The sequence below is a fragment of the Amborella trichopoda genome, chromosome 5 (genome assembly GCF_054954075.1).
Source record: "Amborella trichopoda isolate Santa Cruz 75 chromosome 5, AtrichopodaSantaCruz75HAP2 v2.0, whole genome shotgun sequence".
Taxonomy (NCBI): Eukaryota; Viridiplantae; Streptophyta; class Magnoliopsida; order Amborellales; family Amborellaceae; genus Amborella; species Amborella trichopoda.
In genome coordinates, this window is record NC_142340.1 from 9308083 (window position 1) to 9380171 (window position 72089).

General features: G+C 34.4%; 3 protein-coding genes and 2 non-coding genes across 5 annotated transcripts; 3 read left to right on the forward strand and 2 right to left on the reverse strand.

Moving 5' to 3' along the window:
- Nucleotides 1–22719: 22719 nt before the first annotated feature.
- LOC18443704 (large ribosomal subunit protein eL28z) lies at nt 22720–30179 on the forward strand. The gene is made up of 4 exons (XM_006853886.4): nt 22720–22790; nt 23502–23658; nt 24584–24747; nt 29750–30179. Exons 2-4 carry the CDS (start codon nt 23511–23513, stop codon nt 29885–29887), a joined length of 450 nt encoding a protein of 149 aa, XP_006853948.2. The 5' UTR covers nt 22720–22790; nt 23502–23510; the 3' UTR covers nt 29888–30179.
- LOC148781939 (small nucleolar RNA R24) lies at nt 28592–28684 on the forward strand. Its single transcript, XR_016056728.1, has one exon. It is a non-coding gene; the product is annotated as a small nucleolar RNA R24 (small nucleolar RNA).
- Nucleotides 29171–29262, forward strand: LOC148781940 (small nucleolar RNA R24). Its single transcript, XR_016056726.1, has one exon. It is a non-coding gene; the product is annotated as a small nucleolar RNA R24 (small nucleolar RNA).
- Nucleotides 30180–32488: 2309 nt separating the features above from the next.
- On the reverse strand, nt 32489–42258 carry LOC18443703 (ras-related protein RIC1). Its single transcript, XM_011628564.3, has 8 exons — nt 42173–42258; nt 37980–38052; nt 35270–35317; nt 35118–35165; nt 34960–35031; nt 34719–34874; nt 34273–34376; nt 32489–32874 (listed from the first exon to the last, which is right to left on the reverse strand). Exons 1-8 carry the CDS (start codon nt 42184–42186, stop codon nt 32781–32783), a joined length of 609 nt encoding a protein of 202 aa, XP_011626866.1. The 5' UTR covers nt 42187–42258; the 3' UTR covers nt 32489–32780.
- Nucleotides 42259–48932: 6674 nt separating this feature from the next.
- Nucleotides 48933–51709, reverse strand: LOC18443702 (12-oxophytodienoate reductase 7). Its single transcript, XM_006853884.4, has 4 exons — nt 51595–51709; nt 51039–51179; nt 50381–50511; nt 48933–49945 (listed from the first exon to the last, which is right to left on the reverse strand). The coding sequence occupies exons 1-4, from the start codon at nt 51690–51692 to the stop codon at nt 49101–49103; spliced, it is 1215 nt and encodes a 404-aa protein (XP_006853946.1). The 5' UTR covers nt 51693–51709; the 3' UTR covers nt 48933–49100.
- Between the last annotated feature and the right edge of the window lie 20380 nt (nt 51710–72089).

Here is a 72089-nt window from a genome sequence, read left to right on the forward strand (position 1 = left end):
TGAGCCAATATTGGATGAAGAGGTGAAGGAAGTTAGAAAGTGGATTGAAGAATATAAACAGAGTTGGCCAAGAACAATCATTACTCTCATGAGTGATGACTGGTTGAATAAAGTTAGCAAAAAGGAGTTCGTAAACTTCTTCGCCTATTCCCCAAAAGGTACAGCTTTTTTGTCTAGCAAAGACATATCAAGGAAGAAAAAAGATGCAAACTTCTACGTACGACTCTATGATCAGATAGTGGAGGAGGTTGGAGATAAACATGTAGTCCAGTTTATTACAGACAATGTGCGTGCATGTGTTTCTGTGGGCAGCAAGTTGATGGATAAGAGGAAGCATCTAGTATGGACCTCATGTGCTACACACAGTATTGATCTTATGTTAGAGGAGATCGGTGAGATCAAAATTGTGAAGAAGACTCTACAGAAAGCGAGGTTGGTGTCATAACCATTCTAAAATTCTATTTTTGTTCAGAGAACAGTCTAAGAAAAAAGAGATAATCAGGCCTGCCATAACTCGCTTTGCGACAGATTACTTGGTTGTGGACTCCATTCGAGAATCTGAAGGTGCAATAAAGAGATTGTTTACCAGTGAAGAGTGGTTAAATGACCGCCTCTCGAAGTTCAGTACAGGGCTAAAAGTGGATGGCATAGTCTCAAATAGGAGGTTCTAGTCTCGATGTTCCAGTATCGTAGAGGCCACTGCCCCTTTGGTCACGGTGTTAAGAATGATGGATGCTGACAAGAGCTACCATAGGCATCCTTTATGAAGGTATCGAGAGGGCCAAATCAGCTATTGGGGAGAAGTATAGTTTTGTTAGTAAAGTGATCGAGATTATAGAAAGAAGGTGGAACACCAAATTTGGACATCCAATTCATTATGCAGGTAAATATATATTTATATCATTAGAATGTTTCATTGTAAATTATTTTTTTATGAAATTTTAAATGACATTTCTCTACCTATATATTTTTCAGGTTACTACTTCAACCCAAAATTTTTCTATTTGACACCTAAACATCCCCACAAGATTATGGAAGGGGTCAGATACATTATTGTCAGGTTAGAGAGAAGTCACTGAAACCAGGTAGCAGCAATACAAGAGGTATTATTTAATATTTCGGTAAGAACTTGATTGAGTTGTTATATTTGTGAGAAATAGTGCACTAAAACGAAATATTTTGTTTTAGCTTGCTATGTATAGGGATGCTATAGGATCTTTCGATACTAGACTTGCCAGGAATTCTCGAACTAAGATCGATCCAGGTTATTCCCTAACTAATATTTTGTTCATTCATATATTTAATCTTACGAATTGTTCTTGCCCTAACAATGCTTTTTACATTTTAATCCAACTGAATGGTGGGTGATGTATGGTAGTGATGCACCTCACCTAAAGAGGATAGCAATCAATGTGCTCTCCCAGACATGTTCTGCTACTGGCTGTGAGCGAAACTGGAGTACGTTCCAATGATTGCACACTACTAAAAGGAATCGACTCGCTTCGGAGAAGCTTTATAAACTAGTCTACGTTCATTACAACTTAAACCACCAAGAGCTACAAATAAGAAGGAAGCTTGAAGACTATGGGTTGATAGACTTGAACACAATATTTGTCACAGACACAGTAAAACAATGGGGAGTAGAAGAAGAGGAGCCAATGTTGCACAAGAGAGTGTTCCTTGAGGCTATCAGTGAGGAAGATCTCGAAGAAGGTGATGTGCAGCATGAAAGAGGAAGCAGCCCGCCAACATATCCGCAATTCGTCGGTGATGTTGCACCTAATGAGGGAGAGTGGGAAGGGGGTCTAAGGGAAAATGAGAGAGATGATGATTCTGAGACCACCCAATCCCAGCCAAATTATTCACATATCGTGTCCCAACAACAAAAGAATAGGGATGAGCACGATAGTGTAGGTGAGCATGAAGGATGGACAAGCTTCAAGGATTTTGGATTATGACAACAACAAAACACTAACACTCAGGGATTTCAGTATAGTCAAGTGCCCACTAATTTGGATGATTTGTTTTTAGATCTAGTCAATAAATTGTCACGTGAATTTAATCAATAGCACCAGCGTGACCAAGATGAAGAACGACGTCGTCTGTCATTTTATTTTTAGATCGTATGTTACGAATTGTATACTTTATTGTAGTTCATGTATGATAATATACTTAATCCATGATAATTCTATATTTATCCTTTTGTATGATGTAAATTAAGTGGTAAATAGTAGTTCATGCAGGGAAAGAACATATCAATATTCGCATATTCATGCAAAGAAATGAAAATTCTTAATGGAGTACCCTCATTTCTTATTGAATTCTTAAAAAACAACATTTATAGTAAATTTTAATAATATTTTCAAATTTTTTTTAAGGCTTAATCCCACCTATTCAGCTGAATCCCGATCCGGATCGTCGATTCGCAGATCCGGATGGGTTTTTGAGATGCCCGATTCGGGTCACCGATCCGCTTTTTAAACCACTGCTTCTAACACAATAAATCTTAGTATGTCGCATATACAAAAATATCTCAATCTACATTCAAAAATTCTCATAATACACAAAAATATTCATGTCCTAGCTCAAAATGATTATGAGGTTATCTCACCGATCCTAAGGGAACCGCAAGCCCTTTTCAGTATAATGCCCCTTAAACTAGTTCTCATGACCTGGGGTTTTGTGACTCTATGGACACCAACTCCGAAACCCAGTTCACAAAGATCGGTGAGTTGCATCTTCTCAATTACTCCCAGTATGACCAAGAACCACAAAAAGCTTGGTGTTAAAGCCTTGAAAGGCGACAACCCCTACAAAAACTATGTTATAGTATAATTCTAGAATTTGTCTATGATAGTGAGAATAAATTTTATAACTATAAAAGAAAGTAAAAGTAGCTGAATCTAGAGATAATTATGTATTCAGTGTAAATGTTCGAAGATTACTTTGTTTTTTTATCATTTTTTGAAACTCATATTATTTTTGGTCACTTTTCTTGTAAGCCAGGTCGTGTCTTATTATTTAGTTAAGAACTAAACCTTATTTATTTTTTTTATTTTTTTATGTTCATTTTCAGGTCACAGATTTTGGACTGGCCACATTTGCTCCTGATTATGAGACTCGTGTGTTCATTTTCAGGTCACAGATTTTGCACTCCCCTCATTTATTTGCTCTTGATTATGAGACTCATGTTTCCACTAGAGGTGGGCACCTTCATCTTAGAACCAACTACTTGTTTCATGCATTACATCTTATCTATGAAAATCTCCATCTTCATGTTAAGAATCAAAACAATCATGGATGATTGTTGCTTTTGCATACTGTAGCTCTTGTGGGATGTTTTGCTATGTCTGCTACTAGTTTATGCCTTTTAGTTTCAATACTTTTTATTACACTTCATTTATTTGTTTATTGGCGCAATGTTCATGTTTGTGAGCTTATAAGCCGTACTATCAGTGTATTCTTGCTCTTTTAATTCATGTTCGCTGATGTAGGAAGTCTTGTGAGGGGTTGTATGAGTGGCTCGTCACCATTTTTTAAAAGTAAGTATTTTTTCTGAAAAATTTCTGGACCATTGTTTTCCATTTTTTTTTTGTTGGGTCCCCTTGGTGTCCAACTTAAAGATGGAAGTTTGATTCTCAGGGGACACATGTGTGCTCTGAAGCATTAAAATTGCCATAGCTGTGTTGCTATGTAATGTTAATTGAGATGAAAACAGTTGACATAACTGTGTGTCTATCACATAGATGATATGTGAAATGGACCGTATAAACTGTTTTTCTAGCATATGTGGAGTGCAACTAGAATATGCCAGCATTATTAGCTGATAGGATTATGAAATGTAGCATTAGGATCATTGCTTCTATTAATATTGCACATACAATCCCACTGGTAGAAACTGCTCACTGCAGTCTCTTCTAATTTTGGCTAATAAAATTACCAATTAAGTGTTGGATGTTGCCTAATAAAAGAAGCAACAGACTTAGACTTAAAATCAGAAGCAAGTGGAATATTTATCCCTCTTTTTCATTGCCTGAGGCAGAAACAAGGGGATTATTCATCGCTCTCTCCCACTCCCTCAGGATGGGATATGTGCACCATAGAAGAGGTGAGGAACAGAAATTACGACCACCGTTTTAGAGCGAGGTGGAGGACCGAGGCTCACGAATGAAGGAAGAGGACGAGGAAAAAGTAAAAACCACACCTAAATACCATGCTTGAATGGAAAAAGGTCAGTGGTAAACACCATGGAACGAGGATAAAATTTTATAATGCCTGTGAGAAGAGAAAACACCATAGGCAAGTTCATGAATCAATCTCATTGTATCAACCTCATTCTAATAGTTAAGTGACACTTACCATAAAGAGAGAGATAAATAAAGATGATTTGTAAAAGCAGTGGATTTTAAAGGTTTTGATGAGGATGAGTCTGCTAATTCATCGCTTTACATGAGTCCTCCCTCCAAAATCCATCGTGGAGATGGATTTGGTATCAAAATTTTTGACGTTGAGTATTTCAACCATGGTGAACAGGAATCTGAAAAAAGAAAATAACAATTTTAAATATTAAAATAGTATTTTCTGATATATTTTTAACACCAGTGGTTTTAGGTATTTGTGTAGCCACCAATTTTTCACATCCATCTTCAAGCTGGATGTTTGATGCGTTGGGAGAAGCTGCTCTGGAACTATGTCCCATGATGCATGAGACACTTCCCCAAAAAAATTAAACAGGGGCAGATACTTTCTTCTACATGGAATGGCAGGGGAGGCGGTTAAAGAGGGGCAGAAACTTTCATGAAATCCATTGCATGCTTTCTTTTTGGGCAAGTTGCTTTGTTTCTTGCGCTGCAATGAAAAATTTTAATTTCCTAGAGTCATCAATTTACTGTGTGCTGTTGTTAGGCTATTCCAGGGATTCCTAAGACAAAGCATGGTTTTAATCCAGTAGCTTGGATGTTGGACATTACTTCTTTTGCCATGGAGACCAATCTCGCTGTAGATTTTGCTCATGTTTACCGCAACTCCTGCTTATGCAAGTATGTTCTTCCCATCACCTGATGACATTTTGCTTATGTGTTACATAATGGTATTATGATTTGTGCTCGTTTAATATACAAAGTGGTAAACAAAGATAAACTAGTATTTAAATGTATTGTAGATTTATTAACAATCTATTGGTAATATTAAAATAATTGGTAAAATGAAATTTTGCTTTGTTGGTGAGCAATGATTCGAAACTATGACCATAGTGTGGCAAACTGGTAATCCTTGTACCAAGAAGCTAAAAGTAATACCATGAACTAAATTAAATAATAACTAGTGTTAAGATTCTCTCATGCTTAGGAAAGAGCCTATAATCCTAACAGGCCGATACGGTAGCATAAGTCCTTTTATTATAAGCCATTTTGCGTTAGAGGGGGTTGTTGGATCCTAAGCATTGAAGTACTTTTCAAGAGCTCGAATTGGTGCCTTTACCTTTCAAGTTGTATCTTAGTTTAAGTTATACTAGCTTGTTGTTTTTTGTATATTTTAGAGAGGTGTTTTTTGGCCTGCTTGGAGCAAAAAGCAGTTTGATATTGGGAATTTCTGGCTTCCTGCAAGGGATTAATTGAATAGGGCGATGTGATGCCTTACTCTCTATGGTTTCCTTGGCTTAGAGTATTTTGTTTGTGTGAATGGAAACCAATGTATTTTAGGAGTTTATTTCTATTTCTTCTGGCAATTATGTGGAATAACTATTTTCTTCTGTAAGGCACTCTTCTTTAGATATAAGATACAGCTGGTCAAGAGAGGTTTCATGGTATTGCTTTCCCTAGGGGTGCATACTGTGTATGATATTAATGTGGTGAAGTAATTTGATAGCCTGGATAAATTGTTGCCAATCGAGCATATTTTTTAAACAAATTTTTTTTATCTTTGCAGGCATATCATACATCGGCATATGCAGATGGCTAGATCTGAAATGCAGATGAAACTATATTGACACCTTTTTAAGTTTGGTTCATTAAGACCTATACAAGGTAGAGTGCTATTCAAGAGGAAGGCTTTAAAAGGATAAATGAGAGCCTAAAAAGATATAGATGGAAGTAGTCAGAAAAGATATGGGGACTTATGGAGTGTATTGGCCTTAACAAAGCAGAACGACAGAACAGGATTCGTGTTGTTAATCCCAAATAGTCAGAATAAAGATCCAATGATGATGATGAAAATGATAATGTATATAGTGCTATCCTCTAATTTTCACCCTCTTTAACAATGTATAGAGCTCCCGTGTTATGGGATGCTATTTCTTGTACCATGGCTACTTCTTTAATCTAATACAAAGGTGACCATTTCAAAGAAAGAAGAGTTCTAATTCAAGAAACTCTTCTCAATCCTCCGTCTTAGAATCCATGTATTTAGCATCTTAGATGCAAGGGTTTTCACTTTGGTTTACAGGCAAGCCCCTTGGATCCCAAAAGCTTCCCATTTGTGGTGTGGGCTAACAAGGACAATATGGATGTTGGCAATAGCAGGGTGAGAAGGATGGCATTTATTCGAAAATTTGCTGCTACCGAATTCTTCATTTAATACCTAAAATCTCTCTCTCTAGCTCACTTCTACTCGATAAATTTGGTTTTCTGATAGAGGCAATGGGTTTGGTAGGCCTGGCACTAAAAAACAAGGGACTAGGCCACAAAATGTGGCACGAAGATAGGGTCAGGTAGGCCCGGGCTGGGGCTAGGGTCAGCCTGACCCATTTTTCTCAAATTTTCCCTATTTTTTCTTTATTTTGTTTGTCCCGACCTGGTATGGCCCCGCCTTGATAGGACTAGGGCAAGGCCTTTTTGGCCCAGCCAGGGCCAGGACAGGCTTGGGCCGGTCCTATGGGGACTAGGGATGAGCTAGGGGGCGGCTTGGCTCAAGCCCAGGCCCGTTGCCAACCCTACGATATCCGTTGGTTGAACTGTTGTTTGTTCGGTTTTGAGGCATATGAGATGTTTGTTGGGTTTTGAGAAGAAAGCAAGAGCTTAGTGTGCCTTTCAAATGAATCATTCCATTTTTCAAGACCTCAGCTAAGTATGGGTTTCAATGTCAAAGCCACTCTCCATAGCATCGCAAAGTGTGCTTTCAAGAATGAGACTGAAGAGAGAGACTTTTGTAAATCAACTACACCCATGAAAATAAAGTAAAAACACGTCCTCGTTAAACATTTCATATTGGATCACTGTATTGTTTTCTCCTCGATATAAGTAGTGAGAGTGCTTCATATTTTGTGAAGGGCGTGGTTTGTATAAGGCCGACACCCTAAACGATCATAGTAGGGTGCACTTTCAAATAGTATCGAAATATGTTGTTTTTTTGTCAGAAATCTTTATGACGGCATGAAAATATATTTTCATCTCTAATTATTAAACTTAAAGTTAAAATAGTGTAGATCGAGGAGATCTATGAACGCTTGAAAATCTTATAAATTGACAGTCTAGATAATACATTACAATTTATACTATTTTCAAGACTTGAAACGTATTTTTTCTCATATCCATATATCTTGAAGTCGAAATGATTGAATTGAAGATTTTTCAACATCGAAACATACATTTTTAATGAATTTTTGAGGTGCGCCTTAATTTGATTTGATTGTTTAAGGCCTCACCCTTACATAAACTTTTTCCTTTTGTAAAAACATTATATGGATTATTCTTATCAAAATATGAATGCTTCATATTGGATCACTATATTGTTTTCTCCTAGATGGCATCTAACAAATATGTGTAAGATCACATAAAATATGTATATTTCAAATTGGATCACTAAATTGTTATGTCCTCAACGGGTCTAGGCTTATCTAGCATGATTTATTTTTATGCACTATAGCATCCAAGATATCACCCTCTTTGTCTAGCATGGCTTTCCTCACAAGTTGGTTGATGGGTCACAAGCATAAACCCAAAAGTCTACGTTTATCTTGTGTGATATCATAGATATACACTGCATAAAAATGAATCGTCCATAAATACTTCACACACTATATCTTTATTTATACTATCTATATAATATTGTTAAGCCACCGTTAAAAAGGTAGAAATGTATGGCGAGAATAAAGAGGAACCCTATTTCTAGAGAGGATGTAAGTAGGTGACCTTTAAAAAGTAATTCAAGCATCATATTGAGAAACTGAAATCCCTTTCTTAATGATAAAATAAATATACTGAAATTCCTTTCTTAATGATAAAATAAATATTTTAAAATTTGTGCGTATTCTCTTAGAATTCTCTCATAGGGATTGTTTAAAAAAAATGAATCTTAATTTTCAGATTTTAAAAAATTTGAATAAAGGCATTGCCTGGCATTTTCGGAATATATGGTATCCTGATATATGTTAGCTTGTGCATGTTTAGATATCTACTTGTTGCCTCCTTTTTTTTTTTTTTTTTGACGAGAGTACTGATTTTTTCTTGAGTGAATGGGAATTACAAGTCATATCTCAAAACACTACATATGACACAATCAAAGAATCCAAAACAACACCTATCTTCATCGTACCATCTGCCATCTCACTCACTTCTCTATACACATGATGAAAGCTTACTGATCAAGACAATGTTAACTCCATAACCTGCAACCACAACGATCTAAAACGCCAAGGTGGCCTTGGTATCTTATTACACCAGTTAATAACATTAAGAGAGTCGATTTCAATCATCAGCATCTCACCAAGTTATCTTTCCTTCCAAATTAAAACCCCTTGCACAAGAGCTGCAATTTCTACATGATTTACAGATGCAATGCCACACGGATCAGCATAACATAAGATAACCGACCTTCACTATCTTTACAAACTCCTCTCATCCCAACCAAACCTAGGTTACCCATAGAGGATCCAGCAATTTCATTTGAAACACCTTGTTCCAAGCGGCTGCCATATACTGTCTAACCTTTATGAATCAAAGTGAGATCATATTTGCTAAATTGATAACAATGTCAAGTTTTAATGTCCCATTACCTTTTTTAGTGACACTAAACGAACTCCATATTGTATGCAAGATCCTATCTTTTGTCCCTTGTGTTTCTAACGACATTCCATCAAAAGTCCTTTCATTCCTTTCCAACCATAATTCCCAAATTATAGCGCCTCTGAAAATGTCCCAAATCATCACACCGACTTTAAAAAAACCACTAAGCTTGAGATAATTGAGAATGTTCTTCTGAGAATCTAGAATCATCAACATAACACCAACTTTTTGCAGCACCCAACACCAAATATGATAAGACAAGGGATAATGAAGAAACAAATGTGAAACACTTTCATCTTTTTTACAAAAGAGACATACATCAACTAGATTTTTTCCTCGCTTTCTAAGATTGTCTATTGTTGGAATTTTATATTGTAGCGTTACCCAAATAAAAGCCTACACCTTATGAGGTATCTTCCTTCAAATACCCCTCAACTCTTGTTGATTCCATCTCTGACGATCATGAAACAATAACAAATAGTTTGGCTTTACCGAAAAAGTACCATCATGCTCTTCCTCCCATATAACCTCGTAATTACAAGAAGTTGAGATTTGCGCATTTTCAAGTAAACTCAGCAAATTAAAGTGATTAAAAATCAATTGGGGTATACGACTATAGATGCATGCAATATTTCAAAAAATAGAATTCCCATTTACCTCTCCCACCTCCCTTACCTTTGCCATTGGATGAGTGCATTTGTTACCTCTCCCACCTCCCTTACCTTTGCCATTGGATGAGTGCATTTGTGAAACAAGTCAGGAGATGAGAATTTGAATGCAACATCAAGCCCACTTTTGGTGCCAAAATAAAATGGTATCCCCCTTCTCCACATGCCAGCTTATATGTCTAAGCATGGAAGATCGCATTGAAAGAATAGATTTCCAAATGTGGGACTGCCCTGACCCACCTCTACCCCTAGCAATACACTGATTTAGAGGGCCCTTGTCATACTTTGCAACCAAGATCTCTTTCCAGAGATGATTTTCTTGGTTTAAAGAATGCCCCACCATTTAGCAATTAAAGCTTGATTAACTGGCTTGAGTTTTCAAATACCCAGACCCCATTCTCTATTTGGTATACAAACCCTCTCCCAACTCACAAGATGGATCTTCTCCTTATTTTTATTATAACTCCATAAGAAACTCCTCATGAGTTGCTCAATCTTCTTAATAATATCTAAAGGCACTACTAACAATGATATTTGTTAAATGGGCATATTAGAGAGGAAAAGCTTAATTATTGTAATTTTGCCCCCAAGAGATAAGTTCTTTTCTTTCCAAATATCCAACTTCAAATTCGCTCTCTTCACAATAGGTTCCAAAACCTCCTTTGGCAATCTAGAGTCAAAATAAAGAGATGCATGCCTACTCCTACTTGTATTAAAATTTCATATATTTTGACTTGAGTAAAAAAATAAAAATTTGTCAATTTTTCCCCAAATCTATTAGAGCTTGTATGGAGCTTGTTTGTGCTTCATTTTGAAAGAACTCAACCCAATTAAGGCTCCTTTCTCAGAGTGACCACAATTTGGTTTTGATCTATTGACATTAAACAACATTGTACAAAGGGTGCATTAACAATAGCGAGAGTAGAGAAAGAACCCATAATATCAATCAAATAGGGGATGCATTAATACCAGCTAGAGAGAGAGAACCCAACAATTCTAGTCAAATAGAGACACAACTCCTTGAGTCGAACCCAAACATATGCACAACTTGTTGTAAAATCGGGATAACCCAATCACCACTTTTGAGAAAATCGGGATATCTCAAATCCCACTAGATGTGATGTGTACTCCACCACAATAGTTTTAATGCTCAAATAACATGCCCAAGATGCAATAACCAGTGCAATATAATTGAGAAAAATATAAAATCAATAAAACAAGCAATATGGGAAATCTTCAAAGCACAACACAAATGAAAATAGAGAGGGACACGTACATATACGTGGTTCACCCAAAATGGGCTACGTCCACGGGCAAGATGGCAAATGTGTATTCACTATCAAGAGGAAAGCTTACAAGATTGGGGTTATACAGAGTTACCTTATGCAATCTCAATGGATGCTCAAAACAAAGAACTTCTTACCATAAAACCACCTACAGTCGACTCCTTTTTTTGATTGACAGCAGCTGTAAAGAAATGTCGATAAAAATGACCCAATAGGAGTTTTGTTGCAAAACCCCCAATTTCCAACCCCAAGCTTCTCTATCTACAAGCTTCCTCACTCACCCACTTTTCATCCACGTTTCTCTCTCTAGAGAAAACCTTTAAAGAGCCTCCACTCAAAAAATACATTTTAGGGATGAAAATGCCCTTGAAAAAGGGGAGAATACCATATGGGCTGTGATTTGGCATCACGTCCCAACAATTTCCACCTTGATGCAAAATCTCACCCTTGCCTTGTCATCACTTCCTTTCTTTCTTGAAACCTAGAGAGGTTAGGGTCCATTATAACTTCTCTATTTGGATGGGCTTTGTAAACATATATGCAAGGCTATCTTTGGTCTTGATCTTAACCAATCGAAATCTTTCATCTTCAACAACGTGCCGGATATAGTAATATTGAATCAATATGTGCCTTGACCTCCTGTGGTGACTCTGGTTCTTGGCCAAATGGATAGCACTCACATTGTCACAAAATAATTCCATGGGCTTGCACATAATGCACATCTCATCTATCAACCCTTGAAGCTACACAACTTCTTTTGATGCCTCCGTTGTTGCCATGTACTCGGCCTCAGTAGTTAACAATGCTACCGTGTTTTGGAGCCTTGACATTCAACTAGTTAGCCATTTACAAACCGAAAAACAAATGCGATAGTCAAGCTACCTCTATCAAGATCACTGGCAAAATTTGCATCCACAAAACCTTGTATTGGAATTGAACCCTTGCCAAATATGATTGCATAACTAGTTGTACCTCTCAAGCACCGAAGCACCCATTTTGTTGCTTCTCAATGAACTTTTTCAGGGTTTGCTATAAACCGACTTAGAACACCAACCGCATGCATGATATCCAGTCTTGTACATACCATGGCAAACATTAACTTCCAATTGCATTTGCATTAGGAATCTTAGCCATGCATCTTCTTTCTTCTTCCGTCTTCGGACTTTGTATTGAAGACAATTTGAAGTGAGGCGCTAAGGGTGTTTTCACCGGCTTTGCATCTTTCATGCCAAATTTTTCAAGCACCCTTTCTATCTAACCTTTTTTAGATAATGACAAAATTTCATTTTGTCTAACCCTTTCAATTTTAATCCCAAGGATTTGCTTTGTCCGCTCGAGATCTTTCATCTCAAATCTTTTGCTCAGAGATATCTTGAGCCTATCATTTTTGTCTTATATTTACACACCAAAAGCATGTCATCCACAAATAAGACTAAAATCAAGTATGTACCATCATAAGAAAACTTTAAATAGATGCAATGGTCATACTTATTCCTTGTATAACCCAGGCTCATCATGAACATATCAAATGTTCTATACCATTACCTTAATGCTTGCTTAAGCCCATACAAGGACTTCTTCAATTTGCACACAAGTCATTCTTTGCCTTTCTCTATGAAGCCTTCCGATTGTTGCATGTACACTTCTTCTTCAAGTTCTCCATGCAAAAAGGTTGTTTTCACATCCATTTGCTCATGCTTTAAATCATGCAAAGCAACTAACCCAAGCACCAAGCGAGTTGAAACCAACTTGACAACCGGTGCAAAAATTTCATCAAAGTCAATCCTTTTCTTTTATAAAAAACCTTTTACCACCAATCTTGCCCTATATCTTTTAAGCTTGCCATCAAGCCCCTTCTTTATCTTAGTAGCTCCATCAAATCTCAAGTCTTGTTTCTGTAAAGGGTCAATCTCTATTCTTCCATAACTCTTTTCTAATGCTCGATACCATTGCAATTAATGGCTTCACAAAATGAATTTGGCTTTTCATTTTCGACTGTCAAAGCATGCAGAGTATTTGGATCCATAAAATCTTTCTGCCACCTGAGTGCATGAGTTTCTCTAGTAGAGCGCCTTTGTGTTAAAGGCACAACATCATCTTGATAGCCATGTGGTTCTTCATTTTGACTTCCTAGTCCTTTATGCTCTTCCCCATAATCAATGGGTATATTCTCATAAGGAATAATTGTACTTGGTGGAAGTGTTTCGAGGTTGTCTTGAAATTCTTGGCTCTCTTGTTGCACTTCTTGACCATTGTCATTTATCATCATCCCTTTTACCAATACCTTGGATTCATCAAAATGTACATCACGGCTAGTAATTATTTTTTGGGTACTTGGATCCCATAACTGATACCCCTTCACACCTTTACGATAACCCATAAAGATGTACTTCTTTGACCTTGGATCTAACTTGTTTCTTTGGCAACTTGGAATAAGTGCATATGCATCACAACTAAAAAAATTTAAATCGAAGTAGTCACTCGGAGTTTCATACCATACCTCATTAGGAGTTCTACTTCCTAATGGTACCAAAGATGATCAGTTGGTAAGATAACAAGCCATTGATATGACTTTCGCCCATAATTCTTGCTCTAGGCTGGCATTGCTTAGCATGCACCTCGCACGCTCCATCAAAGTGCGATTCATTCTCTCGACCACGCTATTTTGTTGAGGATTGTAAGCATTTGTATAATGCCTAGTAATTTCCTCGGCCTTGCAAAAAATTTTGAACTCCTTTGATGCAAACTCTCCACCATTATCAGTTCGAAGAACTTTGATGTGATGCCCCGTAGTTTTTTCAACTTCGACTTTAAAATTCTTAAATGCACAAAACATATCACTTTTGGACTTGAGAGTTTTGATCCATACGTTTCTTGAGAAGTCATCAACAAATAAAACCAAATATAATGTACCTCCATAAGATGTAGTTGGTGAAGGGCCCCATACATTTGAGTGAATGTAATCAAGATTGCGCTTACTTGTATGTTTCCCGACCTCGAAAGGTTGTTGTTTCCTATCAATATAATGCTTACAAAATTCGGATCCATCAACTTTAAGTGTAAGAATAAAAATCCTCTTCATCAAGACCTCCATACCCTTATCACTCATATATTCCAATCTTTTATGCCATAGGTGATATGGAACTTCCTCACCTTCAACCACGAAATTCACTTTATCATTTGTTATTGTGCTTCTTAATAACTTGTACAAGCTCCCAACGAGAACTCATTTCATCACAATTAGAGCCCATTTTGATACTTTGATTACTCCACCTTGACCGATAACTTATATCCTTCTGAATCTAGCAAAGATAGGGAAATCAGAATTTTTTTCAGTTTTGGTACATGCCTAACATCCTTAATTGCCCGAATAGTGCCATCAAACATCCTTAGGCGAACCGAACCCATTCCAACCACCTTGCTAGTGATACCGATCCTCCTTCACATGACTCATATGAATCAAGCCATAATCTATGAGGGCACATGTGATGGGTGGCTCAACTATCAAGTATTCAATTTTGATAGAATATTTAATTATATGCCACCATCAAGACTTCATCTTCAATGAAACCGGATGTAGACTCTTCAACTTGATTTGCTTCATTCTTAGATTCACTTGGTTTTTCATCTCCTGCATTAGGAGCTTTGAAAGAATTCACTCCATTTCTTTTAAAATAATTATTTCGTATATGACCAGGCTTCCCACAATGCCAACACACATTCTTGTTGTTGGGCCATCTAAATTTTGATCGAAATCTTGAATTACTTCTTGAATGATTCTTCGATGAATCACCCCATTCATTCATTGATTTCTTGCCACAAGAGCTTCTGTCTTCGATTATACCGAACTTCTCAAAGATGTTTTCTTTCGAAGTTCATCGGCAAATAAGGCACTACATACCGAGTCCAAATTAAGAGAATCATCTTTATTAGAACTCAATGTAGTAATAAGATTATCATAGGATTCCGGCAATGAACAAAGCAAGGTGACCGTTTTGTCTTCATTATTCATTCTCACACCAATACTCTCAAGTTGACAAATGACGTTATTAAACTCATTCAAGTGTTGTGACACATTTGCACCTTCTTTTATTTTCAAGGTATATAATTTTCTTTTCAAGAAAATTTGGTTTGTGAGGGATTTTGTTTGATATAAACTTTCTAATTTTTACCACAAATCTTTTGTTGCCATTTCACCAACAATATTAAATAAAATCTCATTATTTAAACACAAGCGAATAATGGCTCTTGCTTTCATATCGCGTTCATCTCAATCATCATCGGTCATATTTACCGGTTTCTTATTTTTTCCAAGTAATGCTTTGTGTTTCCCTTGATGTACCAATAAATCATGCATTTTTAATTCCAATTTTCAAAATTATCTTTCCCACTAAACTTCTCCACCTCAAACTTGTGAGATGCTATTTTCCCAAAAATATTACACTAATTCATTGAGCTCCGATACCACTTGCTGTAAAATCGAGATAACCCAATCACCATTTTTAAGTAAATCGGCATATCTCAAATTCCACTAGATGTGATGAGCACTCCACCACAATAATTTCAATGCTCAAATAATATACCCAAGATGCAATAACAAGTACAATATAATTGGGACAAATATAAAAACAATAAAATAAATAATATAGAAAATCTTCAAAGCACAACACAAATAAAAATAGAGAGGGACACGCACATATACGTATTTCACCCAAAATAGGCTACATCCACAGGCAAGATGACAAAGGTGTATGCACTATCAAGAGCAAAACTTACAAGATTGGGGTTATACATAGTTACCTCATGTAATCTCAATGAATGCTCAAAACAAAGAACTTCCTACCATAAAACCACCTACAGTCGACTCCTTTATTCGATTGATAGCAGACGCGAAGAAATATCGACAAAAATGATCCAAGATGAGTCCCAAATGGTGATGCTAGGGTTTTGTTGCAAAACTCCCAATTTCTAACCCCAAGCTTCTCTCTCTACAAGCTTCCTCACTCACCCACTTTTCATCCACATTTCTCTCTCTAAAGAAAACCTTTTAAAGAGCTTCCACTCAAAAAATACATTTTAGGGATGAAAATACCCTTGAAGAAGGGGAGAATACCACATGGGCTGTGATTTGGTATCATGTCCCAACACAACTCTTCTTAATTTTGATGGCTCCACTTAGGGCCATGCCTCTCAATTGCTCTTCTCGAACTGTATTCCAACTCCATCTAAACTACTAGGAAAGAAAACATGAAATGAACCAAAATAGATCATGTATAACTCTCCATATCTACATTGTTTTTTCAAATATAAATCTAACCTCCAAAAGATAAACATCTAACCTTCCACCCATCCAATTTGAAGTGAAACACTTTCACAACAAAGTCCCAAGAAGCTAGATTAATTCTCATAACCAGTAAAGGTAGACCAAGGTATTTGACGAGGAAATATTTAGTGTCACAACCCATCCAAGCAACTCACTCTCTAATTTCCCTTTTATCATAGTTGATGCCTGTGAGTTTGGATTTGGGAAAGTTAATCATAACCCTGAAATTATCTAGTAAGCTTCACTTGGTCCAATGGGCCTTTAAGAATATCATAGTATCATCAGCATGTTGAAGATGTGAAACCATATAGCCCACATTAGATGCAGGAAGACTATCAATGAGACCACTCTTACCACTCTGTTGAACATTAAACTAAAGGATTCCCCCATCGAGGTGTAAAGAGAGGGTTCCCCTTACCTCAATCCTCTTGAAGCCTTGAATAGCCGACTGCTTACCACTAATGAGATCAAATAAGTGAGTTAAACAAAGACACCCATTAATCTCCCTACGCCATTTATCCCCAAAGCCCATCAGAGTCATAATATTGTCTAGAAAATCCCATTTAATTCTATTATAGGCCTTTTAGAAGTCTACTTTAATATCAGACCCTCATCTCCAGCATGATTATTAGTGTGAATTACTTCATGGGCTACAATGACACCATCCATAATTTGGCAATATTTTATAAAGGCAAATTGGGAGCTTGAAACGATTTTAATTTATTATCTAGGACATTGGCCAAAATCTTATACGATGAGGACAATAGACTAATGGGCCTTAAGTCTTGCAAGGTTTGAAAAACCTACTTATTTGGTACAAGAGCAATGAGCATATAATTGAGGACCTTGTAACAATACCAGTGTGAAAGAAGTTCATAAAGGAGGCAAGAAGATCATCTTTAATCACCTTCAAAAACTCTTAAAAGAATGCCATGGGAAAATCATATGGACCATGGGCTTTGTCTTTAGAGAGTTGGAAAACAACTTTTTTGATATCTTTTGAAGGAAATTTTTTTTAGATCAATAGCATTATTGAAAAAGAGTTGTTTGAAGGGCATACTCCTTGGGTCGAATTTCAACCTAGCTTCAAAATGAAAGTTATTCTTAAAGAAATTGAGGATGACTTCTTCCTTAGCCTGCTAGTCATCATCCTCAATCCCAAGGATTGATATACTCTTAACATGATTGCTTCTCTTCCTAGAATTTGCTAGAGTATGGAAGTATTTAGTATTATTATCTCCCTCTCTGATCTACTTAGATCTAGATATTTCGTACCAATAACCCTCCTCCAACCTGGTGAGATCATCGATCTAATTCTTTAAGTTGTATAAGTTTGAGGCGCTAAACAATCAAAGCTCTAAATAGTGTCAAAATATGATTGTTTAGTAGTAAAAATCTTTGTGATCACCTGAAAATTTATTTTCATATCTAATTATAAAATTTAAAGATTAAAAAATAGTGTCGATCAAGCAAATCTATAAATACTTGAAAATATTGAAATTGATGGCCTAGATAATGCTTTACAAAATACACTATTTCTCAAACTTGAAATCTAACTTTTTTTTCATGTTTATACATCTTGAGGTTGAGATGATTGATTTGACTGTTTTTCGACATGAAAACAATTTTTTCTAGTGAATTTTTGAATTGCGCCTTAGTGATTGTTTAGAGCCTCAGCCTTATATAAACCTTTTCTTTCTTTAAATTATGTCTGTGTGTTCTCTCCTCCTCTTTCAATCTCCATTCGATTTTTCCAAATGAATAAGGAAATCAATTTAATGTGAAACTTGTGTCTAATTTTGAGAGAAATGTCTAATTCTCTCATTTTTCCTGATTTTAAATCTATTTTAAAGCCTTGAGCAAGGATAAATCCCGGCCACACATTGAATGGATACTGTACCATTCATTAATAACGTCTTATCTCAAAGATTTATCTGCTAATCACATCAGCTCAAATCTAAAGGGAGTAAGCTCAAAATCCTCCCCCTCTATCTAATAGAATAGGCACATGATCCGAGGATCATTGCAGTAAAGCTTCTACGATAGTTTCAGGAAACAATGACTCCCAAGACTTGGAAACCAAGGCTCTATCCAATCTAGACATATGATATTGGACGAATTATTGGATCAAGTATATAAAGTTTCAAGAACATTTAAATCGTGCTACTCATTATCTTGGATAAAACTATTAAAAATCATTCATAGCAAAGTTCATAGACAGTTAGTTTCATGAGGCCAAAGTACTAGATTCAAATCCCCAAAATCACACCAAGATAAACCATAATTCTAGATAATAGAAAATAGAACAGCAACAAAACACATCATTATCACCAAAGATAAGAACCAAGGGTACATACAGGTCTAATTTTGTAGTTGTACATGTAAATCAAACCAATGGATCTCAAGTGAAAATCTACTTTCATTGATATGTTTCATAACATTAATCCATAGAAAATAGTAGACTTATTAGTCACTGAAAAATGGTAGATGAGTCAACGTAGTGTCTCACCCTCCATTCATCAACATATCAAAAGAAAAAAGAATGATTTATTTAGGTTTAGGTCAGTTAATGGGTTTGGGCCACCCTAGAGGTAGGGCCCGCTTGGAATCTAGGCTAGTGTTGGCGCCCATTGCTGGGCTCGGGCTTATTATGAATTCATGCTGGCGCAACATTGGCCGTGAAACTAAAATTTCAAGACCAAACCCTATCCTACACTGTTTTGGGCCATGCTTGAGTTGGGGTTGGCTTGGCCCAAAAGTGGCACCCCATGCTGGTGAATTATTCTGTCACCCCAAAAAAACAAAAAGAAGAATGGATCCACAAAGGAAATATAAACGATAAAACCATCTACTTTTGATACAAGAAGATCATAATTAATATTATTGTGAAATTAGGCGGTTGGGGATATCTCATTGACTAGGCACAATATCCAAAATAAAATTTATTGAATATTGTGAAACTTCAATCTATTAAATATCAAATCTAATGACTAATAATGATTGTAACTTATTAAAAGTAAATGAAAAAGTTTATGTAGAGCAGAGGCTCTAAACAATCAAATTAGAGCCTACCTAAAAAATTTCACTATAAGAATTTGTTTTGATGCCCAAATATCCTCAAATTGATCATCTCGACATCAAGATGCACGTGAAAAACAAATGGATATTAAATTTGTTCTTGTACCGTCAATTTTCAAGATTTTCAAGTTTTCATAGATTTCCTCGATCTACACTATTTTTAAAGCTTTAAATTTTATAATTAAAAATAAAAATATATTTTAAGGCTATCAGAAAGATTTCCAATATCAAAATCACATTTCTTGACACTATTTGAATGTGCGCTTTACTTTGATTATTTAGATCCTCAACTCTATACAAACCGCACCCAAAAATAAATGGTCTCATAATATATAATTCCATAAACAAGCTTTGGGGCATTTTAGATCTGGTGCATTTTGTATAGAGCCGAGGCTCTAAACAATCAAAGTAAAACACACCTTCAAATAGGGTCGAAAAATGTGGTTTCGATACTACAAATCTTTGTGATAGTTTTAAAATATATTTCATCTTTAATTATAAAAGTTAAAGCTTCAAATAGTGTAGATCGAGCAAACTTATGAAAATCTTAAAAATTGATAGCCCAAAAATGCATTACAAGATGCACTATTTCCAAACCTTGAATTCCATTCGTTTCTCATGTCCATGCATCTTGATGTCGAGAATATCAATTTGAGAATATTTGAGCATCAAAATAACCTCTTCTAGTGAAAAAGGTGTGGTTTATATAAGGTTGCAACCTCAAACCATCCAATCAAGGCACACCTCCAAATTTTATCATCACACGTAATTTTGGAGTAAAATTTTTTTTGGATTATCTTAAAACCTATCTTCATATCTAATTATAAAATTTTAAACTCCAAAAATGATTAAAATCAATTGGATCTATAAATATATGAAAATCTTGAAAATAGATGGTCTAGATATGTGTTTCAATTTGCACTATTTCTGGGATTCAAAATCTTTTTCCTTTCATATTCATTCATCATGATGTCGAGATGATCAATTAGAGGGTTTTTCGACATTAAAACAATTTTTTTGACGGATTTTTTAGGTGCATATGTAATTATACATTTTAAGGTTGCAACTTTATATAAACGTTTTTCTTTATTTAATGCTTCAAGGTTTTTAAAATCGGTGTTTCGGGTGTTGAAATGTTTTTTTTTTCATGTCCATGCATCTTTGATGTTGAGATGATCAATTTGAGAATATCTCTTGATGTTGAGATTATCAATTTGAGAATATTTAAGCATCAAAACAACATCTTCTAGTAAAATTTTTGAGGTGGGCTCTAATTTGATTGTTTAGAGTCTCGGCTCTATATAAACTTTTTACTATTAGAAAAGGGTGTGGTTTGTATAGAGCCTAGGCTCTAAACAATCAAATTAGAGCCTACCTTCAAATAGTGTCGAGAAATGTGGTTTTAATACTGAAAATATTTGTGATAGTCTTAAAATATATTTTAATCTTTATTTATAAATTTTAAAGCTTAAAAAAAATTGTAGATCTATAGATCTTATGAAAACTTGAAAATCTTGAAAATTGACGGTCCAAAAATACATTAAAAAATACACTATTTCCAAAACTTGAAATCCACTTTCTTCTCATGTCCATGCATCCTGATGTCGAGATGATCAGATATTTGGGCATAAAAAAAAACCTCTTCTAATGAAATTTTTAAGGTAAGCTCAAATTTGATTGTATAGAGCTTCGGCTCTATATAAACATTTCCCTTTAGAAAATAAGGAGGGTTTACCCTTTATACATGGACGAATTTGGTAATCGCAGTCCAAAAGATATTGCCGTGCCCATACATAATCCATGGCCATGAATGCTTATAATCATGCAATTAATGGACGAGCAGTGACGAAGGGGGGAAAGGTATAGCACCATAGGCATGCTATTTTGTGTTGAGTTCTGCTCACTCGCGGGTGCACCCATGGGCCGGGCCCGGCTCATAGAAGCGTCCTAATAGGTTTGAAATGTTTTCAAGCCAGGTTTAGGCCACAAGTTAAGGCCCCGGGCTTCATTCAAAAGTGTTTTTTTTTGTATAATGCATTACATATTGGAAAAAGTTTATATAAGGTTGCAGCCTTAAAATGTTATACCTCAAAAATCCATCGGAAAATGTTATTTTAATGTTGAAGACCCTCTAATTCAGCATCTCGACATCGAGATATATGATTATGAAAGAAAAAAGGATTTTGAGTCTCATAAATAGTCCATCTTACAACACATTATCTAGACCATCCATTTTTTAAATTTTCAAATGTTTATAGATCTAATTGATTTTAACTATTTTTAGAGTTTAAAATTTTATAATTAGATATGAAAATAGATATTGAGATAATCTTAAGAATATTTAACATCAAAATTATATGTTATAATCAAATTTGAAGGTGAGCCTTAATTGGATTGTTTATGATCGCAAGCTTATGGAAACCACACCCTTACATATTCTAAGTAGTCTTTTTCCATATTGAAAATTTTTCGATATTTATATTCATCTATTTTTTTTTTGAATTTTTGAAAAGTTCAACCTAATTATCGGGCCTAGACCAACACAGGCCTCATTATTATGAATTTAGGCTCGGACGGAAATTAAAATTGGAGGCAAGGATGAGCCCTGGGCAACTGTACATTAGCTCGGGCAGGCTCCAATGCAACCTATAAACAATCCTACTCACTCTCCATTGACGTCCAAACTTTGATTAGGCGGCACACGCTTCACCGATCCTATAGACCACATTATTCTTGTGGTACGATTTGTATAAGGCCGGGGCTCAAAACAATCAAAGCGTACATTCAAATAGTATCGAGAAATGTGGTTTCAATACTAGAAATCTTTGTTATAGCTTTAAAATATATTTTTATCTCTAATTATAAAATTTAAAGCTTTAAAAGTAGTGTGGATCGATCAGATCTATGAAAACCTGAAAATCTTAAAAATTGACGGTCCAAAAATACATTACAAGATGCTCTTTTTCCAAAACTTGAAATCCATTTTTTTTTTATTTTCATGTATTTTGAGGTCGAGATCATCAATTTGAAGATTTTTGAGCATCAAAACGACCTCTTCTAATGAAATTTTTGATGTACACCTTAATTTGATTGTTTAGAGCCTCGCACTCATATAAACTTTTTACTTATTCTTTCGTACGAAAATATTTTCACGAAAAAACTTACCTACGAAACCAAACGTGCCCTTATGCATTTCTTTGACAAACGATTTCATTTATTGATGCAAAGGAACGAATGGAAAAGGTTTAGGATATTCACGTAATTTAGTCGGAAGATGAGAGGTATTTTAGTCATTTATGATGTGAACTTAGGGTTTCCAGGAGTACGACGAAGCTATAAGAACTCAAATTTTGAAGTGTGCTGTTCTTCTTTGTGGGGGGTGTCTAAATTCGCAAAGGGAGAAGGAAGAACCTGTGATCACTTCCTCCTTTACTTGGTACCAATTTAGGGTTACATCTCTTCTTTGGGGATTTATTTTTCTGGTTTCTGGGCTTCATATTGGTCACTGAAACTGCTAAACTTGCATTTTGTTCCCTTTTTTTTCCCGAGCTTCCCTCGCATTTTTTATCACTTGGAATGGTGAATTTAGGGTTTATCTTTTTTTTCGATATATATATATATATTTTGTGATCTCTTTTAGTTATTTATCTGAATGTGGATCAATGCAACTGATAAGGACCATAAGGTTATCTGGCTTGTGCATTTTCTGTATCTGATTTTTCATTGCGCTTTTACTGTTTTTTTTTGTCTATTTGATGTTTGAAAACAGTCAGGCCTTGGTTTTTACCATCTTCTTTTGCTATCGTTCTTGTTTTTCTCGAGTTTTCCTGTTCTATTGTTCTTCACCTTTTCTTCTTTCTTTTCTCTCTTTATCTGTCTCCACCTGATTCAATTAGATCACTAAAACCTAGTAATATGTGTGGTTTCACCATCAACTTTTATTTACGCATGTTTCTGTGTTTTTCCTTTCTATATTGAAATTTGTCACTTTATGGTTCTTACATGTGATCTTCATTTGTATTTTAGTTTCTCTTTCTGATTTTCGATGAATAAATGGATTACTTTGATGGCATCACTCTTTATTGACTTCCGTTGGAGTTTCTATTAGGATTTCCCTTTGCTAATTAATTAAGTTTTTTTTCTACAGATCAATACGATGGCCACCTTACCTGGACCTCTGATATGGGAAATCGTCAAGAAGAACAACTCATTCTTTGTGAAGCAGTTTGGTAATGGTTCTGCCATGGTTCAGTTCAGCAAGGAAAGCAACAACCTTTACAATGTCCACTCCTTTAAGTACTCAGGTAGTCATCATATTTGATCTTTGTTTTTAATTGTTCATGAATCCATTTTTTGCCAGTAGATTTGTATAATGTTGGTGCAAATATTTGCTTTTTTTTTTAAATCTTTTCTCTTGGACATGCATTTGTTATTAAGTTTGTAAGTTTGATTTACCTTGGAAAAAGATCCTTGTAAATTTCATTTCTAAAGTGTATATTCATTTCTTAGGGTTTATTCATTTTGCACTGGTCGTAGTTTTCTACTTATTTGTAATTTTTATATGAAAATGGTTTCCATCCTTCTCTCTCTTTGATTTTCTTTTGCTTTTAAGTTCATGTCTTTAGGTTATTGGATGATGTTATTGCTTCTATCAAATTCGAAGTAATTTTGAGTTTTGTTCTGTTCATGTTGGTTGTTTGGTTTTGTTGCTCTTTATTTGGGTGTTTTTAGAAGCCTGCACAGTTTTCCATCGTATAATTGGATTCTTGTACTTAAAATATTTTTATTTTTTGAGGATTCTATATATATGGCGATTCTCATTATCTAGGGGTTTTCCTTGTCATGATTTTTTGGGGGGTCTGATAGGTTCTAATTCTTTTTACCATTTAAATAGCATATGGTATGTCTTCCGTGCAATTGTAAAGTATTTTTATCTATTCAACTGGCTGTTCTACTGCCTTTTTTATATTGTTAATCAATTGAGTCATGATATTTCTTTTCTGAGATTTGAGCCATTTCACTGTTCAGAGATGTAGAACCTTTTGGTTCAAGTGAATCTTTATTTCCATTCTTTGATTCATGTATGATTTTCTTTAATTTCATTTTAGATTACTGTTGGATCTTCTTTTATGTGATCTATGGTTCCCGCTTAGTTATTTGGTTGGTGAATGCGGATTCAAATCACCATGTCTCTCTATACTTACATACCTTGTCATTGTGCTTTGTTAGGGTTGGCAAACAAGAAGACAGTTTCCATCACTCCCGGTGGAAAAGATTTAAGTGTTGCGCTTTCAACCACGAAGACAAGGAAGCAGAGCAAGCCATCTGATCTGCAGAACCGTTCCCTCTTGAAGAAGGAGTTCCGTAGAATGGCAAAGGCTGTTGTAAGCCAGGTATTAAGGGGTTCCATTTCTTTTCATTTGAGTGATTTATTTTTTGTTCTGCTTTGAAGTGTTCTTCTATACCTCTTGATGCTTTGTACAAGTTCTTATAAATTTGATCTTCTCTAGTTTTTACTGGAACTGTCAGACAAAATCGAATCATAATTGTTAGTAGAATCACATCAAATATGTTACTGGTAGGCTACTCTATTACCTGGTATAAAATACTAAAGGGAAAAGACTACACTATTGCCTGTTATGAAAATTGGGATGCACTTTTTTGATATCTTTTATGGAAATTTCTTTGTTGAATTTGATCTACATGCCCATGGGTACAGCTAGAAGATTTCTACAAAAGGTCATTGTTTGTTTTGTAATTACTCCAACACATCCCTATAGATTGCTCTATGTACTTGGTTTATTGTAATTAAACACCATTGTCTTGACATGGGTAGTAAATATGTTTCAGTTGGACATTAAAATATCATTGTTCTTATTCACCTTTTCTCTGCTCGGCACCTACAAGGTCATCTTGACAGTCAAACCCTGATCTTATAGTGCAAAACGCTCAAGTGATACCTTACTCATGTCTACTACTCTTTGTGCAAGGTCATCCTTGCACCTATAGAATAAGCACCTATACGACAATAAATTTTTACCCAGATGGAGTTCTAGTCATAATTTGAGAAATGTTTATGGCTATGTTGCAAGGTCATGGAACTATAATCTTTGTTCTTTATTAACTTCGGCATAAAATTTTTCGTTTTCAAACTTCTTATGTATATATTTTACATGAGGGGATATGCACATAGTATCTGGTCAAGGGTTTACCCCTGCTTAGAAAACCTTGCCGACTCCCCCAAGCAAACAAATGAAAAGGTGGAACTTGTTGCTAAACCGAGGAAAATTTCGGTGAGGCTATTTTGCGTGTCCATTGAATAGGTCAGTTTGGGTGTCACTTTGAAGGCCCGCCTATTTTCATGCTTCCAGGGGTGCACGCTGTATATGTAATCTATTAGTTTAAAACCTCTTAGTAAAAATGAAACTTTGATCTCTTCTTTAAAAGTGTTTATTAGGATGTTAAACTTCATTAATAAAATCTTTTTTAAAATTTTTTTATAAGGGAGAGTTGAAGCATAGTATGCACTTGTAAGTGCACACATAATATTCCTCCTATCTCTCCGTTATCCTTCCGAGGTTAGATATGCGACATCAACAATGAAAGTAAATTTGGATTTTTCTCATAAAAGAACCAAAACTTTGCATTTAAAGGCATTAAGGTTATTATTATGTTAAGGATGTGGTTGGCGTGCAGGCAATCTGCACGGTAACTCCCATCACCACCATCCAACACCAATCTCCAACAAGTTCGATGGTGGTGATGGGGAGTTACCATGCGGGCTGCCTGCATATAAACTTTTTCCTTATTTTAATAATTTTAGAAGGGTCTGTTATTTCTTAATATTATTTAAGAAAATATAATATCCATATAAAAAGTGGATTAATAATTCCAGTTGAGTTGAAAACATAGTTGTGTTGAAAAGTTTATTAAGCAATATCATTAATTCATAGAAAAATCAAGTATAAATTATAACTATTACTACTATTAATTATAAATTCAATACCTATGGTCATTTATATTTTCAATTGCTATTGGTTATATAAAATTTTAAAATCACCAAAGTGGACATATTTCAGATGTTGAAGATTTGAATAAAACATTCGTGGAATTTATTATTTTTAAAACTTATGGAAATTCTTAAACCAAAAGTCTAAAATTTATGTAAAAAATTCAAATCTTGAAGGTTTGAAATTTATTAAATATTCTTTAATTGTGAGTTAAATAAAATTGGGATTTTAAAAACGAAAAAAGTGTTGTATAATCGATTGTAAAATAATAAAAGTTGTCATTGACTTCCAACATACACCTTCATCAAATTGTGTAAAGTCCTTGTATTTCACAGAATATAAAAAGTTACACTTGTGCCACAGGAATGAATTGTGTCTTGAGAGGGAGAATCCCTGGTGTGCAATATTAGGTTAACACCATAATTCAAACTTTTGAGCCGAGCCTATCCGCAAGCCTTTGAGGAGCCATCTGTTTGATGCATACCATATGGACAAAAGCAGAGAAAAAATTTGACTTATCTGTACATATTGGACAATTTCATTTGATTATGCTATTAGAAAAGAGAGATTTTATATCAAATAGACTTGAGTATAATTCTTTACTAAAAACAATTTCAAATTTTTTTCCATCGAATATTTTCTTTAGCACAAATAGAAATAAGAATATCTGACAATCGATAACTCAAAACACATGCGGAGCATGTATCCTTCACTAGTAGCATAAATTCGTGACTTTGTTATATTAAAATTTAGAGATAAATGTTCCGGGTCCAAATAAAAGACACAAGTCAAATTATAAAAACATTCGCCCAATAGTGCAGACATGTCTTACAAAATGGAAACATGTGACTTGCCAGTCCATTCTGTGGGCTTGCCTATTGGTGTGGCAGACATGCCATGTTCGTGGAATAAAAAATTGGAATTTCTAGAGATGCATATCAACAGGGAGATTACATAAATCCCGGAGGCTTGAGATTCACAAAATAAGGGCAAGGATCAGATAAGCAATTGAAAATAGCAATGATGAGATCATTTTTGGTAACCTTTTGGCATATCAGTCATTTTTTTGCTTGATTTTGGAACTTCAGATACCATCTGGTTAAAATAATTAAGTTTAACTTTGAGGATTTGGAAAATTTTGTTGTCTGTTATGCTTTTTGGTTCTTTCCAATCTCTGATGGTGCTGTGGCACTAAAGGGCATGCCATGGTTCCTGTTAGTTAATCATGACTTTATATTGAAGGTTGATTTACTGAGCATAAGTGATCAGGATGTTCATTTTTTTTTTAATCTAGACATTGACCCACAAGTTGGTATCATTGTGTACCTAGATGCAAATTGTTTCATAGATGTTCTGTTTATGGTAGATTTCATTCCCTTCTGACCTTTTACTTATATTTATTTACATTAGTGCCTTAAACTTGTGTATATTAATTGAACACAGTTACAAATAAAAAAGCAGAGTTTCTAATCAATAGGAGATACACTATAGGGTAGGTAAAGTTTTCATAGATTTTATCTTTGAATTTTCATAGAAATACAAGACCTTGTGTAATCAGAGTGTCATGAGGACTTTTTGCTTCTGTGAATACTTTAAAGGCATAATGGAAGACAATTGAGGTCCTTGACAAATACCACCTAATAAGGAAAAAATTCCTAACGTAATTGATTTACTTCATCAGAAGTATCTTTTTGGACTTGGATGTTGTGTGGTGGACTTCACAATATTTCTCATCACTGTTTAACCGTTGAACTTTTTTGTTTTTTATTATTTGGGTAAGTATTTGTTTCTTGTTCGACTTATAACAATCTTGATGCTTAACGGTAAGTAATTATCTTTAAAATCTATAAGTTCATCTTAGATATGAGCTTCTCAAGCAAGTATGTTTTGTGCTGGGATTCTTTGGAGTTTATCATTATTTATTCCCATATATCATTTCTTCTACCTTGTTTTTCGTGTTCATGGGGCTTATAGTCATTTTTGGAGGGTTGATGTAGTGACATTTTTCCCCCCTTTCTTGTTGGGGGGGGGGGGGGGGGGGCGGGGTAGGGGAGGGATTCAATTACAACTACTTTCTCTTGTTCCTTTTGTTGGGAGGGATTCAATTACAACTACTTTCTCTTGTTCCTTTTGTTGGGAGGAAGTTAACTTGCTAATTTTATTTTATTTATTCTACGAAAGGTCTTTTAATACTTTTTCATTTTTGACCACCTGTTCCAGAGTTTCCTGTGCTATGATGAATAATAACATGCGAGAATGGGCTTTCTGATCAAGAGTCACTTCAGTGAAATGTATATGTTACGCTTGGCTTCTGAGCACATCTCTCTCTCTCTCTCACACACACACACTCTCTCTCTCTCTCAATATTTTTGTGTTCTGTTATTGTAGGTTTTCAGAAATTTGCTGTAAGCTTTTCCATTATTTTGTATTTTGATGACTTGAGATCACTTCTCTTTTGTTTTAAGTGTATGGTTATTTGTTTGCAGATGTTATAATCCAGATTCTCAAGCTGAGATTAATCTGCATTTCATTTTGAAATTTTGAACTTGGAGAAATACATCTTGTGTGACTATACTGCATTATCTCTCTTACAGAGCGTGAGAGAGGGATAAAATATCATACCTTTTTGATGTAATGTTTTTTGTGGTTTGTTTTAATGTTCGTAAGCCTCCTCTGAAAGATTGGCCAACTTGATTATGGATAATGCTCTTAAGCCCCCTCTGACGATTCTCATGGGGAAGGGATTTTAATCCATAAAAAGGTCTTGTAATGCCTTTCATTTTTGACCTCCTGTTCCAAAGTTGCCTGTGCCATGATGAATAGTAACATGTGAGAAGGGCTTTTTGATTAAGAGTCACTTCAGTGAAATGTATTTGTTACGCTTGGCTTCTGAGCACATCTATCTCTCTCTCACTCTCTCTCTCACAGTATTTTTGTGTTCTTCTGGTATTGTAGGTTTTCATAAATTTGCTGTAAGCTTTTCCATTACTTTGTATTTATTCATGTAATGTAATCTTTTGTTGTAAGTGTTTGGTTGTTTGTTTGCAGGTGTTATAATCCAGATTCACAAACTGAGATGAATCTGTGTTTCATTTTGAAATTTTGAACCAAGTGTAATACAGCCTCTGTGTATGACTATACTGCATTCTCTCTCACAGAGAGAGAGAGGGCGATGAATTATCATACCTTTTTGACGTAATACTGTTTTGTGGTTGTTTTAATGCTCTTAGGCCTCCTCTGAAAGATTGGCCAACCTGTTTAGGAATTATGATTCTTTCAAGTATTGGATTTGTTGTTCATATCATAAAACGTATTCACATCATATACATGCCAAACCTAATCATTTAAACACAAGCATTTAATATCATTTGCATCTTTGAATCAGGTTGCAGATAACTACTACAGGCCAGACTTGAAGGATGCAGCACTTGCCAGACTCAGTGCTGTGCACAGGAGCCTCAAGGTTGCCAAGTCTGGTGTCAAGAAGAAGACCAGACAGAACCAGAAGCCATCTAGGAAGTGAGATATTCATGCGTCTCTGGTTTCTATCCTTTTCCGAGACATAGGACCTAAGTTTGGCTGGAGAATCTAAGTGTTGCTTTCTCACTCTTGTTTTCTTGTGTGGTCTGATAGAATTTGATTGAGATTATCTGTTAGGGAGATGAGTAATTGAGATTTTGATTGCAAAAGTGATTGCTTTTAGCATGCATCTCTTTTTGGTTATTGGTTATTTGGGTGTACCTTTTTGTGGTTTAGCAGGGTATAATGTAATGTAACACTCTGGAGTTTCATGTGGAACACTTTAGAATCACTAATGCTCTCTCTCTCACACACGTACACACATACTCTTCCTCCCTGAATATGGTGAAATGAAAATTTTATGAATGTGTTCCAAGGTTAGGTGGTTAGGGTTGTGGGGCGCTACAACATTAGGTCCTGGGTTCTATTCCTAGTGTGGGTAAGGGGACTCTTCTCTTTGAACCACCTGAAAGGAAAATCATAGAAGAAAGAAAAAAGAAATTTGAAGTTCCAAATTTCTCTCATTTTTCACCATTATCAAAGTAGCGTATGAAGTAATTTATTAGACCCCCTTCAAACATCGTTGATGTTTTTTTTTTTATAATATTAATCGTAGTTTAGTGCCCTAATGGCAACATGGAGTAGTATTAGTGGTGATTCATGTGCTTTTGTGGGTCACCCAAATAACAATGTTAGGCTTATGGGTTATAAAAATTAATAAATAAAGAAGATTAAAATAAAGGCGAGAGAGAGAGAGAGAGAGAGAGAGGTGTATGTGTCATTTGAAATGTGTTTGAGGCGATTAATGAAGATTAAAATAAAGGATGGATAGGACTTTTGGAGGGGTTAGAATGAAATGTGTAAATATCCTCGTGGTGATAAGAGGTGGAGAGTTCAAAGTTTGTTGGTCGTCAGAGAAAATTTCTTTTGAGATTTTGGCTAAGTCAATGGAATAAATGCTTCTATTTAATGTTCAAGATTAATTGTGACCATCAATAAATGGTCTTGTTGTATGCATTTCTTTTTCTTGAAGGGTTGGATCCGTGTTATTTGAATAGCGCCTAATACTTGGAGTGCCCAACAACTTTTTCGAGCGAGGAGGGGGAGTGGTCCAGTACTACGAGTACAGGATACGTACTAAAAAGAGAACAGAAGATACAAGTTCGACACTCAAGTAGACAACCAACAAAGACTGGTCGGACATTTAAAGGACATTTTGGACCAAGAAAAAAGGGATCCCAATTTAATTAGTAAATGAGGATTATTTGTAGTTCTGAAAATCCAATGATCATCGATTTATTCAGGAAATAGCATGCTTTTTGATGCAAAATATTTTACTAATGACTTCTACTTTTAATGTTATACATTCAAAGTTAAATTTAAGTACGTTCATGCATTGCACGAAGTTTCAATATATTATTCTGCTATTTTATCATTTTAATCACCTATTTTTTATTCCATCTTCACTAATATATGGTGTTAGAACAATTGATTATCTTAACCATCTTTGAATTTTTTTTTGTATAAACAGCAATTGCAACAAAAGTTTAAATTACGAATGATATTTGTTTAAAAAATAGTGCCAGCTTCAGAGTTGAAATAAGAGAACTGAAATATTAAAAGATTTGATGTGTGAGTCCGAAATTCCTCACGCACAAATGACAAAAAATAGGGAAACGATTTGAAATTCAAAATAGAAATAAATTTGTTTAATATATATTGGAAACAATGATCTCCAATGGAATTTGCTAAGAGGGCATCTATGAATTCTAAACTTGCTCATTGTTCTCCTAGAGTGATTTTGAGAAATTTTAGAAAAATAAGTCATTAAAATGAATTAAAAAACCATACTCCTACTTACCACTTAAAACAAAGAAAAAAGAAAAATCCCATAAAATGACTTCTTCAACTTCAGAATTCTGATCAACTAATTTCAATGAAATTAGTTTGAAGTAAAAAGTTAATAAAACTTCAGTAAAAAGAGAATTTCAATGAAATTAGCTCACCTAAGGGATAACTAGAGCTCTACTTGTTAAATGAAATTAGTTTGAAGTAAAAAGGCAGAATTTCAATGAATCCTCCAACTTCAGATGATTTTAGAATCCCATACAAATTTCGAGAATAAATATACCAGACACTTAGTAATCACAATAGCAAGAAATAGATCTCTACTAACCCCCAAAAAGAGAAATAGATCTTTGAGAAATATGAAAGCAACTTTTTCCAAATTCAGAGATTTTTACCAATACTTGCTAAGCCTTTCACTCATATATCTGATTGCTCAACTGGAGGCACCCAGATTTTGATTCATTTGGATATGATGGCTGAACTGCATGGAATCTGTACCCTAACCCAAGTGCTCAGTCCATGACTATCTAGCTAGTTCACATAAATTTATCAGCTGCCGACTGTTGATGCAAATGAGACCAAAATTAGTGTGAGGGAATGGCAGAGATTTCATCTTACAGAGTTCGACAACTCTTGTGGAAAGAGTAAATCTTATCATTACTGGAATGGGGGGGCAATTTCTCAGTTTTCGACAAGTAATAGTGTGGCAAAATATGGTGAAGAATGAGAAATCAAAGATTCAAAATGGAAGAAATCATCACACAAACTGCACAAGATCTCTCACTATTCCATAATCGAAGTCTGCAATTGACACGTGAAAAGGAGTAACCCATTGTCTTTCTTTGCAACTATTTAGCGGTTCTTAAAATCAACACAATTGGGTGAAGGATCACTGACATTACGTACACACGAGTCCTGGGGCTTTCTATACAAAGATCAAAAGAAATGGTTCTTCAAAACCAAGATCTGAACCCACACTCATCGAAGTGCCCCATAATCAAGGCCAAAGATCATGCTCCTTCCATTACCCAAATGTTGCTTTTCTTGAATTAAGAGCAACAACTACTCTTCTGAGCAACAGGTTCGCCCCTCATTTGCACAGTAGCTGGTTTACTGGCGTTCATGGCTGGCTGATTTGCCATCCTGTAAAGGAAAGAACGGAAAGATAGAGAAACAAATTTAGCTTCCAGATGTATCTATTCTTAAATAGTAGGAATCCTCTGATAAAACAGAGATAAGAGAGACATTTATGCAATATATCCATGCTGAAGATTCAAAAAAGAAAAAACAAGCCATCCCATGAAGGACATGAAAACAAGAAATATACAGTTAAGCATATACAGTTAAACAGTGACATCACAGCAACCATCCCTTGTTGACAAAGGACAGCTAGTGAGCAATTCCTCTGCTCAGAGCTTCCACTATGGCAGATAAATGTTCATCTCAACCGTCCATTGCGTTAATATGACATGCAGTCATATGTACATAAACAGCGCGCATCATCAAGTATGACCCCAACATATAGTGGTAGAGAGATGATTTAGCTTCCAAACAAATACAATGGTGAATTAGAACAAAAGTGAAAAGATGTCATTCTACAAAGAACAGAAACCAAAAAAGGTGACAGGTAATTGAGCTTCTAACCATACCGACAATGAACAAAAAGAGGAAGCATGAGCATATGAGACATTCATAGAATTATCTGAGATAATCCAGACTAGGAATGCATCAAAACTCTCACCATCTTGAGAATTGTCTAACCAGGTTACCTGATTTGCTGCCGCTGCTGACTTGAAACATTTGCTTAATGCCCAGAAATGAGTTCATCAAAAAAAGAGAACCGAGACATTACAGGTTTAAAAAATTTAACATTTTATCTACAACAATTTCACAGCAGGTTGGGTTGACTAGATAAACTTGCTATTCAGAACAAGTATTTCCTTTAAATGGTGGATCTCAAACTTGAAATAAAAGTTTAGTACCAGATCAACTTGTCAATTTTCCAGCTTCTGATGTATACCTATGAGATACATGTGTATTTTCGAAAAAGATAGGTATGCACTTTATGTTTTATAATAATTTGATATGTACTCAGTTCTACACAATAATCAGTAAATATCACGCATACTGCATACTAAATGTATCATGCATGCAAAGTTCTACCATTTACCTAGGTAGAATGTACTAAGTATGTTTCACTCAAGGGATAACATAATAAATTACTAATATTTGCCAATAGGATCTATGAACATTATTTATACATTTATATGCATAGTATGCACTACTACTGCATTGTTACACCTTACTTGGTCATATAATGGTTAATGTACTTCGCATTTTTCTTAGTTGTGTTCCAAGGAAAATAACACAAACCGGAAATTCCGTAAGTTAGACATTGACTCGATTTTATTCTAGTTCAACTTCAAAAATTGCTTTACGGTATTAATTAGTAAAGACAAAACTTCTCTTAAATCAAACCCATTTCAAGACCAAATCAATAAGGGGACATGCTGAGATTTCCAAAAATCCTTAAAATCTCACCTGTTCTTTATCTCAGCAGCCATGGTCATGAATGCCTGCTCCACATTGGTAGCATTCTTTGCGCTGGTCTCCAAGAAAGGAATTCCAATCTCATCTGCAAACGCCTTAATGATGGTATAACATGTGTCAGAAATTGATACATAACATAGATGCATGTTCCTTCCCCTCCCTCCCTCCAGAAATTGATACATATGTGCATGTTCCGTCCCCTCCCTCCCTCCCTCCCTCCCTCTCTCTCTCTCTCTCTCTCTCTCTCTCCATCTGCCCCCAAAACACACAGAAAATACACACAAGCACAGATGTACATACACATGCACGTACATCACACGCACAGAGAGACGATGTAGACTGGAATCCTATTCCTTGGAAAAGGTTTCCAATGTAAACAAGAAAACAAAAACAGGATGAGGAGGAAACAAGGAAAACAAATCCAGTAGGCATGTCACCTTGGCCGTTTCATATGAAACCACTTTGTTAGCAGTCAAATCGGACTTATTCCCCACCAAAAGTTTGTTTACATTCTCACTTGCATAGCGATCAATCTCATTTAGCCACTGCTTCACATTGTTGAAGCTCTCTTGGTCAGTGACATCATACACAACCTGCCAAAACAACCCAAATCAGTTACATTAGTCATGCTCATCTCACAGAACTGGACGTATGCAAACATAAATACTCAATCCTTACAATAATGCCATGAGCTCCACGGTAGTAACTGCTAGTAATAGTCCGGAAACGTTCTTGTCCAGCTGTATCCCACTAAGAAGAAACAAATGAAGGGTGCGATAAAGAGAAAATCAAAATGTGTCTCAAAAGAGAACTTAATTGGTACAAGTCTAACTCACGATTTGAAGTTTAATGGTCTTTCCATCCTGCTCCACTGTGCGAATTTTCTAATAAAAATGACAAAATTGCAGTCATGGTACCATAATATTCATAAAAGGAAACAAACATAAATTGAAAGGCCACTCTGCAAATTATTGAAAATGATACTTACGAAATCAACACCAATTGTACTGATGTAACTCTCTAAATATGAATCATCCTACATCAATAGAGAAACACAAGGAGCTCAAAGTCAACCAAATAACGACTGTGATAACAAGACATGTTCCTCAAATAAAAAGGACAAAGAGGAACTCAAATCATGAGCAACAGAAAAATGATGAAAGGGTATGACCTAGTTTTATGCATTGTATGTGCACTTCAACACAATAATCAGATTTTATACTCAAATCCGAACTGACTACAAAGGGTTGACATTCTTCTTGCATGACTATAAAGGCCTGAAATTCATAAACATTATTACATCAAAATAACCAAAAAGAATGGGTGCATTATGAGCCCTTAATATTTGATTTTCATCAATGACCCAAAAAGTCCCAGTCCAAACAGGACTAGCAACAGAGCGTGCGAAAATTTAGCATCAGATTCAAGAAAATCTCAGTTCTAGTATCCAATCAGAAGCCATTATTATTTTTTTAGTCAATCTTGAGCATGCCAATGCTGTTATGTATCAGAGATGTAAGAAGAACATCATGAAACCATAACAAACCATGTTGGTAGCATGATAAGATGAGTTGGTCTCATGGCAGTAGAAGTTGGAGATTGACAATAGACCTTATAGAGATGCTGCCATGCTTCCTAAAGAGCAAACAAGAGCTGCTGGGTACACTATAGCTCAGGCAAGTTCATGTTTTCATTCCTATTGACTTTGCTAAATGATGGAAAGTTCTACCATCTTGTTTCCTTATTCAGTTCCATGCTATTCTTATAGACGTGAAAAGAATTGGACAATTGTCCTCAGCCACAGAGCACTGCATTGCCTGTTGGAATAAACTTCCAATGTGAAAACGAATACCTTACTCCATTCCAGCTCCTTCTGAAGAACACGATCAAGTTAGGAAGATTTAGACTGAATATGCTGACATTAAACCGGTAAAAATGCCATTTTAGTGCTAAGGAGCTGCTTGAGAAGGTGGGTTCAGATATTCGGGCTACCTCCTCATAAAAGCATTTTTCAAACATATCAGTTCTAGTTGCTCTGCACTAGCATGCTATAGGTCTTATGCATCTGAAAAAGCATGAAGCATATGACTCATGAAAAAGCATGCCCATATAAAGATATGCATGAAGAATAATATGTATAATGAGGGAGAAGGAGAAAATAGGAGCTAATTTTTATAGAGATGCTGACGCTTATTAAAGAGGGAACGGGAGCTTTTTCGGGGTGAATGGTATGTCTTTGTTCATGACGACATTGCCCAACAAAAAAGAAAGGTTCAATGCCTTAATACCCTTGGCCATTTCTATTGTTGGAGTCACTGCAATAAGGGTCACTTCTTCGACTGTCAATGCAACAACCATCGTATTTCTCATACAAAGCCTGCCTTCCAACTCATATAAAAACAACCATTTCAATGTTGTGAAATGCATTTTTCACTATTTTACAAAATGATACATTTCTCAGCATGTACTGAATTGAGCTCACACAACCAACCCACTCCAAAAACTTTCAGAATGTAACTTTGGAATCTGAACCCCCCTGGGACACCATAATGCACCAGTCTCAGAATGCAACGACAATAAAATTGTCCTCCTTCGAGATGCATGAACTCAATGGCAACATATTAAACCCATGGACATAGGTTAATAAAGAGAAGAACCAGAAAGTCATTTTAAAGCATTGCATAATGAACAAATGAGCTATCATATGGCCAAGACTCTTCAGCAGCCATACTGTACAAGGTAGCAAAAATCAATAGTTAAGATGAAGCACCCCAATAAATTGCTTCAATTACTCATAGGCACATTTCTTGATGCATTTTAATTTGGAGCCACGAAATAGGGTGGCTAAAAGATGAACATCAATTCCTGTCAAAAACACAAAACTTGTCTAAGCAATGTTACCATCCCATGCCAAGCCAACACCCAAAAGTTGGATCGTTCTCTATCCAAAATATGCCAAAGAGTACCTTGACTAGGAGATTATGTTTTCATATGGTCAAGGTCACCCAAATATGATCTACTGATCGACACACCAACCACAATGGAGAAAAAAAACTATTGACATTCCAAGTATAATGGAGAAATGACCTCAAATTTTTTTTTTGGATAAGTTAGAAGGTATAAGATATTTTAGAATCTCATCTTATCCCAATTATTTGAAGTCAGCTACATGAATCCTATTCCGCCATTCTACTCTATCGAGGGCCATACCCTCAGTAAGACCAAAAACCCCCATATCTTTTCTCACTACTTCCATCCATGTCCTTTTGGGCTTTTCCCTTGCCCTTTTAGAGCCTTCCACTTGAACCAAATCACGTCTCCTTACTAGTGTTGTATTGGGTCTACACTGCACATGGCCCGCTCACCTAAGTCTACTTTCTCTCATCTTATCGTCTATTGAAGAATAAGATATTATAAAATCTATTAAATCAAAATTTCAAAATGACAAGACATTACACATTTTCAGAAACCCTGCCAGAACAATCAAATCTAATTTCTCTAAGTATATTCCACTTGAATTTTTCTGTAATCTACTCTTTGAAGACAAATCCAAGGCTGATATCAGCTAACATACCAGAATAAAGATGGAGAAAGACAGAGAACGACAAAACATAATCACCCTGACAAAATCATAAAAGGCAGTACATTTTGGCTACATAACCCTTCAAAAGGTATATGAAAAGGTCTCGATTCCATACCGCAAACCTCAGCAAAAGGCATGACTTGCCAACACCGGAATCTCCAATAAGCAAAAGCTTGAAAAGATAGTCACTGCAACAAGAAAGATAAATTATCCCATACTCATAAAATATCCAATTTTAAACAATATTCCTCACTTATGTAACTCTTAAGTCATTTGACCACAATATAAACTACAGAAAATGGCCACTTAGAGCCTCTGAAAACCACACAGCAGGATGTTGCTGCACAGCATGACATATTAAGTTCAGATATTTCAAACATTAAAATCACAAAACCACACACTAAGGCCTATTTAACAAAGCCAGAGGGTTATTTTGGATAACTATTACATTGATTAAATTGAAGCATGTGATATGAGATTTATGAAACATGAATTCCACGCCTCTATAAAGCCATTGGTAGCAAAAGTTTAAATACACACATTTAAGGTACAAATTCACAGAGGGAATGAATTTAAAAGCACCTAGCAAGGGGACATCAAGCTGACATCTCTCTAAAATGACTATGGAAGAAGGCATGTCTATGCTTCTGCATAAACCCAGCCTAATCATTGTTACTTTGTTGAAACCCACTCTACAAATTGCATGACTATCCACATATTTAGATGGTTTATTCATCCCCTGCTTAGTATAGGAGAAAATGAACATAAATACAAATTTACAAACCAAGAGAATTATGCCCCTATACTCAGGCACAGAAGCAGGCGTATGTTCAAATGTTTGACCCCCAAATGTGCATGATCATCTGAGCAGGAGTGCACATGGTTCTCAAAAGAAAGGAAATACAAGACCAATTCTTCCAACATTAAGTATTGGACGATCTTCCTAGTTTACAAAAGAACCCCAAAAGACCTAATTCTAATAGGATTAATCAGTGTTTAAAAGAAGGGATGGGTGGAGCAGATCGCAAACCTCCAATCCCAATCCACATCGGCTGGATAGACAAACTGAATCATTCTTGGATCATCGCTGAGCTGGTATTTAAAAAATATATATATTAATGTAATATACTATAACTTGTCGTTTTCAAATCACCTAGCGTGCATTGGTTTTTTTGGAGCACTTTGTGACTAGTGATCAAATCCTGTGATTCTCTTTTTCCAATCCACCGATGTCCCACCAAATACTCTTCCCAGCTATCGCATGGAACTTTCACATGACTTGTAATAGAAATTACCCATTATATCTATATATTATATAAATCACAGATTCCTACAAAGAACCGGATTGTCTACGGATAATTCCTAATAGTTTTCAAAAAATTGGGATCAATAATTAACAAATGGTGTTACCATTTTACATATCTGCATGCATGAAATACATGAATTGCAAGAACCAATGGTTTTCACCTACCCATTAATAAAAAATAATATTCCTGCCTCAAAAGCAAGCCAGGTAAAAAGTGGGCATGGCAAACCTCGATTTTGTACAAAAATAGGTTGTATACACAGAGCTAAATTGACTTTTTATAAGCATGAGCAATACAGTTTAAAAGCAATGCCTCATGCTATTATATGATGCACAATGGAGTTTAGGACATGCTATTATACGATGCACATTGGAGAGTATGATTATTTAAAGTGGGGTATTCTGTCATAAACAAGCACTTTCCTTCTAGTTTTTCTAATTGATGATTAAAAGAAATAGTATACTACCCACCATAATAAGTGGAGATGTGAGGATGAGAACTTATTGCAAAAGCAAAAAAATAACACAAACCTCTCCAAGATAAAACCAAAGTCATCCTAACCTTCAATTTTCTAAAAGTGAGGCCAATAAATGATTGCATCCTAAGAACATGGATGTGCAAGTATCTGAAAAAAAAAGAAAGAAAGTACAAATCCCACTACTGCATATAAAAAACTTTGGCCTCTAAGGGGAGATACATCTCATGTAACCATTGGTGAATGTTTAATCTTTAGAACACCTCCCATCATTAATGGATGGGAAAATAAGTTAAATCCATACTACTGAAATGCAACATAAGAAACACCTCTATGAATTCCTTCGGAATACAAAACCACCTTTCTCTTTCCCTCAAACCATACCAATGCCCCTACAAACAGCAGAGTGCAAACTGCAGATGATAATCCACAAAAGTTCAGAAGCCCCAGGAAAGGACCACTGCTCCTGGGCTCAAATCAACATCCTAAAAGCTCTGATTGCTGCAAATCAATCACAATAAAACTCCTAAAATGGGATCCATAACAAGCACAAGCCAAAATTGTTACAATCGTAAAGATTGCAACCAAATAACGAATAATGATTTGTATGTAACAATAAAAAGCAAAGCCAGGAAAAGGAATACTCATCATTCATCAACAAATCCAAAACAAATGTTTCAACATACAAGCAACAAAGACCAAAGTGGCCTACAGTCACAATGAATAAAGTTCTGTAACATCCAAATCCAAATCCAAATCCAAACCATAGTTGTAGGGATAGGGAGCATGATCAGGAACATGACCAGGATCGAGAGCTTGGGATCGTGAAAGGCTAGAATATCTCTATGGTTGGGAACACTGTCAGTACAAAGCATATGTTAGAGATCAAGATCCCCATATATTAAGGATCGCAATCCTGACCTTTTGACAATCTTGCTCCTCACCTTGAAGAATATCTATAATCTAGGATTACAAATACTCTTTAAAGGAGATATTTCTTTACTTATAGCCAGCAAGCAGTGTAATTATATTAAAAGTGTAGTTGTATTGCTAGCTGGTTATAAATAAAGAAAATCATCAGTTTGGTCATTATCTAGTCTTTAAGGTGGGGATCGAGATTGCTAACGGGGGGATCAAGATTCCAAATTTTGAAAATGGAGATCTCTGTAAGATCCCTTCCTGGAGCACTAGATCAAGATTCCAAAGCAAGATTGCCACCTAGTTTGTGAGATCCCAACAACTATGATCCAAACAAAATTTATGAGAAATGATCACTTCAAACAAAGGAAATAGATCACTTCATGAAAGATGTGTTGCCCAACAGTTCCTAAAGTAAATGAAATCTCTCTCATCGGTCTTTCAACAAAAAATGCATTGCGTAATACACTGGTTCTGGCTTCAAGCAAAAGATATACATGTAATTGCTGATCAAATAATCCTACGGAACTACAATTATGGAAAAGAGACATGTGCAGCCATAAGAGCTGCACTCATTGGGTTTTTTTTTTCTTTTTGATAATCAATGAAATTTCATTAATATGTTTTCCTAACGTTCTCTCATTTTTTTATTTTAGGGAACTGAAACAAAAAGGCTAGCTCAGCTTGTTTGGTGTTTTAGGGACAAACTTGAAGGGTTCAAACATTTGACCTCCCTCACCCAAACTGGGATGTATACGAAAGCCTAGCAGACACTAAATAGATGGAAAGTTTGTTGTGTCCCAGAAAAATTAAAATGCAAAATCAACTAAATGAATACCAGTCAATGATCCTCCAAACAAAGTTTCACATATGCCAGTTGTCCAACTACCATAAACTCATATAATTCCAAACCTGGCCAAAACCAGATAGACATTCAAAACTTCAAATCCACACACACACAAACACAGAGAGATAGAGAGAGAGAGAGAGAGAGAGAGAGATGCAAATGTTGCATGCAATCGGTAAAGCATTAAACAACTAAATAAAATCACAAATTCAGGGTGTTTGTCGTGTGTGTGTGCGTGGGGGGGGTGGGGGGGGGGGGGGGGGGGGGGGGGGGTGAGGGGGTGGTGATGTTCCACAAACCAAACTGAAGTCACAGAAATTTGAACATGATATCTGAGACATAACGATACATGGATCTTTTTCATTCCCCTAATCTAACCACAAACCAATTTCCTTAGTTCTTAATATTCAAAATTCATCAATGCCCAAAACTTCCAATACCCCAGAGAATCCCCCATTTTCCTATTAAATAAAACCGTGCTGGCAATTGATCAAACAGAAAACGAGTACAGCCATAGCCCATTAAAAAATAATAGATAAACAAAGACACATAGTCCTAATCCATGAAACCAACCATTTCCCATAAAATTAATCCAATTTCCCCAAATTTTAACAATTTGAATCAGAAATCATAGCCATGATGCACAGCCCAAACCCTATAACACCAGATCATCGCTAATAATAGAATTAAAAAAAAAAAAAACTGATAAATAACACATGAATTGAGAAAAGTACATAGAAAGGAAAAGTTCATGAACTTACTATTCAGGATTCATGGCTTTCTCAAAACCAGAACAGAAAGACAAAAAAACAATGCAGGTTAAATTCTTCTTTCCGAAACCCTGACGTAAAGAATCTCGGGTTAAAAGAAGCCACGCTGGGTTAGGGAACATTTATAGAGTAACACAAAATGACAAATGACTAAAATACCCAGAACTATATCAGATATTTCGAACATAGCCTCCCCATTCCTCCAAATGGCAAAAGAAAAATAGTTATTATACCTAGGCTAGCCCAACCTTTTAGACCACCATTTGCACAATGTTATGAAGATCACATCGGACTGGACCCGTTGGCCCGACTAGCCAAGCTAAAAACCGCATCTTTGATAAGTTTAGTCAGGATATCAAATAAAAGAGATTATAGAATCGGTCAGAGCCAATTCTTAATTGATTGGCCGATTCCAGTGGTATAAAAAACAGATTGGCGCATCGAATCGGGCATCCCGAAAATCCATCCGGATCGATGAATCGATAATCCAGATTGAGAATCGGCCAAATCGGTCGAATTAAGTCTTGAAAAAAATCCAAAAAAATTATTAAAATTCATTATAAATATTGTTTTTTTGGAATCTAATAAGAAATGAGAGTACTCCATTATTAGCTTTCATTCTTTCGTATCAACATGTGAATATTGAGATGTTGTTTCCCTGTACGAAGATTCTCATCAAATATTTATTATGACCTAACTAAATACAGTATTATACATTGAAATTAGAATTATTGGTTTGTATTTTATTATTTTATCATCATTTTATTATATAAATAAGAATAAATTTGAAATTTGTCTTATATTATCATTTAATTTAAAAATATAATTGATAACTATAACAAAAACTAATACATTGCATACTTTATAATATAAAGAAATTAATAAATAAAATATAAGATTTGATTATCATTGTAATAAATATAATTGTTAATTATAATAAACATGATTAAAAAAATATGGGTATGACCCTCACAAATAAATAAATCTAATGTACAATAATTAGTGTTTATAGAAATATAGAATTTAGTAACATAAATTTGCAATCATATTTGAATAGAATTAGGAAAATAAATAAAAATTTCATATTTACATCGTGAGATAATTGATAAAGCAACTTGAAATAAATTTTAAAGTGATATGAACTAGTGTTATTTTTCTCTCTTAAAATATGTCATAAACTAGTATTTTTTAAAATGTTAAAAAAAAATAATATTAGTATTATTATTATTATTTTTTTAATATCCTATGACCTAGTACAATAATTTCATATAATTATGTTAATTTTTACAAATTATTATGTCGAATTTTATTTTTGTAATTATATGTAATTAAAAATTAATTATATATATTAAAAAAATAAATAAATGTAATTAATCATAATAAGGATTAAATATTAAAAATAAATAAATAAAATTAATTTTAAAAAGAATTATAAACCATTTTATTTTATAGATGTCCTTTTATATGAGAGAGATATATTTATAATACCTATCCATTCCTGCCTAATACAGACACCATAAATAACTTGGAACATTTTATTACCATCATTAAAAATAAAATGCGTGTTTATTTGGAACAATTTATTGCCACCATATATAGTTTGGCTGCATGGTTGATCTTTTGGGGAGGGCTGATTTAATGAGAGAAGCCCATGAATTTATGAGAGAGATACCTATTTAACCTATTTTGTTGGGTGCATGTGCCATTAATGGACATGTAGAGCTTGGTTAATTGGTTCGAACCGAGACATATCGGTGATTATGTTCTTTTATCTAACTCATACGCATCAGATGGAAGGTGGTCAGATGAGAAAGAGAGAGATCGATAATGGTGTGAGAGAAAGTGAAGAAAACGTCGGGTTGAGCGGATGCACAACGTTAGGCCATCAGATTGTCCCGCATCGAAAACAATGGGACAAAAAATGTTTACTATAATGCGTTGCATAAACGCCACTGGCGTGCACGTGTTTGAGTTGCCAGAGAGTCAAGGGCTTACATGAATTGGTGGGGCGTGCCGGAGTATAAAACTGGCCGAATCATGTTTCCTCTTTAGAAATCGTCTCGATTTCGGATTGGATCAACGATTTTTCACTTACTCTCTTTTTTGTCGAAAATTGGAACCTTTTCAGCTTGGTCCAAAATTTGAACTTTTTCAGCCTACTTTTGATTAGATCTCTCAAATGTTTTCTTTTGTTTCTTCTTTTTTCACTTTTCTCACTTCCCACCTGCCGCTAATAGATTCCTAAATGTTAGCCGAACAATCATGAAACTCAATGAAACCATACTTAGCTTATCTCTAATCTATTTCTAGCAACCCAGAAACTTTAGATTTTTTTAAATTTTGGCCAAATACTCCGATCTTAAACTCATGCACCGTGAAAACCTTGTCTTATTTTTTTTGGAAACATATACAAAGTGGCCGTTTGCTTTTAATACATGAAAGTTATATTCACTTTTGTCCGTCAGATTTTAAATTGGGTGGTTGTGAGTACGTCATTAACTAGATTTAAAAGTTAAAAAATAAAAATAAATCTTTGTGACACAACCCATGCCAACCAATTTGATATTTAATGTGTGAAATCGGGTGGTTGTGAGTATGTCATTAACTAGACTTAAAGTTAAAAAATAAAAATAAAACTTTGTGACACAACCTATGCCAACCCATTTGATATTTAATGTTCAATCGCAATTGTGACCTCCTTATTGAAAATATAGTTAAAGGACGAGTAACCCAATGAGAAATATTTTGCTTCTGTAAACTAAGAGCATCATTATAGAAAGAGATAAGATTTAGGTAGTCGAAATTACGGGTGAATTTCAAATAATTGAGTTTTTTTTTTTAGTAAGTAAAATAGTTGAGTTTGCATATACATATTGTTTATTACAAGTATGCCGTTTGTTACTTTCTCTCCATATACAAAATTTTGATTAATTTCATATTTTGAGTTTTTATTGTTCTATTGGTTTATACAACGTGTGACCATTTGATGGACCACTATTTCACTCTTTTGGTTTTTGTGTTTTGTTACCTGCAATCTTATACTTAGTGTGTTCCATTTTTTTCCCCTAAAAATAATCCTATACCTTGGGTCATAAATCTTGTTATTTGTCATGTAATTGTTATCATTGGTATTGTTATTGTTGTTTCACCCAATAGAATCATTTCCATTTTTTTCTCCTAAAAATAATCCTATACCTTGGGTCATAAATCTTGTTATTTGTCATGTAATTGTTATCATTGGTATTGTTATTGTTGTTTCATCCCAATAGAATCATTTGGTACATTTTGTTGTGACATCGGAAAAAGCATTGCCGTTAAACAAATAGGACTTTAGATAAAAAGTTTGTCAAATAGGGGACACCAAATGATACCAAGTAAGGACAAGAATTCAATGTATCCTTGCAATATGTGCAAATCATAATTTTATCTTATGTCATTTTTACATGTCTTGTTTTTTTACTCTATTTTCTTGAGTCAAATCCAAAATATTCCCAATTTTTTAACTTATTTGTATTTTAACTGTCCGTATTTTTATCCCAATTTTTTGCCTCTAGCTTTGTGGACCAAAATTGACCTACTACTGTGTTTCGGTTTACTTTTGATATATTGCTATTCTTTGATTTGTCCATAAATTGAGGTTTGAGTTAACAAATTGGAGGATAGTTGATTTGATGGTTTTCTGATGTTAGAATAATTTTTTTTGATGGATTTTTGAGGTGCATCTTAGTTTTATAGCATAAATCAATGTTTTATATGAACTTTTCCAACTATGTTCGGTAAAAAGAATGTAACTTCGTGTATTTGTGGGATTTTGACATAATTAAAATTATTAGGGTTAGGATCAGATGAAGGAAATTATACTTTGTGATATTTTTTCTTTTTTTCAAGAATGAAGGTTTCTTTTGTGATTTGAGAGGGTGAGTTGTTGGGGGGTAATTAAGCTTTGTCACCTACTTTTAATGATATTTTTTGTTTTTTTAGCACATTTGATGGATATTATGAGCTAGAAGTTGGAACTTCTAGGGTGTTGTGGCAATTACTAGTTTGATAACTAGGAAATGCACAAAAATCGGAAGTGCTACTTCTCACAAATGATAAGTGGTACCTCCTTGCCCTCAATGGAAGTGTGAGCTTCTCGTTGAATGAGAAGCTTCCAAGTAGAATGACCAAAATGCTCCTAACATTTTATGGAAGCAATTGAAAAGGGGAGAGAAAACTTTGAAAGCCTCTTATTATAGAATTAGAGAGAAAATTTGGTATTGATTTTTTCATTTTGTGTATTTTTTCTTCTCCGGTGAATGGAATATTTCAGGAGATTTATAGTAAGATATAATCAAAGAGTAATCACAAGCACTTCCATCATTTTAACAATATTGATAGGAAAAGCATAAAAACAGACTATTTACTTTTGGACGTGGTTAGCATGCGGTGGCACATATATTGTAGAAATGTGGGCTTTTCAATAAATATAATTTTTAAATATAACTTGATCTTAATTTTTAGAGTATATATAATCTTTAACATAGAGATAATGAATATGAATTATTTTTTTGAAAACTAGAGATAATAATTATATTAAAAAACATTTGGACTGTTAATTACAATTGTTTTTAGATGGATTACCTATTTGCATCCATTTTTAAGATGGATAATTTATACTTATGAACCGCATGTTGTAGAAATGCCATCCAGTCTACATGAAACAATTGTTTTTTATTTTTTTGTGCAAAGATGTCACAATCATTCATATCCCTTCAATTTCACATTGAATGGTTGTAAGAGTATTATTAAAGAGAATCAAAGTTTTTTAAAAAAATTCTCGAATTTCGTGATTGACCAAACTATCCAATTTGACATTAAATGAATAGTAGTGATTGTGACCTCTTTATAATAAAAAAAAAAATACACATCCTTTTTTCGAGAAACCTTTCTATGTTCCTCATACAACATAGAAGTTCTATCATCTCCCTTCTCCAACCGTCTATTTTTGAATGGAGGGCTAAGATTGCCCCAATCACAATGTCACATTTCTACACTATTTTATTTTTAAATTTTTTCTATAAATTATTTTGACACCAAATTTTAGACGTCCATTCTTCTATTAAACTCGCCCTAAAGAAAAATAAAAAAATATATATTTTCAATAAAATAAAATGACCAAAATACCTCAAAAAGTTTCAAGGGGTATTTTGGTCATTATTTTTTATGGAAAAATTATTGTTAATATTTTTTATAGGTGTGCCCCAATGAGAAGATGGCATGTATCAAATTCTATATTCAGAAAAATTGTATTAAAAAACTAAAAATAAAATACTTGGATACCTCGGATCTAAGATTAAACGGTGAGTGTCTCTCTTGATAAAGAATGGATGGCTGGATGGTAAGGGGAGGATAGAACTTCTATGTTCTAGGGGGAACGTAGAAAGCTTTTCCATTTGTAATTAGAAGGACATAAAAAAAGTTTAAGGATAGGGTGAACCTAAATGTCCTGGGGCTTTTTTGGATCTAAGGGTGGTTTGTATAGAGCCAAGGCTCTAAACAATCAAATTAGCGCTTACCTTCAAATGATATCGAGAAATGTGGTTTCAATATTGAAAATATTTATGATAGCCTTAAAATATATTTTTATTTTTATTTATAAAGTTATGCTTCAAAAATAGTATAGATCGTCAAATCTATGAAAACTTGAAAATCTTGAAAATTGACGGTCCAAAAATGCATTATAAAATACACTATTTCCAAAACTTAAAATCCATTTTCTTCTCATGTCCATCCATCTTGATGTTGAGATGATCAATTTGAGGATATTTAGACATCAAAACAACCTCTTCTAATGAAATTTTTGAGGTAGGCTCTAATTTGATTTAGAGCCTCGGCCCTATATAAACTTTTTCCTTTGTTTGAATCCTCCTAGATATGATCTCATTTCTTTATTAACAAATAGAGCTTTTTTATTTAATTAAAAATAAATGGTTCGACACCATTATGGTTTAATTAAACAATGAAGAGGTTTCCTTGTTTTTATTAAAAAATACGCACTCACAAAATGACTTGAAATGGGCATGATTTGATGCCTGAACCTCTTTTTGGGCGAATATTTGATGCCTCAGCCTATTGTTGAGGCCCACAACATTTTACACCAATATGGTGCTTGGTTACTTATGATATGTTACATATAAACCTTATTTACTTTTGTTATTATTTATTGATTTTTTAAACAGGACATGAACTCAGTCGAGTTACTCGGACTTGAGTAACTCACCTCGGCCAAGGTCGTAGTTGATTTTGTGATCTGATTTGCAAATTCAGTGTCCAAATCGAACCACTCGCACTTTCCTTGACACTTATTTTATAAAGCTTTATATTTTTTAAGCTTATTAATTTCCCTAGCTGACAAATGAGAGAGAGAGAGAGAGAGAGGAATTTAATCCCAATATCCAAATTGCAGTTGGAACCCATGCTGGAAAGGAAACCCAAATCATAAATTTAGTATGAACAAGGGGAAAAAAAATTGAAAACTATTATGATTAATTCCTCGAAGAAAAAAAAACGACACAAAACATAAAGTTTCTATAAAAACGCATTCCAATAGCATTCAAAGAATATGGAATAAGCATGCTACAATAAAAACTAAACAGTATGCTATGCATACCTTGATATACTTTTTTCATCACAAGGAAATAAATAGCCAAAACAAAAAAAACAAAAGAAGAAGAAGAAATGAATGGAATAATTCCATAGCAAGCCAAACTATGCTAATTATTGTCGTTTGAATTTGATAGAATGTAAAACCAATTTTTAACAACCATTATTTGAGTGTTCTAAACTTCAAATTTTCCAATAAAACAGTAATTAATCCATGTTATAGTACTGCAACATTTCCATAGCCATCCCTGATTTTCAAAAATCACCATTGTGCTCACTGGCCGTTGATCTCAGAGGAGAAAGATGGGAACAAGGCTTGGCGTGGGCTAGTCATACAAGGATAGTCAGTATATCCCACTACTTGATCCGATGTGTAAAACTTTGATCGGTCGTACTTTGTCAGCCTCGCTTCGCCTACGAACCTCGCCGGCAAATCCGGGTTCGATATGAACAGCCTCCCAAACGCAATCAGATCCGCCTTGCCACTACGCAATGCTGCTTCCCCTGTCTCCTGCACAAAGCCCCCACTGCTCATGAATGGTCCTTTGAAACCTTCCCTCATCAAAGAACACACATTTCTCTCCGCTTTCTCCGTTTCGACATCACCCTTCAGCCCGTGTCGGGTAAATCGGGGCTCGGTAACATGCAAATAAGCTAGCCCCGGGTTGAACTTCCGGTTAAGCTGGTCTACTAAGAATTGAGCTAAGTCTATTGGATTAGAGTCCTCAGCTCCCAAATGGTCAATAATGGGGGAAAGTCTGATGGCGAGGCGGTCAGAGCCGACCTCATCAGCAATTGCCGAAAGGATTTCTAAAGCAAACCGGCATCGGTTAGCAACGCTGCCACCGTATTGGTCATTTCTATCATTGATGCCATCTTTGAGGAATTGGTCGATCAGGTAGCCGTGTGCGGAATGGATCTCGATGCCATCGAAGCCAGCACGCATGGCATTGCGGGCAGCAGAGCGGAATTGGTCGACAATGTCAGGGATCTCGTGGGTTTCAAGGGCCCGCGGGGTGGAGTAGGGCCCACTTGGGCCGTCGGGCATGAGGATCGACCAGGGAGCAGGTACTGGTTGGCTGGTGGAAGAAATTGGAAGCTTGCCTTCTGGTTGGTACACTGTGCAGACAACAAGAAAGTCCTAATAAGCTCCATGGTGCCTAAATATGAACCAAAAGTGAGTTTGGGTGCTATGAACTTCTAATAGCTTATGTTTCTTAAAAAGATGCATTCAAATGCAATTCTTTCAAAAATTCATCTCTGAGATTAAGATGAATTTTGGCCCTAAAATTTCACATATCGATAATCTCAACCATTGGAAAAAAGAAAAGAAAAATAGTACAGTTTTGGCCATTTCACCGCAAATTTTAATTCTTAGTGGATCATCAGATCGACACCATTTTTGGGCTGCAAAATCATGGATCTAAAGCTCATATGCATCTAGAATGACTTAGTAAGTGTTTCAGATCCTAAATCAATATCTAAGATGGATTTTGGAAGGAGACCGCATCTGAATAGATCCGCGATTAACTCACGCTCTTCTTAAACTAATACCTCCATGAGAAGCTCGGCCGACATGCCAAAGTTGGCAGAAGAAGATGGCTCCTTTCTCATGAACAGCATCCACCACTCTTCTCCAAGCTTCCACCTGCTCCTCTGTGTAAATTCCCGGAGAATTCGGAAACCTGCAACACATGTTGCAACTTAGAATTTTGCTTTAAATGCCTAAGCCCACCATGAAAATGGGGGCACAAATATCATTTTCCAAAGAAAAGTTCAGAGAAACATCTTTGCAAGATGATGTTGAAAACTGCTTGCCATGGTGAACTGAAATTTCTGTATTTAATTGCTTTGAGGAACACAATTCCATTGTTCATCTGTTTTTTGCTTAGGTGATATAAACTTTAGGTTATGACTAAATCACATCACAATCCTATGTTATATTATTGGCCAATTTCCACATACCCATGATTATTGTTCTAAATTTCAAACCTCAAACCATTTCACTAACATTGTTTAGATCCACAAGAACTTTATTAATCCCTGCAATTTTTCTCAGGGAAATTTCAATGTTGTATCATATGTACCTTATCATTTTCTTTTTAGGAGGAAAGCTTCCAATTCCTTTGAATTTTGATTTTTTTCTAACTGTTTTTCTGTTTTCTAAAAACATGAAGAAAAATGAGGTTTTTACTGTCAGGAGTCTTATTACCCTATGCCTTGAGGAGATACAGCAACTGCTTCTGATATCAGGAAACCCCCTTGTGTTGCCCTCTGAAAGTAGAAGATGGTGTGAGCCTCTTGCGGCACGTTGTTCAGAGCTCGACACCTTGTTACTGGAGCTAGGACTACCCTGTAATGGCCAAAAAACATATCCATATCAGGAATTAATTGTGAATTTTTAACTTTTTGTTAGGATTTGAATAAGATCTTTTTCTTAGTTATGGAAATTTTCTTTGAAAATCGGTAAATCTCAGCTTTTTATATGCAATTGGCCTGTGATGAATCTGAAATTTCAGGTATCAATTCAAAACAAGTAAGCCTGAACTTTATTTTTTCAGAAAAGATCTTAAAGAACAAAGTAACAAACCATTAGTAGCTCAAGAAAGAAAGAACCCAAAAATTGTGTCAATGAATTTCAAAACGAAAAAAACCTTATTCAAATTTTGTAAAAGGCTGCATTTCTTCTGATCAAAACAAAAACATAGGGAAATGAGAATTATTTAATCAAGAGGTATTTTGATATTTCAACATCCATGAATTAGTACCTGTGAGAGAGCTTGAAGCCTCTGCCAAAAGTGAATGGAGATAGGAGGTGGGATTCTTCATGGTCTCCAATGGGTAGTTCTGTTTTTTCATTTTCCATGGCTTCTTCTTCTACTACTTTCTCTCTCTATAATGAACAATGGGAGGCAGGATTTATAGTGTTGGGCCCCAATATTTCTCTCTCTATATTCACACCATGGAAATATGGACTCGTTTTTATAGCCTCTCTCTCTCTAGACTTCAGGTGGCCGGTGTATTCCTTTGACCTTGTTACAGTACTTGGTGAAACACAGTCAACGTCATCCCATACGTTTTCCTTTTTTAAGTAGTGAATAATGTTTTTCTTTTTGGAACTGGAAATTTTTATCAGGAAAAATTTTATATAAGGATGCAACTTTATAATGTAGAACTACATATGTCATGAAAAATCCACCGGAAAAGGTAGTTTTAATGTTAAAAAATCATTTGATCATCGAGATGTATGACTATGAAAAATAAAAAGATTTCAAGTCTTACATTTTACAACATAATATCTACATTGTTCATTTTCAAGATTTTTATATGTTTATTGATCTACTTGATTTTAACCATTTTTGAAATTTAAAATTGTATAATTAGATATAAAAATAGATTTTGAGATAATCCTAAAAATGTTTTACATCAAAATTATATACCATGATAAAATTTGAAGGGCACCTTACCTTTACACCTACGGAGGCGTCCGTATGTAAACTGCACCCTTTTTGTTATGGCTTGAAACCACTGTTCGCAAAATCACCCGATCTAATCGCTAACCGCTCGATTATATTGGACTGGCCTGTTCTGGTTTTGGGCGGTTAGGGTAATCAACCGGTATTTAAAAAATAAATTCAAAAAATTATATATAAATTCTAAAAAATAAGAAATTTAATTTTTAATACATTTTAACATATTCTTTACATTATGTTAAAAATTAAAAATTGTTTTGGTCATTAATACTCACTTTTATATTTTTCCATCTTTTTTTAAAAAATTTAAAAATAGCCTTAGGAAAATATAAAAGGAGTTAAAATCATTGTCTTTTATTAATTTTCAACTTCATTTGAATGTGTTTTGTTTTAATCATTCTTTATATGTTTTTCATATCTGAGTAGATTTTTTTTATATTTTTTTATATATATATATTTTTTTTAACATTTTTTTGACCTTTCGGGACTTTCTCGGTTAGAACGGATGAATCAGCCACTTTACCTGTTAGGCCGGTTAAACAGCTTCTGGCCCATGTCCGATTAACCGTTCTTATTCGATTTTACAAAGCTTTATTTTTATATCTAATTATAAAATTTAAAGCTTAAAAAATAATGTCATAGAGTATATCTATGAACACTTAAAAATTGACCGTTCAAAAGTTCATTACAAGATGGACTGTTTCGAAGATTTGGGATCGATTTTTTCACATTTCTTTTTCTATTGGATTTAAATTTTTTCCTAAGTGGGTTTGAATTGAGATGATTCCATGCGCCAGCGGGAGCATTTCTCGTCTTTGCTCCCTAGGGGTAAAACCAAATACCGGAACTTTTAGGGTTAGTGGATGAAGGGCTTGCAAAGACCTCCTCTTTCACAAAGTATGAAAGCTACCGTTTTAATGCTTAATATGGAAGGAGCGGCTTCCTAAAAACAATATCAAAATGTATTTTGGCTTTGTGGAAATTGTGGGTTCCATCTTTCTGCTTCTTTTGTGCAACTTGGATCTTCTACTACTGAAAGTTCCACCAAAACAAACACGTCCTTAGACTTTCGGGTTTTGGAATATAACATCTTCAATCTAAATAACTAAAAAAAAATAAAAAAAAAATCAAATGTTTAAAACTTCAAATGATAGGTATAACTTAAGAACTCAAGGTTTAAATTCTTTTTTAAAAAATAAGCATATAGTAATCCTTGGTGCATTCCGAGATTTCAGGTCAAAATAATATTCTCCCCTTTCACCTACGCGAATAATTCTGCAGTATGCTCTGTCGGGATCATGGGGAGTTCCTCTCATGGCATATCATGGTGCCTTCCTAATGCCTTACCTTGGGCGCGTGAATCCGCGTAAGTTGTGGGCCCTCTTCAAAGCAGCACGCAAATCATGTGTAAATTACTTCAAATTGAAGCGACATCAGAGACGGCCACATGAAAAGGCCAAAGCAATTACACATGAATCAAAACTTACTAAAAAAAGGTGAAAGGAAACGATAAACTAAATTTACTCTTATTTGTAATGTTTTAAAACCGGATAAGTGGAGTGGATGGTCCACTTAATAGATCAATGGGTTGATCCATATAGGTCTCACTCACTAATATAAACAATAAAACATAATGTTAATAAAATATGGATTTATTGGGGTGGAAGAGAGATTCAAGAGAACTTAAAAAAATATTAGATGAGCATTAAAAAAGAAATACAAGATGGGACATTCAATCCAGATCAATGATTTCTCGATCTAGATTGGTGGGTTTTAAAGCGCTGCTTTGTAATCTTGATTGTACGAAATTTTTTCTCTTGGTGGATGATTTCCAAAAGAAAGAGAAAATTTATCAAAATATTTGTTACTGATGAATGATTTAATATCTCATTGTATGTATTTATTTAGTGTCTCAAAATCCAGATCAATGGGGTGATCAAAATCCGCAATCTAGAAAAGTATTAAAAAAAAAAAAAAGGGGGGGGGGGGGGGGGGGGGGGGGGGGGGTTATGAGGGTGAGGAGTTCAGGGGGACCTAGAAAACCATTAGATATGATTAAAAAAAAGAAAAACATATGTCATGACTCGCTATAGGGGGAGACGCACCGGGGCCGATACCTTTTTAGAACTGGTTCGATCCGTATTGATTCCAGGTTTGGATTAATGATCCAAATAGGGAATCACCAGGTTTTTATTTGATTTAGTGTTTTGAAACCCCGCTATTCCCAATCTAAAATACCGATTTGGATGGGGAATGTGCCGGAACTGAACGAGTTTTGAGATAGTTTGGTTCTGGGCTTGGTTCCCCTTAAAACTCCCTTCTTATAGTTTTTTTTAAGAATATTTATCTAATGTTTTCATCCCACCCCACAAAAAAAAACCAAAAAAAAGAATAAGAAACCCACCTCATAAACCCTTATTTAATTCCACAAAAAAAAACCAACAAAAAAGAAAAGATACCCACCTCATAAACCCTTATTTAATTTTTTATTTATAGCATTGATTCAAACCGATCTAGGAGGTTGATGTTGGGATAGAGATATCTCGGATTCATATTGATATACATCATTATGGATGTATGGGTATATATCGGATTCATATTGATATACATCATTATGAATGTATGGGCATATATCGGATTCATATTGATATATATAATTATGGATGTATGGCTATATATCTCTAAATAAACTTTGGTAAGAAGAGACCAAGTCAAAGTTACTAGTTTGGTGATAAGGCCTCATACTATTTGTCTATATATCCAAGAATCATACCATATTTATCTTCTGTAATTGTGGGATTGTCCTTTATATATTGTGGTATTTATTGATGTAAACATTCATCTAAATTAGTGAAGATGTAGTTGGTTGGGGCTTTGGATCCATAGTCGGTTGGCGCTTTGGATCCATAGCAGGTTGGCGCTTTGGATCCATCGACGTAAGGCTTCAACCTGAACCATGTTCTCTCTTCTTCTATCTCCATTCTGCATTCTGCTTGAACCACTTTATCTCTTCTTCTGTCTCCATTCTCCTGAACTACTTTCTCTCTTCTTCTATCTCCATTATCCATTCGACCTGAACCACGTTCTCTCTTCTTCTATCTCCATTCTCCATTCAATATATGTGCATGCATGTTCCTACGAATTCCAATATGATATTAGAGCCAGGTTTGCTATTCTCTCTCTGACCTCTCTTTTATTTAGTGGTCCTTGGTATTGTGGGTTTTGTTTTGAGGCGGTGAAACTGTCGCGCCTCTGCATGGCATGCCATTTTGCATGTAGGCTTGACGATACAACTCCTTAGTGATCGAAGCTTCTTTTTTGGTGATAAGGGAAGGAAGGCAACAATGGTAGATAATAGTTGGGATGCGAAGAAGACACTCGACATCTACATCTATGACTATTTCATGAAAAGAAACTTTCATGCTCAGCCGAACGGAAAGTGCCCACTGATCCTATTGCAATCGATGCTCTATATATCCTTAGTCCCTTGAACCCCATGAACCGCGAATGCATCGTTGGGCCCTCTGCCAAGATGTTTGATGAGAGGATGAGAAACCATGACCCTCTCGATCTTGCGTCCAATTTGCAGCTTGTTGATGCTAGCTTGCTACACGTTCCCAATATTGCTAGTATGATGGTCCACGTGGTTGGCCTCCATAGAGAAGAAGAGATTTTGAAGAAAGATATTGGATACATTAGGGTCCCTCAAATGCATGAAAAGACACTATACCTTGATTCGTTCCATGATGTCGATACTTATCGTAATGTGGACAAGTACCGTGACATCGATTCATACCAAGATACTGATAAATACCAGGACATTGAGAGCTGATGGCTATCGTGATTATGATTTTGATAGAACTGGTGAGGTTTGGGGGCCGTGATCGTGATGATTTTGGTTCCAAAGTAATCAATCTTATGGCATGATTTTGTGATGGATTTTTCATAATTTTTGTGTTTTCCTCTGAGAAAAAAAAAGAGAAGTAAGTTTGGATTCTGTTTGATGATCGAATTTATTGATCCTGGTTGGTAATCAAGTTTTTCGTTACTTGATCCTGTTTGATGATGGAGTTTTTCGTTCTTCCATCCTGTGTGACGATCGAATTTCTCGATCCTGGCTGATGATCAAGTTTTCCGTTACTTGATCCTGCTTGATGATGGGGTTTTTCGTTATTCCATCATGTGAGATGATCGAGTTTACTCGATCCTGTTTGCTTTAGATGCTTGCTTCAGATGCCTATGTTTAATGATTGAGTTTTCTGTTACTCAATCATGTTGGATGATGGAGTTTTTTGTTGCTCTATCCTGTGAAATGATTGAATTTCTTTCCGTTATTAGATAGGACAAGTTTTTCGTTATTCGATCCCGGATGTTTTTGACGCTGTCTGTGGTTCCTGAGGCTTGTTGATGTCTGTTGTTCCTGAGGCTTGTTGATTCGCCACTGTTTAAGCAATCTGACAAATTTGAAGATCACTACTCGATTTTGGCAACATAGTATTGTTCAAACTCTAGCTGTTTTGTCTTAAAATATCTTGAGTTTGATCTGATCAATTTGAAGATCACTACTCATTTTTGACAACCTAGTATTGTTCAAACTCCAGCTGTTTTGTTTCAAAGTATCTTGAGTTTGAGGGGGAGTGTTGTGATATGAATATCTCGGGTTCATATTGATATACATCATTATGAATGAATGGGTATATATCTCTAATTAAGATTAGGTATCTAGAAGATAAAAAAAGACCAAGTTAAAGTTATTAGTTTAGTGATAATGCCTCCTACTATTTACCTATATTTCCAATAATCTTACTATATTTATCTTTTGTAATTGTGTGATTGTCCTCTATATATTGAGGTATTTATTGATGTAAATATTCATCTGAAGATGTAGCTAGTTTGGGCTTCAGATTCGTGGATGGCTTCGGTCTGAATGTTCTCTCTTCTTTTATCTCCATTTTCTTTTCAATGTCTGTGTATGTATGTGCCCACGAATTCTAACAGTTGATTCAGCAATCCAACACATATATGTGGGGTGAACGATTCACTCCACCTATCTGGGTATGAAAAATACTGATTTAATTGAAAAAATTGCACCACAATTCACGTAAAGGTGCAATTTGTATAAAGCCGAGGGCAAAGTAAAGCACACCTTCAAATAGTATCGAGAAATGTGGTTTCAATACTGGAAATCTTTGTGATTGCCTTAAAATATATTTTCATCTTTAGTTATAAAATTTAAAACTTAAAATACAATGTAGATCGAGTAGATCTATAAAAATTTGAAAATATTGAAAAATGACGATCCAAAAATGCATTACACGATGTACTATTTCCAAAACTTAAAATACATTTTTTTTCTCATGCCCCTACATCTTTGATGTCGAGATGATCAATTTGAAGATATTTGGACATCAAAACAAACTCTTCTAGTGAAATTTTGAGGTGGGCTCTAATTTGATTGTTTAGAGTCTCGGCTCTATATAAACTTTTTCGTTCCCATCCCATAATCCTAAGTAGAAATAATTTTCTAAAGTGTTCCAATAAAATAAAATATTACTTAGAGGTTTGATAAATTTCCCGAAAAGATATTTAATATTTCTTTCGTCCTTGTAAACCTGATAAAGGTACATCGTCACCCAACAACATTTCAAGAATTCAGGTTTTTTGAAGGATAAGTTTCTATAGGGCCTAGGCTTTATGGAAATAAAATAACGCCTCACCTCAAATCCTCATCCGAAAAGTATTTTGGGCATTGAAAATCTTCATAATGACTCTAAATTCAATTTTCAACACTGACAAATAAAATTTGAAACTAAAAAAACAGTATAGATCTTGCGGATCCGTTAATACATATTTTTAGGGGGAAATGGATGGTCTAGATGGTTTGTTGCAATACACACTATCTTTAGAACTTCAAATCTTAATTTTTTTTCACTCATAATGTTCTAGTTGAGATGATTGATTAAAGGTTTTTCAACACTAAAATTGCAATTTTTGATGAGTTATATGATGAGATTTTATTTATTTTGATAGGGCTACAGCCCTATCAAATAATTTTCCTTTTTGGAATGCAAGCTGGGGAAAGTACTCTTCTACAACATCAAATCGACAACATTCATCTAAAACAGATGCTGTGGATTATGCAACCTTAATTCTTTAAGTAAGGTTGCCGCTTTATATATATTTTCTCATTTTTAGAGTGAAATACTTATATAACATATAGCCTTTTACTTTTACCTCCAAAACCCCTTAGAACAGTATATTAGACTGCTATAAAAAATCTTCCAATTGATCATCTCAACCTTGAGATTTATGGATTTATAGATAGAAAGGCAAAGAATGAAATTTATCAAAATACAACTCACTTTTCAACTATTTAACATCTACCTTGTTCCATTATTCCAACTCAAAATCATTTGTCGTTTTATTTTTAAATTAAATCAATAGAGATGGGAAGAATTTTAAGGAAAGGTATACAATGAGACCATTTACCTTTAGTACAAAGTGGCCACAATTAATCTTGACCATTGGATGTAGATTTGGATGGTAGCATTTATTCTATTGACCAAACTCAAAATTCAAAAAAAAATTTCTCAAAATTTGTAAAATACTAAAACTATCAGATTTTATATCGAATAGTCATAAGTAAATGTGACTTTTTTGTACTAAAAGTAAATGGTTTCATTGTATGCAATCTCAAATTTAAAATATTTAATATCTTAAATTCATTATGCCAAATTTCTATAGGACTTGAAGTCCTAAAAACTATTGCATATTGTAACACAATGGGCCATCCGTTTTTTAAGATTTTCAGTTCATAAATCATTTGGATACACTATTTTTAAATGTCTAAAATTTATAATTTTGGGTTGAAACTGATTTATGATATACTTTTATGCGTATACTTTTATGCATTTAAAACATATATTTTTAGATTTTTTTTTTTGTATATTTATATACTTTACCCGGAACCTGACCTGGGCCTGGTGGGCTCCAGCTACAATTTTGGAGTCGTAGTAGGGCCCAAGATGAGCCCGGGATCAGGAAAATTATAATCCCCAAACAAATGATCCTCTTCATTAGTTGGCTTGAAATATTTCCTTTTAAAAGTCTTCTTTCTTAAAAGTTAAAACGCATGGTTAATTTGATTTTACGTTTCAATTGGCTATGCAATCTTTACTTGCACATTATGTTCACATGCTTAAAGTGGATGATTTAATTCTCAAGCTTAAGTTAAAAGAGCCGTTCATGAGATTGCATAGCAGGGAATGAAATATAGGCCGGTTAAAGTGGGAAGTGGCCACTTCCGGTTTTGGCTGGTTTGGGTGATCTGGTTAGGTATTTTTAAAAAATTTATGTAAAATTTTAAAAAATAAGGGATTTGTTTTTAATGTATTTTTAAATTTTTTTTTATCTTTTTTGCAAAGATTGGAAAGTGTTTTAGGATGAATGCTTATTTTTACTTTTTTTCATTTATTTTAAACAGGTTTAAAAATACTCCTGAGCACAAATCAAATTTTTAGAATCCATTTTTTTCATTAATTTTCAACTTCATTTGAATGTGCTTTGTTTAATCATGCTTTAAATATAATTTTTATATTTTGTTTTGTATTTTTTAATATTTTTTTGACTGATCGGGACTTACCCAGTTAGACCAGTTGAACTGGATGGTTTACTGGTTATTCAAAACCGGCCCTTGCCCAATTTCCGAGGCCAGTGCGATTTTTCAAACATTGTTGTGTAGTATGCTCAATGAAAGAATGAAAAATTTTGGTTCCACCACTTTTACTTGGAAGTCTATATATAAGATCAGTTTTTTATTGAAATAAATAAGAATATACCTTTATCTTTGTATTTATTTCCAAAAATTTGGCCTATTTTATTCTTGCAACCATGGCGGCAAGTGGACAGAGTTTTCTTTTGGTGGTTTCATTTATTAAAGTAATCAATGATGAGATGGTGATGTTCATTAAAGGAATGATATTTTAATCATCTATTGTAAGTCTAACAAAGTAAATGATCTAGATAACGGAAAATAATGTGGTAAGAGTTCAGTACATTGTAGTTTAATAGAACATTATTATTCTCAATTTTTTGATCTTGATCAGATGGTTGACATCATATGTAAGTGTTTCAATTTTACCATTTTTCTATATATTGGGTCGAGCCAAAAATTTGGGCATTTATATTTTTCACCTTCACGCCCCTATAATATATATAATTTTTTTTAAAAAAATAAAATAATCAAAATACTTTAAAATTATGCATTATAGTTCACCTAAAGTGCTATCAATCTCACCTACTATATATCATGGACCCGTCCTAATGTGACCGCATCGATGAGATTGGTACGTGAATCCGAGGTCTTGGAGAACATTCCAGCTTTGACACCATGGCTATTGAGAGTGCTCTTAGCTGTGCAGACTAGATGTTCGCCAGTTCCATTTTTGGGGCTGACTGACCAATCAATATGGAGATAATGGTATCTCACTATGGTGTCATAGGGGCCAGGGTCTGACCGGCTATAATGGCTTCATATGACCAAGGGACACTTTGATAGTGCCCCTTAGTCCGACGGTTTGATGTCTTGGACCTAGACTTGGAGGATGAACTTGATTCGATATCGGACTACCCCACTCTTATCTTGGTTTGTCACATTTTCTACAAAGTAGCTCGGCAAATAACTCACAAGGATATTTGAAAATTTACACTAGTCTCTAAAGCTGAACGTGGGGCTTCTTAATTAGAAATATTTGAAATGCATTTAGGTTTCAGTATGCCCACAAAAACCCAAACCAAGATGACTCCTGCACGTAGCTCAAAGTTCTATTCGCAATAGGGTACTCCTAGAGGAAGGTCTATCAGAGGGATTCTCCCCTTCAAAAGCCCTCTGATAGTTACCCCTTAAGAAACCCTTAAGACACTCCCAACTGTCCTGCCCCTACGAGCTAGTTACCCCTCTTGACTTCAGTGTCAATTTGGGGTCTTTAGAAATAGTTGAGAACGGATGTTTGATATACTTTATTTGAGAATGGTGTGTTAAGAAGCACTCTTGAAGTGGTGTGGCTTGTATCAATCACAGACAGAGAAAGCAACAAATTAAAATCAAAAGTTAGCCTGCAACAGTGTTAAAAAAATCGAACCAGTCTTGGAAACTGGCCAAGGGCAAGTTCCGAGTAATTGGTAAACTGGTAGGTTCAATTGGCTTAACCAGACAAGTCTCGGCCGGTCAAAAAAGTGTTAAAAGAAATAAAACAATCTAAAAAAATATAAAAATTATGATCAAACAAAACACTTCTAGAGGTATTTTTGAACGTTTTCAAAAAAGATGGGAAAATGTAAAACTAATTATTCATGACCAAAACACTTTCCAACCTTAGCCAAAATAATAAAATCCATTTACAACACATTACAAACAAATCCCTTACTTCTTGAGATTTTATATGAATTTTTAATTTTTTTTAAAATACACACTAAAACCAGAAATGGCCAGGTTGCGATCTAACCTGCTGGTTCCGAGTTGAATAGGCCAAAATTGCGAACACTGGCCTGCAACACGATTTGTGTCATGAAATACGCCCTACTCATCAAATATGACTTGTGGTGTGGTTGAGAGGGAACTGGAGTTTAGACCCTGAGATAGTTTAGTTTTTCTGCAATTTCTTTTAAAAAATTATTGTCGTCAATGTTTGAAACAACTGAAAATTTACCTAAAACGGAGGTTGAGCATGCTTATTTAAGTGGTGAAATTATCACGACCAAACTAAAAGCATGGCAACCAAATGGAATTAAAACATGATGTTACTGCTATGATGTTGATCCAATGTAATGACAGAAGATGAATTCAAACAGAGAAAATATAGCATCCAATGGGAAGAAACACTTCTCCTGAAACTTTCAAAGAGAGAAGAAAAAACAATACCAAGTACAGTTGTCTTGTCGACGGTGTAAACCACATTGTCAATGATGCCGATCATGTTGTTAAAGGTTCAGTGGGTCTTCCCTGATTCTGTAACTTTTTAGGGGCCTCTGAAATTATTTTTAGTGAAAAATAGCTCTATGAAATTCTGTAACTTTCTATGAGATTCTCAAGTCTTTCACTTTCGATTTTGGCTATAAACACTTGAGAATTCTCTGTAAATCGAAAGTGAAATACATGAGAAGCTCTGTGCTTTTGATGTTAGCCTAAACAAGATCAGTTAAAATTCGAATCAATGTGATTCAGGGCTCTGTCAAATTACGGACCAATGAAAGTGGACATCATGGCCTGTTCAATAACTTAGTGTTTTGACCCTAAAATAGAGGTTTGAAGGGGTATTTAAAGGTGGAGGGCCATGTACCTATAATCCATGAGTTGACAGCCAAATCTGGACTATCGATCTCATAACAATGCCCTTCGCATCTCCAACAACATGCTCTGCATTGTTTGCCGTTTCTACCCCATAGTTAATGGATTTAAGTTTTGACTTTGCTAGCTATTTTCTGACCATTTCTGTACCAACAGTGTGTATTGTGTCGTCGACATGAGGGTATTATGCTTATAACTTTCAAATCCTATATTCGATTTGAGTGATTCTTAGTCTGCTGAAAAGATTATGATGTCCATTATAAGCTAGAATCAAATTTGGCCCAATTTAGATGATTTTCAGAGGGCTCATAATGCTTGGACTCTAAAGGGATGATTTAAGGATTCCTCGTGAGTTTAACCTAACTAGGAAGATGTCTAGCCTAATTTGGAAGGTTTTTGTGCTATAAAGCTAACTAGGAAGATTATAGTCAATTAAGTGGCTTTAAGATTATTTAGTTGTGCTTCCCTACAGCAGTTTAGGCAGGACTAGGGTATTTATGTGGGACGAGAACTAGGTTTTAGGTTTGGGATGGAGACTAGGTCTGGATACATTCATCTAAAAGTTCGAGCACCTAGGAATTTCTTTAGCCAAAATAAGGTAGGTGTCTACCCAATGCAATTTACAGGACTGATGGAGAGGTTGCAAACTACTTTACTACCCTTCAACTGAAAATAATGAAATCATTTGGGCACCCACATGGGGTTTTGGGTGCTTAGTGAAGTGCACATAAATGCTAATCGCTCTAAATAGGTTTTAAAAATTCTCTCTATTGCCAGCCCAAGGTATGGAACCAACCTGCTTCTCATAAAATTTAAAATTTTACTTAGGATTCTTGGGTTAGCTAGATTACTTACTGTAGATAGACTAAGGAGGAGAGGTTTGTTATTACACAATTTTAGTCTCTTGTTATGCCTTTTGGAAATATTGGTAATCCTCTTTGACATGTATCTGGTTTTGCATATTGTCTCTTGTTATGCCTTTTGGAAATATTGGTAATCCTCTTTGACATGTATCTTGGTTTTGCATATTTTGAAAGCATGAAATTGCAGAACCTTTGAAGGTAATGTGGTTGTATTTGAGGCCCTAAAATCTGAAGGTTGACGTTTATATAAGGCACCATCCTTGTATTTTAGACATAAGGTACATCTCTAAGATTTGTTAGGAGATGTAGTTCGGTTGTGAGGAAACTTATGATGGCTTGAAAATCTATTTTTATCTTTAGTTATGAAATTTAAAATTTTAAAATTGGTACAGATCAATCAGATATATAAGCAGATCTATAAACACTTGAAAATCTTAAAAATAGACGACCCAGATAACATGTTACAAGATACACTATTTTTAGGACTTAAAATTCTTGTTTTCTTACTATCCATACATCTCACGGTTGAGATGATCGATTGGAGGGGTCGAAACACTCTCTTTTAAGAGATTTTTAAAGTGCATCTTACTTCTTCAGTAGCATAAGGTTGCAACCCTATATAAATTTTTTCCAAAATCTAAAATCATGGCAACTGTGGCATGCTGGGCTAATGTGGTTCAGTGTACAGGGATGGCCATTTAAAACTTTCATAAGGTTCTAAGGCTGCGATAAATTAGGAACCTTAGATTGGCTTATTGGGTTGCTCTACCTTTGGGAGCTATCAAATTGAATACCGATGTTAGGAAACCCTAGTCAAGCAGCTTTGGGACGAACATTGTGGGATAACCAAAGGAATTACATTCTTGCTTATTATAGACATTGTGAACAATGTTCATCAAATCAGGTTGAAGCATGAGGATCGTTGCAAGGACTCTAATTGCTAATAAAATTTTTCGACAAAGGTGTCGATTGAAGGGTATCCTTTGAACACTACAAACTGCGGAGTAGAAAGGGACCAGAAGGATCTAGTAACAAGAAGGGAGGTTATTTTACAATATACATATAGAGAAAGTAACGGTTAGGAGGTACGAGTTGGTTTAAGTAGAAGGCTCACAAAGAACAAAAGATATGGCCAAATGGGCATCATTGGAAGCAGTGAGAAAAATGTGGTGGTTTTTGGCCTCATTGAAGGGATGGCCTTTGATAGAGCAGAATGATGGACAATAATTCATATAACCGACCCAAATAGGCAACTCGACAGGATATTCTTTGACCAAAAGCATGACCAAGACAATTTTCATAGTGACTAGATTAGGAGAATATGATGAAGAGTAGGGTTCATTGATTTTTTTGGATTGGATTGTCCTCATGCTTTTTAACGGTTGTTGGAAAGTTAATGGAAAATGTCCCTTGATGTTATGGTTGTATTTCATAGGAAAGAAAAGTAAAAATTGTTGAGTTAAAACCTAAAAAAAAAACTCTCGTCCATCTTTTCAAATATAAAATATTATCTAAGTTTATATAAGGTGCCAACGTTATATTATAAAAATAAAACGCACCTCAATGTTGGAAATCTCTCCAATTGATCATCATCTTAACTTTGAGATGTATGAATATGAAAAAGAAAAAGATCTCAAATCCTAAAGTTAATGTATATTTTTAAAATATAGGGAAATTATCACAAATATACATTAATTTTTCGTCTATTTAGAAAAAAACCTTCAATTTTATTAAAACTTGCCAATACCTTTTTTCTTCAATTTTGGGCATTTTTTTACTGAAATAACTTTTACGATAGTCGTATTACCATAAAGCACCGTTATTTCGAAATGCTATAAACCATTTTCTCTTTTACGTTTCTATTTATATCTATCTTTCATCTCTCTAATTCTTTTTATATTTATCTCTTCTTTCTCTCTCTAAATCTTTTTAATATTTATTGCTTCTTTCTCTTTCTATAATTTTTTTATCTCTTCTTTCTTTCTTTAACTCTCTTACACTCTCTACTTACTTCATCAACTCAATATATGTGATACCAATATGAAAAAAATCTTACTCTGTTTAATTTTCATAGGGGATGGGGTTGAAGGGAGTTTTTATAGGGGAGGGTAAGGTACACACACATTGTTATACAAATCTCATTGGAGAGAGAAAGAAGAGATAAAAAAGAATTAGAGAGAGAAAGAAGAGATAAATATTAAAAAGAATTAGAGAGATGAAAGATATAAGTATAAACAAAATCGTAAATGAGAAAGGGGTTTACGGCATTTCGAGTGCCGTAATAATATTTTAACTCGGTATATAAAATACCGTATAACATAAGTTATAATATGAGTTGGTTTTTACAGTATTTAAAGTACCGTAATTGTGCTTCATGGTAATATGACTAACATGAAAGTTAGTTGGTAAAAAACACCCAAAATTAAAGAAAAATGGTGTAGGCAACATTTATGAAAGTTGAGGGTTTTTTCTAAATAAACGAAAAATTAAGGCATATTTGTGATAATTTTTCTAAAATATAAAAAATTTGATAAAAATAAAATTATGGAAATGTCAAAAAAAATTTTAGGGATGTTTTGTTTATTTTTACTATTTTATTTATTCAAAAATTATTTTATATGCATATTACGTATGTGTGATGAGAAATATGGACACCCAAAATTTAAGCTCAATCCAATGTATGGAGAAAAGATAAAATTGAAATACTAGATAAAAAATGAGACATAAAAATCAAATTTTATTCTTTTTTTAAATTAAAAAAAAAATTGAGAATTAGTTAACTTTCCCAAAGTATAATATAAATAGGAAAAAGGAAAGGTCAAAATCCACTTCCACAGTTCCCAGTTGTACACGTAAAGACCGTGTGAGGGAGCATGTCTAGAAAATCTTCCTCTTTGACCATTCCAATATTATGCACCCATAGAATGGTACATCAGTTTACTTCCTCGGGTAAAGCTAGAAATAATTTTGGTACCCCAATTTGTGGATGTAATATTTTCAACTCATAGATTAACTTTAATAAAAACATTTCCTAATTGAGCCCCTATGTGCTTGAAATAATAATGTTTAAAACTTGAATAGAGACGGTCCAATTTTTAAAGAGTAAAATATAGGATTAGACAATCCAAAATTTAATTTTTTCTTTTGAGAATAATAATCAAGTGATTCCAATATGGTACTTAAATTTCAGATTGAAAAACCATTCCGGGCCATTTGACCCAGGAAATAATATACACTATGCTCCTGCAGGAGCATCATATACACCCTGCTCACTAAAAGCCCTATGAACGAGCTCTCTTTGTATTTTAACAATTTTCCAATTTGCTCGAATTTCAAACCTTGAAGTATTAGAATTGGGTGACAAATTATGGTCTACAGAAACTCGTATACCCTGCCATAAAACATTGTTAATGTTCTGTCTTTCTCATTCTATTTTCTTCTTTGTTTTTTCCTCTTTTTCTTTTCCTCGTTTCATTCTCTTTTCACTCTTTCCCTCATGCATCGCTCGCTGCATATTTCTCATTAATAAAATAAAATGGTGTTAATGTTTGTTTTTGTTTGTTTTGTTTTGTTTTGTTTTTTTTGGAAGTCTTATGTGGATTGGAAAAAGTTTATATATAATTGCAACCTTATATTGTTGAAGTAAGGTGAGCCTCATAAATCCTATTGTTGAAGTAAGGTGAGCCTCATAAATCCTATAGGAGACTGTTCTAGAGTTGGACAGCCCTCCAACTGATCATCTTGACATCGAGATGATTGGACATGAAGAAAAAAAAAAAGAATTTCGAGTCATAAAGGTAGTGCATCTTGTAACAAGTTATCTAGACCGTCTATTTTAAAGATTTTCAAGTATTTCTTGATTTACTCGAATTGTACAATTTTTGAAATTTTAAATTTTATAATTGAGTATGAAAAGAGATTTTTGAGCCATCTTAAGGTTTTCGATACCGAAACAACATCTCTAAGTAAATTTTATAAGTGCGCCATATTTCCAGTGGCGAAATAAAGTTCCTATCTCTATATTGTGAGCATCTTTGAAAAAATAATTTTGGTTCCCCTAGAGGGGGCACTATGTGCGCCCTAGCTCAAGCCCAAATAGAGGTGTCAATGGCTCGGGTCTGATCCGGGCCGCTGAACGGATTGTGTCCCAATTAGATCTAGATCCAACTTGGAGGTACCTCACGTGCAGGTTATTGGATCCAGACTTGACCTGCCGTATAGGTTTAGATAAAAATTTAATAAATTTTATAATAATTATTGTAATATATATATATATATATATATGAAAAAGTTTATATAAGGATGTAATGTAGAACTACGGATGCACCTCAAAAATCCATCGGAAAAGGTAGTTTTAATGTTGAAAAACCTTCGATTGATCATCTCGACATTGAGACGTATGACCATGAAAAATAAAAAGATTTTAATTCTCAGAAATAGTGTATTTTACAATATATTATCTACACCGTCCATTTTCAAGATTTTCATATGTTTATAGATCTACTTGATTTTAACCATTTTTTAAATTTACAATTTTATAATTAGATATAAAATTGGATTTTGAGATAATCCTAAGAACATTTTACTTCAAAATTATATACCATGATAAAGTTTGAAGGTGCACCTTACCTCTACAGCTACGGATGCCAACTGCACCCATATATATATATATATATATATATATATATATATATATGTAAGAAATGGGACTCCAAGAATAACAGTTTGGCTTAGTCCTTTGACCATGATAAATGGTGTGTTGATACATTGTTGATTATTACAAACAAAAGCATTTGATAATTTATAATTGATAAAGAGTCTACTGACATCTGCAGTATTTAGGATTTGAGTTGTTTTGTCAAAATATTTTGTAAGTACTAATCCTTCATTGATGCAATTAAGGTCAGCACCTGAGTCTATTAAAGCTGATGTTTGAAAGCGATAGTCTTCGGCTACTATAATAGTGACTTGAAAAAACCATTTTTGAATCATAATTTTATCTATCAGATTTACAGAATAAGTTGTGATCAAAAGTGGTTTAGCTTCTGAGGTTTCTGGTATATCTTCCGGTGGATCAGGACTATATGTTGTGACAAGATGATTGAATTCTATTTCATCTGTATCGGAATTTTGATGAGATATATTTTGTAATTCTAGGAGTTTAATTTTTTTAATTGATGAACATCTTTTTTAACTTCTTTGATTTCATGTTTAAGTTCTGAAATAGAAGGCTCTTTTTGTTTAGTAAGATGTTGTTCACTAACTCTTTTCATAATAGAGGCAAAATTATATTCATCAGGTGTTTTACTAATAGGAGGTGTTTTTGCTTTTGTTTTAGCTAAAGTAATAAATTTGGTGATCACAGATCTTTTTTCTTCTGGATCTGTAATTTTTTCGATGAGATCTAATATTAAATTATCTTCTTGGGTAAGCATATGAAGATTATGTGTGGGTATAGGACAAGTGTAATTAGATTCTTCCATTTGATGAAATGATTCTCTATCAGTAGAAGAATCTGAAGAATCAGATGACTCTGTCCATAGTAGGTCGTCATCTTGGATATTTCCTATATGTGATTCAGTAGAATCTGAGGAAGAGGTATCATAATTGATTACATTATATAATTTTGATTTGATTGGTTCATCTAAATGTAATGCTTCTATTTTCTTTTTTAATTTGCATTGGTGTTTATAATGGCCAACTTTTCCACATTTATAACATACTGGTAGTTTCTTTTTATCTTTAGTATTTGGAGAAAACTTTTTTATAAATTTTAGTTTAAACTTTTTATATTTTTATGTACTTTATTGGATCTATGTTTTTCTTTTTTGTATTTTTTCTTTTTCTTATATAACTTTTCAGGTTTATTTTTTCTATCTAAATGATAACCAAATTGCTCACAAAAGTCACCAAGTTCTTTATGCTTGGTGATTTGTTGTTTATCAAGTTGTCTTTTGAGTTTAAGATCAGTACATAAAGCTAATCCTTCAGCGCATATTTCTGCTGATAGTTCTCCAAGTGTATATGCAGAGTATACTATAACTCCATTATGTTTCTTTCTTAGTCTTTCTTTGACTTTTTCTGCAAATAAGTATGGTAGTCCAGCAATAAATTTTTCTTTCCAATGGTCTAATTGACAATTTTATCGTATTAATAATCTTGAGAAAAAGACATCCTTATACCATTTATAATGGGATAATGTAGGACAGCGAAGATTGGACAGCAGATCTTCAGATCTTGCTGCTAATAGGGCTGTACTTCCTACAAAATGTAGTGTAATAGTATATATTAAGGTGTTTACTGCATCACTTTCAGTATAAATTATTTCTTGATTTTGTTCATTTCTGGCGGTCCATTGTCTTGTATTGGTGAGGATTCTGTTTTTGGTTTCATCATCAACATAGAAATCCCACCAGCCTCTTAACCAGCCAGTGAATCCATGTACTATTGCTTTGGCAACCTTTTGGTCTGGATTGCCTGCCATTTTGTTTACTGATGCAAACATTGTCATATGTCTCATGACATCTAATATTTTGAGTTCAGATAAACCATCTATTGTCCAATTGACTATTGATCTTCCTGAAGAGGAAACAACTCATTGTATGGCAACTTCTTCAAGTTGTACATCAACAGGTGTAGGTCTCTTATAGTATGGTAAAGCTGTGATTGGTTTCCATGTTTTACCATATGCTATTCTATTTAAATCAATAGGTGAAGTATTCATAAAAGCATATTCTTGGTTTTGGATAGTATCTTCTATAACTGGTTCCTCTTCTTGGAGCATCATAGTTTCATGCTCCGGTATTTTTGTTTTTCCCCTATATGAAGATTCTGAGATAGTTGGTACAGGTATTGGAATACTGAGTATTGGTATAGGAATATTGAGTTTAGGAGAAGGGATTCCTTTGATATCTAATTGGGCTAATTTAGATATTAACTGGTCCATTAGTGTTTTATTATTTTCTCTGATATGGAATTTATTTTTATTGAGTTCTAGAGGAGGTTTAAACAAAACTGCTTTAGAAATAAAAGGAGTTATTCCCTTAGTTTGAGGAGTAACTAATCTTTCTATATGTTCTGCTTGTTTTCCTAAAGATTGCATATATAAATTGGTATAATTGTTTTGTTCCACAATATGAGGTATTAGTTCTTGTTTTTTACCTATTTCTTTTGGTAAAACTTTATATGGTGTAGCAATAATATCATATAGGGATTGTGGTGGTTCTCCTTTGCTTAAAGGGGTTATTACACCTTTGAGTATTATACTTTTTTCAGGAGGGTGTGTACTAGCAGTAGTAGTACCATCCGTACTGATGTATGTTTTTTCTTCCATGGTTTGAAGAATATTAAAGTGAGGAATGTTTATTTTATATTGAGTACATATTTCTTGTAGCCTTATAAAAAATCTTTTTGTTTCTCTTTTTTTTTTCAAGAATTTATTATACTTTTTATGGAATAATTCTACTAACCTAGGTTGGAATGTTTTAAGATACCATTCTCTAATTCTTTGATTTTCTGGAGCAAGATAATATGTTTAATATAATTAATATCTATTTTTCTCTTTTTTCTCTCTATTTTAGCAGCTAAATATTCTTCTAGATATTCATTATCTATATCATCTTCCACTTGTAATGTAAGTATTTGAAATTCAGCTATGTTAGGTTTAGATGTATACGTGAGAATGATTACATGATTAGCTGTTCTTTTGATTCCTTGTAATTGGAAATCTGAAGATGTTGTAGGTATTGATGGAGAAGGAAGTATTATAACATCGGGAGTACTATGACAAGATTTTCTAGCAGGTATTAATGGTTTTTTATTTCTTTTCCTATTAATATCTATATCATCCTGTACTATGGGTTGCTGAAATTTTATTTCAATATTTCCATCTTGATGTTCTATTATTTGGTTTGGAATATTATTCACAGGTACTTCCCTGGGCTGGTTTGCATTTTGCAATGCCCATGATTAAGGTAGAATAATATCGGTCCAAGTAATGGTTTTTGGTATAATCGTATTTGATTTTTTTATATTAGTTTGGAATAATATAGTTTGATCCTTCTTATCAACTTACATAATATTAGGACAGAGAGTATTCATTAGTTTATAATAAATTCTGTATACTATTGCCAAATTCTGAAAACCATGTGTCATATTAAATCCATGAGTTTTCAAATTTATAGTTAAGATATCTAAGATATTCGGGTCTGTTAATGAAACAAAAAAATTGGGAAAACAGTTAAAATATATGGGTCCACTACATAGACTGGATTCAACCATGCCTAGAAGTGAAGCTGAGAACTTATTGTGTCTTGTATCTCTTAGGCATACAAGCACTGAAGTGTTTAACCCTCGACGGGTTAAAGGTTTAATGGCTATTTGTATTAATCCAATGTGCAAATATTTATAATTATTTTCTTTATGTTTTTCAATAATTTTTCTTGATAATAGTTGAAAGTCTTCCTGGTTTTGAGTTACTGATAGACTTTCCTCTATTGTTTTTATAGCATAACCTAATTTGAATTTGAATGATCATTTCTGATAAATATCTTTTATTGGTACTTTCGGAATATTCCAATTTT

Bases quoted from the DNA above. Each gene is read 5' to 3' on its own strand.
- LOC18443704 (XM_006853886.4), top strand. From the start codon at position 23,511: ATGGCCACCTTACCTGGACCTCTGATATGGGAAATCGTCAAGAAGAAC. The intron at 23,659-24,583 runs GTAGTCATCATA...GTGCTTTGTTAG, and splicing joins CCACTCCTTTAAGTACTCAG to GGTTGGCAAACAAGAAGACA. The intron at 24,748-29,749 runs GTATTAAGGGGT...TCTTTGAATCAG, and splicing joins CAAAGGCTGTTGTAAGCCAG to GTTGCAGATAACTACTACAG.
- LOC18443703 (XM_011628564.3), bottom strand. The intron at 34,377-34,718 runs GTGACATGCCTA...ACCATCATTAAG, and splicing joins TTTCATATGAAACGGCCAAG to GCGTTTGCAGATGAGATTGG. The intron at 32,875-34,272 runs GTGAGATTTTAA...TTTCCTTTACAG, and splicing joins GCTGCTGAGATAAAGAACAG to GATGGCAAATCAGCCAGCCA.
- LOC18443702 (XM_006853884.4), bottom strand. From the start codon at position 51,692: ATGGAAAATGAAAAAACAGAACTACCCATTGGAGACCATGAAGAATCC. The intron at 50,512-51,038 runs GTAATAAGACTC...CATGTGTTGCAG, and splicing joins GTATCTCCTCAAGGCATAGG to GTTTCCGAATTCTCCGGGAA. The intron at 49,946-50,380 runs GTATTAGTTTAA...TTGTCTGCACAG, and splicing joins CGGCCGAGCTTCTCATGGAG to TGTACCAACCAGAAGGCAAG.